Source organism: Somniosus microcephalus, chromosome 28, assembly GCF_052327205.1.
Source record: "Somniosus microcephalus isolate GS21.2 chromosome 28, FLI_Smic_1.0, whole genome shotgun sequence".
Classification (NCBI taxonomy): domain Eukaryota; kingdom Metazoa; phylum Chordata; class Chondrichthyes; order Squaliformes; family Somniosidae; genus Somniosus; species Somniosus microcephalus.
Window position 1 is genome coordinate 43,124,305 of NC_141014.1, and position 65,846 is coordinate 43,190,150.

A 65,846-nucleotide genomic window follows, 5' to 3' on the forward strand; every position below is an offset into this window, starting at 1 on the left:
ATGGCCCTCTGCCAGATTGCTGGAGCCGAAGCCACTCCAAAAACCAGTCTATTATATCGATACAAGCCTCTGTGCGTGTTGATTGTGAGATACTGGCGCGACTCTTCCTCAACTTCCATCTGTAAGTACGCTTGCGCCAGGTCTATCTTGGTGAAGTGTTTCCCGCTAGACAATGAAGCAAAGATATCCTCAATCCGCGGAAGCGGATATTGCACCGTGTGAAGCACCGGATTAACTGTGATCTTGAAGTCTCCACAGATGCGGACCTTCCCCGGTTCCCCTGGCTTGTTACTCGATGAACGCTTCATGACGGGAACAATGGGTGTGGCGCACTCACTCCAGTCCACCTTAGACAGTACTCCTGAACGTTCTAGCCCTTCCAGCTCAGCTTCCACAGCAGGTCGTATCGCATAAGGTACCGGTCTGGCTTTGAAAAATTTTGGGTTTGCATGTTCTGCAATCTTGATTTTTGCCTTAATTCCTCTCAGTGTTCCCAGTCCCTGTTGGAACACCTCTTTAGCCTCATCCAATATTCTGGACAATCGTTCAGGTTTGACATCTTTTTTTCCGGAATCTACCGTTATTGCTTTTAGGGAGTGCCAGTCCATATTTATTTTCCTGATCCACTCCCGTCCCAGAAGTGGTGGACCTCCCTCAGGTAGTACATATAAGTCCATTCCTTGGTGTTCTTTGCCCTTGTGTATCACCTTGACTTTTATCTTTCCGATGGGGTATACTCTTTGCCCCGTGTATGTCTGCAATACTATCTCCGTATCCCGTAGGGGAATATGTGTGAATAACCTTTTGTAATCTTGCTTATTCATGACCGTCAACGCCGATCCGGTGTCCAATTCCATCTTCACTTGGACTCCTGCTATCTGCAGTGTGACCCAGATAGTTTGTAGGTCAGCTTCCTTACTCACATTGTGAATTCTCAGACTACCCAGTTCCTTGCTGTTGGAGTCTGAATCCGAATTCTGTTCATCCGAACTCTTCTCAGCCACCTTATGTACCTTTCTGCACTTTTCCTGCGGTGACTTTTTGTTGCTGGTCTTCTTTCCTGACCGGCATACTTTAGCTATGTGACCAAGCTTGCCACATTTTCTACATTCCTGATTTTTAAACCAGCATTGGTTCTGATCGTGTGTTGTCTTTCCACAACGATAACATTTCGCTGTACCCAAAGCCATTTGATCTACGCTGAGTACCGCTGCCTTCAGCTGCATTTCCGCAGTGCCTCTCGCTGCGGCTTCGTGCGATGCTGCAATAGTGACAGCCTTATCAAGTGTAAGATCATTCTCTTCAAACAGCCGCTTTTGTGTTCCTTCTTTCGACAATCCACACACGAATTTGTCTCTCAGTGCCTCTGCCAGTCTTTCCCCAAACTGACAGTATTTCGCTAGCTTATGCAGTTCAATTAAATACTCCGCGTTGCTTTCCTCTTTCAGTTGCGTTCTCGCATAAAATTTAAATCGTTCCGCTAACATCAGCGGTGTGGGGTTCAAATGATTTCTCAGGACAGCAACAATATTAGCGAAAGCCTGATCCGCCGGTTTAGCTGGTGATAGAAGATGCTTCAATAGCCCGTATGTCTTCGCACCCATTGAGTTTAGTAAGGTTAGTGCTTTATCTTCATCGGATATTTTATTTGCCTTACAATAAATCTCTATGCGTTCTACATACGTGGCCCAATCTTCAACATCGGGATCGAAATCGTTGATGTTACCACGCTTAGGCATCCTCGCAATCTTCTTGAGAAACAAAAAGAAATTTTTCTTTAAATTTTTTTTTTTTTTAAATGGCGGTTTCCCGCGCTTGTCTTCTTCCCCTGCCTACGAAAATGGCGGCTTCCCGCGTTTGCCTTTCTCCCCCGCTGGCTGTAATGGCGATTGCCGTATTGCTGCGTTCGTCCTCCCCAGCGGTTCTCAAATCGTGCCTCCCAGCCCCTCTTGCAGTCCGGTCCTTTCCCCCGGCTGCGGCTGAGTTCTCCGCGGTTTAAAAAAAAAAAATTTCTCCCGCGCCTTACGCTGTCCCGGTCGCTGCGCCTCGCGGCCTCGGTAGCTGCCCGGCCTTTTTCACCGGTCGCGGTCGAGCTCTCTCTCGACGCTGTTGCGTCTCCCAGCCCGCTTGCAGCCCGGTCTTTTACACCGGCTGCGTTTGCATTCACCGCGGCTCCCGTGCCTTACGCTGCCCCAGTCTCAGCGCCTCTGGCCCTGACTTCTGTCCGGCTCTTTTCCCCGGCCGTGGTCGAGTTCTCTGCCCTTATATCCTCCGTTTTTCCCTCCCCTACTTCACAGCCAACATGGCCGACTTGCTGCTCGTCGCTGATCGGCTTACCCACCACCGTGATAGAAGGGATGATCACTGCCTGTTGCTGATGGAAGGCTTCGTGTCAGGATTCTTCCTTGCTCTTCAGATCCGAGTCTTTTCTCAGCAGGATGATGAGGGCGGATGCCTCTTCTCGACGCCCGTTAAACTGCCTTGGATATATCTCTGCCGCAGGGTAAGATCGTCTTCGTCGCCACTGTTAAGTCTGTGTGTTCTAGTTATGGTTAATAAGAATCACTGCACACAGACCACAAGAGTAAATTCAACAGGTATTTACTAGTCGGAGGTCAGGCTGAACTAAAAGACACAAGACGCTATACAGGCTTATATACCCGAGTGGTCACTACCGGTATTACAGTACACAGGGGCTCTTAAAGGTACATACACTACACGGATGACTTGCTTCCACATTAAAAATGAGTTCTCAGGTGACTGATGAGTCCAATGCGGGACCTACAGTCTCTGTCACAGGTGGGGCAGACGGTGGTTGAAGGGACAGGTGGGTGGGGTGCTTGAGTTGACATGCGCTCCTTGCGCTTGGCTTTCGCTTGTTCCCGGCGAAGAGACTCGAGGTGTTCGGCGCCTTCCCGGATGCTTCTCCTCCACTTTGTGCGGTCTTGGGCCAGGGATTCCCAGGTGTCGGTGGGGATATTACACTTTTTCGAGGAGGCTTTGAGGGGGTCCTTGAAGCATTTCCTCTGTCCACCTGGGGCTCTCTTGCCGTGTCGGAGCTCCGAGTAGAGCGCTTGTTTTGGGAGTCTCGTATCGGGCATGCGGACAATGTGACCCGTCCATCGGAGCTGATCGAGCGTGGTCAAAGCTTCGATGCTGGGGATGTTGGCCTGAGCGAGAACACTGACGTTGGTACGCCTATCCTGCCAATGGATTTGCAGGATCTTGCGGAGGCAGCGTTGGTGGTACTTCTCCAGTGCTTTGATGTGCCTGCTGTACATGGTCCATGTCTCTGAGACATACGGCAGGGCGGGTATCACTGCTGCTCTGTAGACCATGAGCTTAGTGCCGGGTTTGTGGTCCTGTTCTTCAAACACTCTCTTCCTCATGCTTCAATGAGATCCCCTCTCATTCTTCTGAATTCAAGAGAGTACAGGCCTAGTTTACTCAATCTCTTCTCATACGACAGTCCCGCCATCCCAGGAATCAATCTCATGAGCCTTCGTTGCACTCCCTCTATGGCAAGTATATCCTTCCTTAGGTAAGGAGGCCAAAATTGTACACAGTACTCCAGGTGTGGTGTCACCAAGGCCCTATATAATTAGAGTAAGACTTCTTTACTCTTGTACTCAAATCCTCTTGTAATGAAGGCCAGCATACCATTTGCCTTCCTAATGGTTTGCTGCACCTGCACATTCACTTTCAGTGACTCATGTACAAGGACACCCAGGTCCCTTTGAGCATCTGCATTCCCCAATCTTTCACCATTTAGGAAATACTCTGCCTTTCTGTTTTTTCTACCAAAGTGGATAACTTCACATTTATCCACATTCTATTCCATCTGCCATGTTCTCGCCTACTCACTGAGCCTGTCGAGATCCCCTTGAAGCCTCTTCACATCCTCTTCGCAACTGACACTGCCACCTAGCTTTGTATCATCAGCAAATTTGGAAATGTTACATTAAGTCCCCTCATCCAAATCATTGATATAGATTGTGAATAGCTGGGGCCCAAGCACCGATCCTTGCCGTACCCCACTAGTCACAGCCTGCCATCCTGAAAAAGATCCGTTTATCCCTACTCTTTGTTTTCTGTCTGTTAACCAATTCTCAATCCATGCTAGTATATTATCCCCAATTCCATGTGCCCTAATTTTGTTCACCAACCTCTTGTGTGGCACCTTATCGAATGCCTTTTGAAAATCCAAATACACTACATCTACTGGTTCCCCTTAATCCACCCTGCTTGTTACACACTCAAAGAACTCTAATAAATTTGTCAAACACGATTTTCTTTTCATAAAACCATGTTGACTCTGCTTGATTGTATTATGATTTTCTAAATGTCCTGCTACTACTCCCTTTGTTGTTGCAGAGTTTTCAAATCACAGACTGCAACATTACTCAATGTAGTACTTTCTACAAAACCACAGGCTGAAATCTCACAGGGTCTCATTTTCACAAACAGGGACAACACACACAGGCTGTGAAAAGACAGACATTAAGTCAGGGATAACAACAGAAAATGCTGGAAAAACTCAGCAGGCCAGGCAACATCCGTGGAGAGAGAAATAGAGTCAATGTTTCGGGTCGAAACCCTTCTACAGAACTGGGAAGTCAGTGAACTAGATTAACCGCTTCGAGAGAATTGGTTGCTTCAGCGAGTTAGGGTTAGGTTTACTGTCCCTGTCCCTCTGGGCTCGAATCCCGACCGAGTGATGGGATTAAAGTCTTGTGTGGGACCTTATCGAAGGCCTTCTGAAAATCCAGATACATCACATCTACCAGTTCCCCTTTGTCTACTCCACTAGTTACATCCTCAAAGAACTCCAATAGGTTTGTCAAACAGGATTTCCCTTTCATAAATCCATGTTGACTCTGCCCAATCTTACTATTAGTTTCTAAGTGCCCAGTTATTGCATCCTTTATAATAGATGCCAGCATTTTCCCAACTACTGATGCGAGGCTAACAGGTATGTAGATCCCCGTTTTCTCCCTCCCTCCTTTCTTAAATAGCAGGGTTACATTTGCTGTCCTCCAATCTGCAGGAACCGTTCCAGAATCTATAGACTTTTGGAAGATGACAACAAATGCGTCCACTATTCCAATGGCCACCTCTTTCAAAACCCTAGGATGTAGGTCATCTGGTCCTTGGGATTTGTCGACTTTTAGTCCCATTAATTTTGCTAGTACTGTTTTTTTACTACTAATAATAATAATAATTTCTTTAAGTTCCTCATTCTCATCACACCCTTGGTTTTCTCGTATTTCTGGGAGTTTTCTTGTGTCTTCCTCTGTGAAGACAGAAACAAAGTATTTATTTAATTTCTCTGCCATTTCCTCATTCCCCATTATAAACTCAGGAAGGTAAGGGGACCCCAAGTGCAGTGCTGGAGGAGCCTCAGTGTTTGCCCTTGTCCAACAGGTATGCGGTTCTTGCTGCCTGTGTGGATGAGGGAAAAGCCTATAGGATGGATGAGCAGGCTGACCACGGCACCATGGTGCAGGAGGCCAATTAAGTGGCGGGAGTGAAAGGGAATATAGTGGTAGGGGACAGTATAGTCAGGGGGATAAATACTGTTCTCTGCAGCCACGACCGAGAGTTCCGAAGGTTGTGTTGCTTGCCCGGTGCCAGGGTTAAAGACATCTCCTTGCAGCTGGAGGAGGATCCAGTTGTCATGGTCCACGTGGGAACCAATGACATAGGTAGAGCTAGGAATGAGATTCTGCTGAGGGAGTTTGAGGAGCTAGGATCCAAATTAAAAAGCAGAACCTCAAAGGTAATAATCTCTGGATTGTTACCTGAGCCATACGCAAATTGATTCAAACAGATTAGAGGTTTACATGTGTGGCTCAAAGAGTGGTGTGGGAGGAAGGGGCACTGGCACCAGTACTGGGGAAAGAGGGAGCTGTTCCGTCGGGATGGGCTCCACTCAAACCGAGCTGGGACCAGTGTCCTGGCGAACCGAATAACTAGGGCAGTAGACAGGGCTTTAAACTAATCAAGAGGGGGCGGGAGGATTCAGGAAAGAGTAAATTTAAAAGCAGCAAGAGAAATGTCAAGGCTCTAGAGCAGAGTAGGGTTTTGGGTAACAATAAGCAGAGTGGGTCAGACAGGGACAGAGAGAGTAACAAAGGTAATAAGGCATCAGTGACTAAGGTTACATCAGGGAATAATAGAAATAATTCAAAGCTAAAGGCACTATATCTGAATGCACAAGGCATTCGCAACAAAATAGATGAATTAATAGCGCAGATAGAAACTAATAGGTTTGATCTAATAGCCATAACAGAGACGTGGTTGCAAAGTGGCCAAGGTTGGGAACTAAATATTCCAGGATACATAACTTTTAGAAGAGATAGGCAAAATGGAAAAAGGAGGAGCGGTAGCCCTGATAATGGGCCAGAAATTCGTGACCAAATGCGTGAGTACGGTCTGGGTACTCACGCATCTGGCCGTTGGAAATGCCGGCGTTCAGCATGCACAGCGCATGCGGGGAACGCCGGCATTTCCAGTCCTCGGAACGAAGGGGTTCATAGGCACAGCGCGTGCGACTGCACAGGCAGCGCTTGCGCAGTGAACTTCGTCGATTTCATTCATGGATTCAGTGAGGGTAAGTCCTTACAAGTTACACTTGAAAAAAGCATGTGTAAAGTTGTTCCAAGGCTGCGGAGGAAGATATATTTTATCGTGGAGCTTCTGAAAGGCAATATTTTTGTTTGGGAAAGGGAGGGAAGTTATTTTAAGAAATTTTAAGTACGTTTTAAAGTTTAAATTTTTTTTTTTTTTAAACGGGTTTTCAGAACGGTATGTAGAAGGAGCAATTGTGGCTGTGTGAATGGAATGTGAAAATGAGTGTTCTAAAATGAGTAATGTAACATTTCCAGCACTTTTAAGAAAGAAACTTTTCATCAGTAATAAGTAATTATGTATGTATGTCCGCATATATTCCTTTACGTATATGTATGTATGTTTTATATTCCTTTACTTATGTGTATGAATGTATGTTTTTAATTATGATTTTCCAATAAGTTACTTTCTCTGAAAGTCATAATTAAATAATACATTCATACACATAAGTAAAGGAATATATACATAACACGCAAAGGAATATATACAGACATACATACTTTCAGAAGCTCCACGATAAGAAATATCTTCCTCCGCAGCCTCTGGAGCAACTGTACCCATGCTTTTTTCATGTGTAAGTTGTAAGGACTTGACCTCACTGAAAGCATGAATGAAAGCGGCGAATTTTACTGCGCACGTGTTCTGCCTCTGAACCCCTTCGTTCAGAGGACAGGAAATGCCGGTTTTCCCCGCATGCGCTGTGCATGCTGAAAACCGGCATTTCCTCCGGCCAGACGCGTAAGTACCCCGACCGTACTCGCGCATTTGGAAGGGAATTACTGGGCCAACATTTTACATGTCAATAAAATGAAAAATTTAACAATTGCACGATTTGCCCCCTCGCATCTGCGACTGAGGGTCCAAGGAGGTGCATTGCGCAAGAGGTCATCGTCGTACGTATCCTCACACTGTTCCCTTTCGGGAACTGTATGAAGTGGTGGAAGGATTTATGGCCGTGATTAACGCTCATTCCGTGACCGTAACCATCTTTGAACCAGCCATTAGGGTGGTTAGTCCTATGGCGTGAGGGTTTTACGGGCTCCCACAACCCATCTGAGGGGGGGGGCCACCCACACCCACGGACGCAAGTATCCCGCTGGATGTTCACCCAGAATTTATAGTTGGAGCTCCAACTCCACTTGCCGGGACTGTCTGGAGTGGGGTTCGAAACCCTACTCCTTCTGGCCCAGCGGCGGGGATGCTTACTGCTACGCAAAAGGCCCACTCCGCACAAAAGGTGACACCCATACGTTTCCTGCGCCTTTTCCCTCCCCGTGACTGGAGCCCTATGCTGCCACTTGAAAGACTAAGCTATCATCTGCCCTTTTTGCGGCGCCTTTGACTTCTCATTACCAATGATGAGCAGGCGCTGCGCCTCCACCTCCTTGAGGAGATTGCTGAGGTCATCATCAGTTCAATTGTGAGTTCTTTTAATGCCGTGAATTGTGCTCATTCCAGCCATTTCACGTTGCTAATCGGATTGGGCCTTTGGCATAGCGGTAGGATCCCCGCCGCTGGGCCAGATCAAGGTAGGGTTTTGAAACCCCGCTCCAGACAGTCCCGGCAAGTGGAGTCGGAGCTCCGGCTCCAAATTCTGGGTTGACATCCAGTGGGATATTTGCGTCCATGGGTGTGGGTGGCCCCCCCTCCTTGTATAGCTTGTGGGAGCCCGTAAAACCCTCCCGCCATAGGACTAACCGCCCTAATGGCTGGTTCAAAGATGGTTACGGTCACGGAATGAGCGTTAATCATGGCCATAAATCCTTCCACCACTTCATACAGTTCCCCAAAGGGAACAGTGTGAAGACACGTATGACGACGACATTGCTAAATAAATAAATGGAATTTAAAAAATTCTTTTAGGGCTTTTAAAAGTCTTTAAATTGCTTTAATTCTGTTTAAAACTACTTCAGATTCTTCAAAATAATGTAAACGTTTTTAAAAGTTTATAAAAGTTACCAAAAGCTTCAAAAAAACTTCCAAAAACCTATTTAAACTGCTGCTTTGCATGTAAAAATGCTTAGCAGCTTGGCAGAAACATTGGGGGCGTGTCCTGTTAAACTGAGACCTCAAGGGGCGTGTCTCAGTTGCACAACGCGCTACAGGCTTCGCGCTGGCTGCACTCCTGGGCGGCGTGACGTCAGACGCTGCCTGGGAGTCAACATTTTAAAACAGCAATTCCAGGCGCCCCTGAAGCTCAACGGCTGGCGCGTCGGGTAAGTGCAGATCGGGGGCTTACACGCACGGCAAGCCTCCGACTCGAATTTCACAGAATCACAGAAACCCCACAGTGCAGATAGAGGCCATTTCGGCCCATCGAGCCTGCACCGACACATATCCCACCCGATCCCCGTAACCCCTACACACATAACCCCACGTATTTAATCCCCTAACACTAAGGGTCAATTTATCATAGCCAAATTTCTGGGCCAATAAAGGATGGGATAAAGACAGTAGAGAGAAAGGATCTTAGCTCCGAAAATCAAGAAGTAGAATCAGTTTGGGTGGAGCTAAGAAACAGCAAGGGGCAGAAAACATTGGTAGGAGTTGTTTATAGGCCCCAAACAGTAGTTGTAATGTAGGGCAGAGAATAAATCAGGAAATTAGAGGCACATGTAACAAGGGTAATACAGTAATCATGGGGGACTTTAATCTACATATAGACTGGGCAAACCAAATTTGCAATAAGTGTGGAGGACAAATTCATGCAATGTATGCAAGATAGTTTTCTAGATCAGTATGTTGAGGAACCAACTAGGGAACAGGCTATTTTAGATTTAGTATTGTGCAACGAGAAAGGGTTAATTAATAACCTTGTAGTAAAGGGGTCTTTAGGGAAGAGTGACCATAATATAATAGAATTTGATATTGAGTTTGAAAGTGACTTAGTTAAATCCGAAACTAGGGTCTTAAATCAAACAAAGCAAACTATGTAGGTACGAGGGGCGAGTTAGCTAAGGTAGATTGGGAAACTACATTAAAAGGTATGACAGTGGACGAGCAATGGCTAGCACTTAAAGAATTAATAAATAATTTACAACAAATATACATTCCTTTAAGGCACAAAAACCCCACAGGAAAAGTGATCCAACCGTGACTAACACGAGAAGTTAAAGATAGTATTAGATTAAAGGAAGAGGCTTATAATGTTGTCAAAAAGAGCAGTAAGCCTGAGGATTGGGGGGATTTTAGAATTCAGCAAAGGAGGACCAAGAAATTGAGGAAGGGAAATAGAATATGAGAGTAACTATCGAGAGACATAAAAACAGACTGTAAAAGCTTCTATGGGTATGTAAAAAGGAAAAGATTAGCGAAAGTAAATGTGAGTCCCTTACAGGCTGAGACAGGAGAAATTATAATGGGGAATAAGGAAATGGCAGAGAAACAAAACAAATACTTTGACCGTGAATTTGCTGGCGCTCAGAGGGCGGGCTTGGAGGTGGGTCAGAGGTTAAAGTCGTTATGATTGACGGCGGGTTCCAGAACCCACCGTCATCCCACCTCCACACTTCCCGAGTGACAGGTCCCCGATTTGCAAATGGACCAGACACCAAGCGGCAGGAAAGGGATTAAAGGCAATTAACTGCCTATAAACAGGTACTTGTGAGCAATTTTCATTTTTGGGGGGAATTTTCAGCTGCTGGCTCAGGTTTCACGACGTTCGGACAACACGCCAATTAAGTGTGGCATGAACACCAGCTAGCTGCAGACTTCAGAGCTGAAAGTGTAGTGTAAAAGCTGCAGTCTTCAATCTAGTCATTTAGAAATCTCTAAGCTTGGTGATTGAATCATTTGGGGGGCGTATTCCGTTTTTAGGCTGCGAGTCTGTGTTGGGCACTATAGATGCACTCTAACCAGCATTGCTGGACTTTAAAGGCGCACTTACCCTAAACTGTACCACCTCAAGTTGTCACCACAATGATGCCAATCCTTGGTTCAACATAAATTTATTACAAAAATCGCTATTAACAGAAACGATAATTATATCATACCACCCAAGTGAGAACCCTTGTGGTAACTAACGTGACATCTTTCTCTTGTACGTGCTTCTACGTTGTGAGACCCCTGTGGCTTCAGCAGATATGGCGGCAGGCTGCTCACTTCTTTGCTGCACCTGCTTAGATGCTTTTGGCGGCCGTCCTCTGGTTTTGGGAGCCTTCGAGGGCTCCACCAAAGTCTGCTCCTCCTGTGGCTGTGCAGGGGCAGACTCGGCCATTCCTGTTGCCTCAGGCAGATGGGGCTCCGACCGCGGGCTCGGCAGTGGCAGGGGAGTGGGAGCGCTTGGAGAGGAGCCCCCACTTCCATATGCTCGTACATCACCACCCCTCTCATGGGTCACTCGCACTTCACTGCTAGCAAGTTGCTGGAGAGCACCTTGCTGCACATCGGTGTGGCCATGTGGACCTGTCACGGTACTGACATTCCTCATGACAAGGACGTCCATGAATCTCTGGCTTCTCTCCTCAATAGATGCCCATCTATCCTCCATGGATGACCATCTATTTAGAAGTGTTACCTTTTTCTCCTGAGTCTGGTGATTTATGTGCTCCATGGAGGTTGCCATCCTTTCCATTGCAGCACCTATATTGCCCATAGCATTCACCACGGCATTGCTCATGTTTAGCATGGGCTCCTCCATTCTCTGCACACTAGCACTTACTGTGTTAAAAAACCCACTCAGAACCTCCTGCACTTGTTCCTGAAGCTCCAGCACGGCTCTCCTTCTGGATGGCCCCAGAGGCTCAGCATCTACATGCAGCTGAGCAGAGCTAGGAGAGCCCAGCGTCCTCCGACGAAGACTCTCCACTGCTGTCCCTGCCTCCAACATCTTCTCCTGCTCACCTGTGAGCTGTGATACATCAGGTGACAACACTACTCTATCTCGCACAAAACCCACCAAGGTGTGCGTCTCTGCACTGAGGCTGGGTGCACTGAGTGCTGGTGACACTGCTCCCTCAGAGGCTGGAGGCTCCTGCTCTTCCTCCTGTACAGTGGGGAGCGGGGCTCTCGATGGTCCTGTTGGGGAGTAAATGCATGAGTTTGACAAGTGACATGTAGGTTGCAGATACATGTCATTGTGCAGATGCTCAGTACTCATTCTCTATGAACATCATATCCCATATTAGTCACTCATGATTGCTAAATCAATTCTCTCACCAGCTTGCTGTTCCATGCCCGTCTTTCCATCCCCCACTGCAAACTCCTCTGCACCTCCAGCGATCTCCAGGGCTGCCTCCTCAGCACTCGTAAGGTGAGCCAGCGATGGTGGTCCTCCTCCTGTCCTCCCCCTCTCCCTTTTATTGTGGGCTCTCTTCTCCTGTAGTAAGGGATACAAGTGGAGTTTGAGGGAGACTGATGGAGTGAGTGTTAAGAATGCATGACATAGATGTTTAGAGGCAGACTGTGAAGGAGTGAGGTGCACTAACCATCTTCCTTCCCTGTGCATTTTAAGTTGTAGGCATTGCATAAGGGTGTGAGTGTTGCACATCAAGATGGGGACGTGATTCTGTAAAGAGAGGGATGAGTGAGGGTGCAAGGGATGTTAGAGTGAGTTGGGATGTGCAGGGGAAGGTTCCCAATGCAGATTGATGGGGGTGATAAGAGATGGAAGGCAGATTGAAGGTAAGTGTGATGTTATACTCACTTTAGCTGAACTCAACAGATCATTACACCTTTTTCAACACTGAACCCATGTGCGTCTGCACACAGACCTCGCGCTCACCTCCTCAGTAATTTGCAGCCAAGCTGCCTTGGTTTACCGAGGAGGCCTCCTCCTTCCGTTTCCAGGGAAGAGGACCACCTGCTGTCCTCTAACTCCCTCCACAAGAGCATAGAGGGAGCCCTCATCGAACTTGAGTGCAGCCTTATTTTGTTGCGCTGCCATTCCTGCAGCAGCCAGCATTTCTGAGAGAAAAAAGCTAATGCTTCTGCAAAGGGGACATGGCCCCTTTAAATCTTCACTGAAACAACACATCATCAGACGCGAGCATCTGACACGCTTCAAGCAATTGCCTGGAGGGACCCGCACGTCGGCCGTAACGAGGCCAATCAAGGTAAAATTTTACCGATGGGGCGACGGCAACCGGGAGCGGGACCGGAAGCCGCTGACCACTCAACCCGACTCCAACTTGCCTCCGCTGGGAAATTCGCAGCCACAGTGTCTGTCTTCACGAAAGAAGACGCAAAATACTTCCCGGAAATAGTGGAGAACCAAGGGTCTAGCGAGAATGAGGAACTGAAAGATATTAGTATTAGTAAAAAAGTAGTACTGGAGAAATTAATGGAACTGAAAGCCGATAAATCCCCTGGACCTGATGGCCTACATCCTAGGGTTTTGAAAGAGTTGGCTACAGAGATAGTGGATGCATTGATTGTCATTTTCCAAAATTCCATAGATTCTAGAACGGTTCCCGCGGATTGGAAGGTAGCAAATGTAACCCCACTATTTAAGAAAGGAGGGAGAGAGAAAACGGGGAACTACAGACCAGTTAGCCTGACATCAGTAGTAGGGAAAATGCTAGAATCTATTATTAAGGATGTGGTAACAGGGCACTTCGAAAATAATAGGATTGGGCAGAGTCAACACGGATTTATGAAAGGGAAATCGTGTTTGACAAACCTGTTGGGAGTTTTTTGAGGTTGTAACTAGCAGAGAGATTAGGAATAAATGGGACATTTTCGGGTTGGCAGGCTGTAACTAGTCGGGTACCGCAAGGATCAGTGCTTGGGCCTCAGCTATTCACAAGCTCTATCAATGATTTGGATGAGGGGACCAAATGTAATATATCCAAGTTTGCTGATGATACAAAGCTAGGTGGGAATGTAAGTTGTGAGGAGGATGCAAGGAGGCTTCAAGGGGATATAGACAGGCTAAGTGAGTGGGCAAGAACATGGCAAATGGAATATAATGTGGGGAAATGTGAAGTTATCCACTTTGGTAGGAAAAATAGAAAAGCAGAGTATTTTTTTTAAATGGTGAGAGATTGGGAAATGCTGGTGTTCAGAGGGACCTGGGTGTCCTTGTACCCGAATCGCTGAAAGTTAACATGTAGGTACAGCAAGCAATTAGGAAAGCAAATGGTATGTTGGCCTTTATTACAGGAGGATTTGAGTATAAGAGTAAAGACGTCTTACTGCAATTATATAGGGCCCTAGTGAGACCACACCTGGAGTATTGTGGACAGTTTTAGTCTCCTTACCTAAGGAAGGATATACTTGCCACAGAGGGAGTGCAACGAAGGTTCACCAGACTGGTTCCTGGGATGGGAGGATTGTCCTATAAGGAGAGATTGAGTAGACTAGGCCTATATTTTCTGGAGTTTAGGAAAATGAGAGGTGATCTCATTGAAACATACAAAATTCTTACAAGGCTTCACAGGGTAGATGCTGGGAGGATGTTTCCCCTGGCTGGGGAGTCTAGAACCAGGGGTCACAGTCTCAGAATAAGGGGTCGGCCATTTAGGACTGAGATGGGGAGAAATTTCTTCATTCAGAGGGTGGTGAATCTTTGGAATTCTCTACCCCAGAGGGCTGTGAGGCTTAGTCGTTGAGGATATTCAAGACAGAGATTGATAGATTGTTGAATATTAAGGGAATCAAGGGATATGGGGGTAGTTCAGGAAAGTGAAGATGAGGTAGAAGGTCAGCCATGATCTTATTGAATGGCAGAGCAGGCTCGATGGGCCAAATGACCTACTCCTGCTCCTATTTCCTATGGTCTTATGTTTTTATGTCCCATCAGCCTACTCTCAATCATCAGCAAAATGATGGACGGTGTCGTCGTCAATGCTATTACGCAGCACTTGCTCACCAATAACCTGCTCTCCAATGCTCAGTTTGGGTTCTGCCAGGACCACTCGGCTCCAGACCTCATTACAGCCTTGGTCCAAACATGGACAAAAGAGTTTAATTCTAGAGGTGAGGTGAGAGTTACTGCCCTTGACATCAAGGCAGCATTTGACTGAGTGTGGCATCAAGGAGCCCTCGTAAAACTGAAGACAATGGGAATCTGGGGGAAAGCTCTCCACTGGCCGGAGTCATACCTAGCACAAAGGAAGATGGTTGTGGTGGTTGGAGGTCAATCATCACAGCCCCAGGAGATCGCTGCAGGAGTTCCTCAGGGCAGTGTCCCAGGCCCAACCATCTTTAGCTGCTTCATCAATAACCTTCCCTCCATCATAAGGTCAGAAGTGGGGAAGTTCGCTGATGATTGCACAATGTTCAGTTCCATTCGCAACTCCTCAGATAATGAAGCAGTCCGTGCCCGCATGCAGCAAGACCTGGACAACATGCAGGCATGGACTGATAAGTGGCAAGTAACAATTGCACCATACAATTACCAGGCAATGACCATCTCCAACAAGAGAGAATCTAGCCACCTCCCCTTGACATTCAACGGGATTACCATCGCCAAATCCCTCACCATCAACATCCCGGGAGGCCACCATTGACCAGAAACCTAACTGGACCAGCCACATAAATACTGTGGCTACAAGGGCAGGTCAGAGGCTAGGTATTCTGCGGCAAGTGACTCACCTCCCGACTCCCCAAAGCCTTTCCACCATCTACAAGGCACAAGTAAGGAGTGTGATGGAATACTCTCCACTCGCCTGGATGAGTGCAGCTCCAACAACTCAAGAAGCTCGACACCATCCAGGACAAAGCAGCCCGCTTGATTGGCACCCCATCCACCACCTTAAACATTCACTCCCTCCACCACCAGCGTACCGTGGCTGCAGTGTGTACCATCTACAAGATGCACTGCAGCAACTCGCCAAGGCTTCTTCGACAGCACCTCCCAAATCCGCGACCTCTACCACCTAGGACAAGGGCAGCAGGTGCATGGGAAAACCATCACCTGCAAGTTCCCCTTCAAGTCACACAGCATTCTGACTTGTAAATATATAGTCATTCCTTCATCGTCGCTGGGTCAAAATCCTGGAACTCCCTCCCTAACAGCACTGTGGGAGTACATTCACCTCACGGATTGCAGCGGTTCAAGAAGGCGGCTCACCACCACCTTCTCAAGGGCAATTAGGAATGGGCAATAAATGCTGGCCTTGCCAGCGAAGCCCACATCCCATGAATGAATTTTTAAAAATTCATCGATGGCATTTGATCATACTCAGACATTTTATCAGAAGTACAGAACTCTTCTTACTTTAGAAAAACTATTTTTTAAATTAAGTTTTTTTAGTAAACAAGGCCCACTACACTGGGTTATTATGGAACAGCATTAATAGTGTCTTGAACAAGGCTACTGAACAGACTGTCCCACCATTCAGGGTGAACCAACATCACTAAAATTATCTGGTCATTATCACATTACTGTTTGTGGGAGCTTGCTGTGCGTAAAATTGGCTGCCGCATTTCCTACATTGCAACAATGACTACACTTCAAAAGTACTTCATTGGCTGTAAAGCGCTTTGGGACATCCTGAGGTCATGAAAGGCGCTATAGAAATGCAAGTCTTTCTTTTTAAATGAGCAGGTGTATAATGGAAGGGGAGAAAAAAATGAATAGGAAAGAATGAAACTAAAGAATATTCTTACAGTATGTTTGGTTTAATCTACTGTTATATTGCTCCATAATCCTGCCCACAGTGAACCTGAAACTCCTTGCATTTTACAGGCTGATGTGGTCATACTAATTTCAATAACAAAGTTTTGTTCATTCAGCGAAACTCTGGTGGATTTGTGTCATCTTCAAAGCTTCAATAAATATTGGGAAGACCAAAGCCATTGTTTTCGGTCCCCGCCACAAACTCCGTTCCCGAGCCACCGACTCCATCCCCTTCCTAACATCTGTCTGAGGCTGAACCACACTGTTCGCAACACTGGTGTCATATTTGACCCCGAAATGAGCTTCCGACCACATATCCATGGCAAAACTAAGACCGCCTATTTCCACCTCCGTAACATCGCCCGTCTCCACCCCTGCCTCAGCTCATCCGCTGCTGAAACCCTCATCCATGCCTTTGTTACCTCTAGACTGGACTATTCCAACACACTCCTGGCCGGCCTCCCACGTTCTACCCTACGTAAACTTGAGGCCATCCAAAACTCTGCTGTCCGTGTCCTAACTCGCACCAAGTCCCGTTCGCCCATCACCCCTGTGCTCGCTGATCTACATTGACTCCCGGTTAAGCAACGCCTCGATTTCAAAATTCTCATCCAGGTTTTCAAATCCCTGTACGGCCTCACCCCTCCCTATCTCTCTAACCTCCTTCAGCCCCACAACCCCCATGATAACTGCGCTCCTCTAATTAAGCACTCCTGAGCATCGCCGATTTTAATTGCTCAACCATTGGCTGTGCCTTCTGTTGCCTAGGCCCCAAGCTCTGGAATTCCCTCCATAAAACTCTCCTCTCTTTCCTCCTTTAAGACGCTTTAATACTGATTTTGAAAAACATCTTTTCTTCCCCCAGCCAATATGTTTTCCCTTTTCTCCTAAAAGCCATGTTTCGCTGGATAACTGCAGCCTTTTCGTACCTCACCTAAGGGGCCATTCTCACTTGCAAACCTTCACAGAGAATATGCTCAACCCTGCCTTCAGTTGACATTCACATATGTCCATTTTCCCCTGAAAGCCACTGAACAACAAACAGGAGAAGGGACTCTGGCTGCTTTCCCTCCTCTCTAACCCATTTAAGCTGCCCAAACACTACTCCAGCTGAGACTAGTGAACAAGATCAGGAAAGAAATATGGGAACTTCCTAATCTGTATGGCACAGTAGCCCAGGAAGATGAACCACATCTTCATTACAAACACTGCAGATTATTTTACCATATTAAAACTTGGCACCAGGGTATTGAGCTAAACACTTTTTTAAAATACTATTGAAATAATATGGCCAAAACTGAGTGAAGCTATTTTATATTCTTGTTTTTAAAGGCTTACCGTGGAAATTTTGCTGAGTCAGTAAATACAGGCTCATCAGATGCATGGATTTGGAACTTTACAAAGGATCCATTGGTGACTGGCAGTAGTTGAAGGTTGTTGAGGGAATTGTATTGCTCATCACATAGAACATACTCTAGAAGCATTAACTTTTGCTCACATGGGATAGTGTCCAAATCACAATGCTGAAGAATGATTCGTAAAGATGCTGGAGTGATCACATTTAAGTTACTTTGATTTTCTAAAGTGAATACTATGGCCTTAAATACATGACTTGGGACTCGAACCAAAGGTTGAGCCTCTTTTATCAAAACATCCTCAATTGCCTGTCTTATGTCAAGCCGATCATAACAGTGCAAAAAGATGGCTTTGTCAGCTCTTATCCACTTATCTTCACTGGCAGCCAAGCATAGAACATTAAGTTCCAGCAAGCGCTTGATGGTTTCCTTAGTTATCTTAACCCAACGCTCTTTATGGTTCATTTTCTCATAGTCTGGCCATAAACGATACACTGATGAGGGTTTTAGCACTGAGGTTTGAGCCAGAGTAATGGCATCCAGGATAAGTTGGCAGTATGCATAAGGAAGGATTTTCTCTATCAGTAGCTCATTCCACTTGGCTGCTTCATCATATCTTTGGTCTGATTCAACCCACTTGATATGTCTTCGGTTGTCTGAAAGTCCAAAGAAGGCATTTACGTGGACAGGCAATCCAGTCTTGTTGGCCTCGTTATCTGGGAGAGGTAGAAAGAAACTAAGACGTCCTTCAAAGTCTGTTCTTGCGTCAGCTTCTGTAGTTTCAGCTTTACTCAATGGAAAAGCTAGTCCAACATGTGGAGCGTAACTCAACCTCTCAGCCAGATCATCTAAGTTAGGCCATTCACCTGTGCTGCCTGTGCAATTTGTTATTAACCAGTCATTGTGGTGTTCTTCTGTTGCAACGTGATGTGAAATAGCTCTGATGCAGGTAGAAGTTTTAACATTGGAGGCCAATTCCTGGCTTTCAACATTGAGGTTGTGATTAAAAGAGGGAATATACTCAGGCTGCAAAGCAGCTATTTGTAAAAGAACGTTTACATTTCCACTGGTGTCAATGTGCTTAATAGAGACTGATGCAACATTTCTGAGAAACAGGAGACTCATATCTTCATCTGCTCTGAAGGAATCAAAAAGATCAAAAATCTTATCTTTATCATACAAGCTGTCTGATATTTCTGAAGGTTCAGTTCTCAATGGAAACCTAAACAATGTTCCCTTGAAATAATGCTCTTTCAGTGCGTTAGTCCATGTTACGGTCCCAGTCGCTTCCATGGCATATCTGAATGGCCTGAACTGATCTCTGGAGTGTTCAAGAGCTTCCCTGTCCTCTGAATCATCAAGAGCCCATATATACCCTGCTTCCCGGTCTCCAAACAGCTTTTCTTGTGGGTCAAGTATACCAATATATTTCCCACTGAATATGCTGGGTAAATCTATAGAAAAAAAGTTTGAAAAAAGTTTTAAGAGATCACAATGCCACCTGTCTAAGCTCACAGATGTCAATTTAACCTTCACGTTCCAAAAATAAAAATAAAAAGTAAACAGTAAACAGATTTTAGATTCAACAGACTTATCTATGAAATAATTGGTTACCTTGAACATACACGATCAATACACTGGAAGATAACGCACTGGTAATGTTTTATTGCTACCTTTGTTTTATTTTGCACTATTGCTTGTCGGTTTAACAAAAATAAATATAATTTTCACAGCACTCGTTTCGTGCTGTTATGTACTCACAGGTATTGCACAAATAACACCTACAAATAGTTAACTCTTTAAAAATAAAATATTTTAAATGGAATTTTATATAGTTATACAGGCTGTATTATAATGTCATACTATTTTGTATACTAAAAATAAATCTTTCACCTGTGATGTGATAAACAGTATTGAATCCAAGGCCAAATTGGCCAACTTTGCTGGGATCATTTCGCTTTTGACTGATTCCGGTAGTTTGAATGCTATGCCAATCCTCTTCCGAGAACACAGAATCATTATACACTATGAGAGCTGGGCCTAAAGAAGGAAAAACAAAGCAGGGGTTGTAAAGAATACACTGTGAGCAGATGTTTGGAGAACAGCCACTTAACATACTGATTCCCTTCTCAAAGAAAAGGAACTTTAATCCCTTCTTTCTGAGATGTGCATCAATACTATACTGACCATTTATGTCGATGTCAAAATAAACTCTGGCACATTTAATTCAACAATTTTTTTGAGTACCTAACAGTATTAAATGCCTTATTTTATTACCACTTAATAAGGCAGGACCTTATCTTCACATTGCAGTGAGAGTAAATCTGCCAAAGCAGGGCGGGTGAGAAACATGAAGAGCGTTATTGTCACTTTGTCTTTTGGGATTGTAAACTTTCCATCTCTAGCTACATTTGAGGAGATACCAGTATAGAGAATGATAGGATGTAAGTGAGATGTCAACATGAGTCCCCGAGTAGTTACATAAGAACATAAGAAGTAGGAGCAGGAGTAGGCCAGACGGCCCCTCGGGCCTGCTCCGCCATTCAATAAGATCATGGCTGATCCGAACCTAGACTCACGTCCACTTCCCTGCCCTCTCCCCGTAACCCCTAATACCCTTATCTGCTAGGAAACTGTCTATCTCCATTTAAAATTTATTTAATGTTGCAGCTTCCACAGCTCTCTGGGGTAGCAAATTCCATAGATTTACTACCCTCTGAGTGAAGAAGTTTCTCCTCATCTCAGTTTTGAAAGGGCAGCCCCTTATTCTAAGATTATGCCCCCTAGTTCTAGTCTCACCCATCAGTGGAAACATCCTCCCCGCATCCACCCGATCAAGCCCCCTCACAATCTCATATGTTTCGATAAGATCGTCTCTCATTCTTCTGAACTCCAATGAGTAGAGTCCCAACCTACTCAACCTTTCCTCATACGTCAACCCCCTCATCTCCAGGATCAACCAAGTGAACCTTCTCTGAACCGCCTCGAGAGCAAGTATATCTTTTCTTAAATATGGAAACCAAAACTGTACGCAGTATTCCAGGTGTGGCCTCACCAATACCCTGTACAACTGCAGCAAGACTTCCCTGTTTTTATACTCCATCCCCCTCGCAATAAAAGCCAAGATTCCATTGGCCTTCCTGATCACCTGCTGTGCCTGCATCCTAACCTTCTGTGTTTCATGCACCAGGACCCCCAGATCCCTTTGTACTGTAGCACTTTGCAGTTTCTCTCCATTTAGATAATAACTTGCTCTTTGATTTTTTCTGCCAAAGTGCATAACCTCACACTTTCCAACATTATATTCCATCTGCCAAATCTCTGCCGACTCACTTTGCCTGTCTATGTCCTTTTGCAGGTTTTTTATGTCCTCCTCACTCATTGCTTTCCCTCCCATCTTTGTATACCAGTAGTACATTCCTCTTATTAAGAGCTGCATTTGTGGCGAGAAAGCAAAGCCCCAAGTGACTGATTGACTGGGCCGAGAAATTCATGAAGAAAACTGGAGTAACACTGAAAAGGAGAGACGGAAGCAGAAATCTACCGTCTCAAGAGTTATAACAGCACAGAAGGTTGCCATTCGGCCCATCGAGTACATGCCAGCTCTCTGTAGAGCAATCCAGTCAGTCCTATTCCCCCGCTCTATCCCTGTAGCCCTGCAAGTTTATTTCCCTCAAGTGCCTATCCAGTCTCCCCTTGAAAACATTGAGTGTCTCCGCTTCCACCACTTCCGTCGGCAGCGAGTTCCAGGTCCTCACCACTCGCTGCGTAAAAAAGGTTTTCCTCACATCCCCCTTGTATCTCTTGCCCAAAACCTTAAATCTATGTCCCCTAGTCCTTGTACCATCAACTAGTGGGAACAGGCGTTCCTCGTCTAGCCTATCCAAACCCGTCATAACCTTGTCTTCTTCGTCTTAGGCAGTCCCGCGGAACAGAGGATGACTTGCTTCCACACTAAAAATGAGTTCTCAGGTGACTGATGAGTCCAATGCGAGACCTACAGTCTCTGTCACAGGTGGGGCAGACGGTGGTTGAAGGGGCAGGTGGGTGGGGTGCTTGGGTTGACTTGCGCTCCTTCCGCTGTTTGCACTTGGCTTCCGCTTGCTCCTGGCGAAGAGACTCGGTGTTCGGCGCCTTCCTGGATGCTTCTCCTCCACTTTGTGCGGTCTTGGGCCAGGGATTCCCAGGTGTCGGTGGGGATGTTGCACTTTTTCAAGGAGGCTTTGAGGGTGTCCTTGAAGTGTTTCCTCTGTCCACCTGGGGCTCTCTTGACGTGTCAGAGCTCCGAGTAGAGTGCTTGTTTTGGGAGTCTCGTATCGGGCATGTGGACGATGTGGCCCGTCCATCGGAGCTGATCGAGCTTGGTCAAAGCTTCGATGCTGGGGATGTTGGCCTGAGCGAGAACACGGACATTGGTGCGCCTATCCTGCCAATGGATTTGCAGGATCTTGCGGAGGCAGCGTTGGTGGTACCTCTCCAGTGCTTTGAGGTGCCTGCTGTACATGGTCCATGACTCTGAAGCATACAGGAGGGCGGGTATCACAACTGCTCTGTAGACCATGAGCTTGGTGCTGGGTTTGAGATCCTGATTTTCAAACACTCTCTTCCTCAGGCGACCGAAGGCTGCACTGGCACAGTGAAGGCAGTGTTGGACTTCGTCATCGATGTCTGCTCTTGTTGACAGTAGGCTCCCGAGGTATGGAAAGTGGTCCACGTTGTCCAAGGCCTCATCGTGGATTTTGATAATCGGGGAGCAGTACTATGTGTCGGGGGCAGGTTGGTAGAGAACCTTTGTGGATGTTTAGTGTAAGGCCCATTCTCTCGTACGCTTCAGTGAAAGTGTTGACGATGGTTTGGAGTTCGGCCTCAGAGTGTGCGCAAACGCAAGCGTCGTCTGCATTCTGTAATTCAATGACAGAGGATGGGACGACCTTGGATCTGGATTGGAGGCGACGGAGGTTGAACAGTTTCCCGTTTGTTCTGTAGTTTAGCTCCACTCCAGCGGGGAGCTTACTGAGGGTGAGATGGAGCATTGCAGCCAGGAAGATCGAGAAGAGCGTTGGTGCGTTGACACAGCTTTGCTTGACCCCGGTCCGTACGTGAATTGGGTCTGTGGTGGATCCGTTGGTCAGGATCACGGCTTGCATGTCGTCGTGAAGCAGGCGGAGGATGGTGACAAACTTTTGAGGGCAGCCGAATTTGAGGAGGACACTCCATAATCCCTCACGGTTGACGGTGTTGAAGGCCTTTGTGAGGTCAAAGAAGGCCATGTACAGCGGTTGGTGCTGTTCCCTGCATTTCTCTTGTAGTTGATGCGCGGTGAAGATCATGTCCATTGTGCCCCTTAGTGAGCAGAATCCGCATTGCGACTCTGGGAGGAGCTCTTCAGCCACTGGGAGAAGGCGATTGAGGAGGATTCTTGCGATGACTTTCCCTGTGGCAGACAGCAGGGAGACTCCTCTGTAATTACCGCAATCGGACTTGTCACCTTTCTTGAAGATGGTCACAATTATGGGGTCTCTGAGATCCCCTGGCATGCTCTGCTCCTTCCAAATAAGAGAAATTAGTTCATGTATTCGCGCCAATATTGCATCTCCGCCATGTTTTAGCACCTCGGCGCGGGGATTCCATCTGCTCCTGTGGCCTTGTTGTTCTTCAGTTGTCGGATGGCCTTTTCAACCTCATGCCGGGCTGGGGATGTGCCGAGGTGGTGGCGGGTAGCATGCTGGGGGGTGGAGTTGAGGACACTCGCATTGAAGACAGATTCTCAGTTAAGGAGATCTTCGAAGTGCTCTTCCCAGCGGGCACTGACTGCCTCTCTGTTCTTGATGAGTACCTCTCCATTCTTGGCTCGCAGTGGGGTAGGACCTTGGGTGCTTCGGCCGTAGTTGGTCTTGACTGCACTAAAGAATCCACACACGTCGTGGTTGTTGGCTAGCTGCTGGATCTCCTGCGCTTTCTCCACCCACCATCTGTTCTTTAGGTCACGAGTTTTTTGTCGGACCTCGGCCTTCAGGCGTCTGTAGAGCTGCTTTCCAGCTCTCGAGTTCTCTTGCTGTTTCCAGATCAGGAATGCCTTGCGCTTGCGGCTTATTAGCTCCTGGTCATTCTCGTTGAACCAGTCTTGGTGTTTCCTGGTCGAGTGACCGAGCGTCTCTTCACAGGTGCTGATTATGGAGGCTTTGAGTGCAGACCAGGTGCTGTGGGCAGTCTGTATCTCTGAATCACTGGGAGAGAGGTAAAAAGTAATCCAAGTGTGACGTCACCAGAAAGCGGGTAAGTGATTGGTTGGTAAGTATTTCTCCCTTTTTAAGCTTAAATCTCTTTGGTTTATAGTTTCTAAGGTGTGATATTCACCATCTAGAATCGGGGCAGAGGGTATTTAAGAATAATATTAATAAATTTAATTAATTACATAGAATGGGAGATCAGGCGATGTGTTGCTGCTGCAATATGTGGGAGCTGGTGGACACCATTGATGCTCACGGTGATCACATTTGCAGTAAGTGTTGGCTGCTCGAGGAATTCCGGCTCCGTGTTGAAGAGCTGGAGTCCGAGCTTCAAACACTGAGACACATCAGGGAGGGGGAGAGTTACCTGGACTCTGTGTATCACGAGGTATTCACACCAATTAGATTAATTAATTCAAATGTAGTCCGTGGCCAGGGTCAGGATGGTGTGACTAGAAGTGAGGCAGGTACGGGGATCCAGGAGGTAGTGTTGGAGGAGCCGCAGCCCTTGCACTTGTCCAACAGGTTCAAGGCTCTTACTCCCTGTGAGGATGGGAACAGGGACTGCGGGGAGGATGAGCAACCTGGCCACAGTACCGTGGAGCGGGGGGCCATTCAAGTGGGGGGAGTTAAAAGAAATGTTGTAGTGGTAGGGGATATTATCGTTAGGGGGATAGATAGAGTTCTTTGCAGCCGAGAGCGAGAGTCCCGAAGGCTGTGTTGCCTGCCCGGTGCCAGGGTTAAGGACATCTCCTCTGGGCTGGAGAGAAACTTGGAGTGGGAGGAGGAGGATCCAGTTGTCGTGGTCCATGTTGGTACCAACGACATAGATAGGACAAGGAAGGAGGTTCTGCTGAGGGAGTTTAAGCAGCTAGGGGCCAAATTAAAAAGCAGAACCACAAGGGTAATAATCTCTGGATTATTACCTGAGCCACGAGCAAATTTGGCTAGGACAAATAAAATTAGAGAGTTAAATGCGTGGCTCAAAGACTGGTGTGGGAGAAATGGGTTTTGCTTCCTGGGACACTGGCACTAGTACTGGGGCAGGAGGGAGCTGTTCCGTTGGAACGGGCTTCACTTGGCCAGTGCTGGGACTAGAGTCCTGGCGGATCATATAACTAGGGCTGTAGAGAGGGCTTTAAACTAACTAGTGGGGGGGAGGTTCCTAGAGAGCAAATAATAAAAATGACAACAGAGAAGGTCATAGACTTAGGTAGCAGTGGGGAAATTAAAAACCAGAGCGTGTCAGGAAGGGGCAGAAGGTATGGAGTAAAAGGTAAAGTAATAAAAAGGGCAAAAGCAGGAACTAAGTGTCACAAAACATCTTTGAAAGTTCTCTATCCGAATGCACGTAGCATTCGTAACAAAATAGACGAGTTAATGGCACAAATAACTACATATGGGTATGATCTTGTGGCCATTACAGAAACATGGCTGCAGGGTGACAATGCCTGGGAATTAAACATACCAGGTTATTTAACGATCAGGAAGGACAGGCAGGAAGGAAGGGGAGGTGGGGTGGCTATGTTAATAAAGGATGGGATCACTGTAATACAGAGAAATGATATTGGGTCAAAAGATCAGGATAATGAAACAGTTTGGGTGGAGGTAAGGAATAATAAGGGGAAATAAACACTAGTGGGCGTAGCCTATAGGCCTCCGAACAGTGGCAACTCTGTTGGACGGAGTGTCAATCAGGAAATAGTTGAGGGTTGTAATAAGGAAACATCTATAATTATGGGGGATTTTAACTATCATATTAATTGGACAAATCAAATTGGGCAGGGCTGCCTTGAGGATGAGTTCATTGAGTGTATTAGGGATGGGTTTCTTGAGCAGTATGTAACCGAACCGACCAGGGGGCAAGCAACCTTAGATCTGGTCCTGTGTAACGAGACAGGATTAATTAAAAATGTCCTAGTAAAGGATCCCCTTGGAATGAGTGACCATAACATGGTTGAATTCCATATTCAATTAGAGGGTGAAAAGGTTGGATCTCAAACAAGCGTGCTAAGCTTGAATAAAGGAGACTATGAAGGTATGAGAGCGGAATTGAGTAGAGTGGATTGGGAAAATAGATTAAAGGGTAAGACGATACATGATCAGTGGTGTACATTTAAGGAGTTATTTTACAACTTCCAAAAAATATATATTCCACTGAGAAGAAAAGGGTGTAAAAGAAAAGACAGCCATCCGTGGCTAAGTAAAGAAATTAAGGATAGTATTCGACTAAAAACAAGGGCATATAAGGTAGCCAAATCTAGTGGGAGGATAGAGGATTGGGAAAACTTTAAAAGACAGCAAAAAATAACAAAAAGATTGATTAAGAAAGGGAAGATAGATTATGAAAGTAAATTAGCAAAAAATATAAAAACAGATAGTAAGAGTTTTTATAGTAATATAAAAAGAAAAAGGGTGGCTAAAGTAAATGTTGGTCCCTTAGAGGATGAGACCGGGAAATTAATGGTGGGAAATATGGAGATGGCAAAAACAGTGAATGAATATTTTACATCAGTCTTTACAGTAGAAGACACTAAGAATATCCCAACACTGGACAAACAGGAGGCTAAAGGGGGGGGGGGAGGAGCTAAACACGATCAAAATCACTAAGGAAGTGGTACTCGGTAAAATAATGGGACTCAAGGCGGATAAATCACCTGGACCCGATGACTTACATCCTAGGGTCTTGAGGGAAGTGGCGGTAGGGATTGTGGATGCATTGGTAATAATTTTCCAAAACTCCCTGGACTCGGCAAAGGTCCCGGCAGACTGGAAAACTGCTAATGTAACACCCTTATTTAAAAAGGGCAGTAGACAGAAGGCTGGAAACTATAGATCGGTTAGCCTAACATCTGTGGTAGGTAAAATTTTGGAGTCCATTATTAAGGAGACAGTAACAGGACATTTGGATAATCATAATTTAATAGGACAAAGTCAGCATGGTTTTATGAAGGGGAAGTCATGTTTGACAAATTTGCTGGAGTTCTTTGAGGAAGTAACATATAGGGTGGATAAAGGGGAACCAGTGAACGTAGTGTATTTAGACTTCCAAAAGGCATTTGACAAGGTGCCACACAAAAGATTATTGCTTAAGATAAAAAATCACGGGATTGGGGGTAATATTCTGGCATGGATAGAGGATTGGCTATCTAACAGAAGGCAGAGAGTTGGGATAAATGGTTCATTCTCAGACTGGCAATTAGTAACTAGTGGTGTTCCACAGGGGTCAGTGCTGGGTCCCCAACTCTTTACAATCTATATTAACGATTTGGAGGAGGGGACCGAGTGTAGCATATCAAAGTTTGCAGATGATACTAAGATGGGAGGGAAAGTAGTGAGTGAGGAGGACATAAAAAACCTGCAAGGGGACATAGACAGGCTAAGTAAGTGGGCAGAGATTTGGCAGATGGAATACAATACTGGAAAGTGTGAGGTTATGCACTTTGGCAGGAAAAATCGTAGAGCAAGTTATTATCTTAATGGCAAGAAACTGGAAAGTACTGAACTACAAAGGGATCTGGGGGTCCTGGTGCACGAAACTCAAAAGGTTAGTATGCAGGTGCAGCAAGTGATTAAGGCGGCCAATGGAATGTTGGCTTTCATTGCTAGGGGGATAGAATATAAAAATAGGGAGGTATTGCTTCAGTTGTACAAGGTATTGGTGAGACCGCACCTGGAATACTGCATACAGTTTTGGTGTCCATACTTAAGAAAAGACATACTTGCTCTCGAGTCAGTACAAAGAAGGTTCACTCGGTTAATCCCGGGGATGAGGGGATGGACATATGAGGAGAGGTTGAGTAGATTGGGACTCTACTCATTGGAGTTCAGAAGAATGAGAGGCGATCTTATTGAAACATATAAGATTGTGAAGGGGTTGGATCGGGTGGATGCGGGGAGGATGTTCCCGATGATGGGTGAAACTAGAACTAGGGGGCATAGTCTTAGAATAAGGGGCTGCTCTTTCAAAACTGAGATGAGGAGGAACTACTTCACTCAGAGGGTGGTAGGTCCATGGAATTTGCTGCCCCAAAAAGCTGTAGAAGCTACATCATTACATAAATTTAAAACAGAAATAGACAGTTTCCTAGAAGTAAAGGGAATTAAGGGTTACGGGGAGCGGGCAGGAATTTGGACGAGTCTAGGTTCGGATCGGTCATGGCCCTGTGGGCAGCGGAGCGGGCCCAGGGGCTGTGTAGCCTGATCCTGCTCCTATTTCGTGTGTCTAATTCTGTTAGATTCAGGAGATGGTTCTGTGATAGTGGATTGGCGGTTAGGATCAGATCAGCCATGATCTTATTGAATGGCGGAGCAGGCTCGAGGGGCCGATTGGCCTACTCCTGCTCCTATTTCTTATGAGTCGTCAGGTTGGTTGTGAGGCGCAGGCTGAATAGGGCTTTCTTAGCAGGGTCTTTGAGTGCTCCAGCGTTGATTTTCCTGCGGCATTGCTTCTGTTGCCGCCGCTGTTTTGGGGCTACGTTGATGGAGATGACAGAGTGGATTAGACGGTAGTCTGTCCAACAGTCGTCAGCTCCTGTCATGGTGTGGGTGATGTGGATGTCCTTGCGGTCCCTCGCTCGGACAATGACGCAGTCCAGCAGATGCCAGTGCTTGGAGCGAGGGTATTGCCATGAAGCCTTGTACTTGTCTCTCTGACAGAACAAGGTGTTGGTTATGACAAGGCTATGTTCAAAGCATTTTGTCAGGAGGAGGGTACCGTTGGAGTTGGCTTTCCCTGCCCCTTCTCCGCCGATCACACCTCCCCAGAGGTCTGTGTCCTTTCCAATTCTGGCGTTGAAGTCGCCCGTTGGGATTCGGGACAGGGATTGTTCGAGGCTGGTGTAGAATTCCTCTTTGGTCTTGTCTGTGGCTTCCAGTGTTGGGGCGTATGTACTGATGACCGTAGCGCACTGGTTCCGGGCTAGGGTGAGCCGTAGAGTCATGAGGCGTTCGTTTATTCCACAAGGGGAGTCTCCGAGATGTTCAACTAGCTCATGTTTTATGGTGAAGCCAACCCCGTGGAGGCGGCGTTCTTCTTCAGGTTTGCCTTTCCAGAAGAAGGTGTAACCACCGCCTTGCTCCTTGAGCTGGCCTTCCCCTGCCCGCCGGGTCTCGCTTAGGGCAGCGATGTCTATGCCAAAATGTCTGAGCTCCTGGGCAACGATAGCAGTACAGCGTTCTGGTCTGTCGCTGTTGGGGTTGTCCATGAGGGTCCTGACGTTCCAGGTCCCAAACTTAATTTTAAAGGGTGGAAGAAGCCTGTGCGTGAATTCTTTTAATGTGGGGTGGCCGTTGCACACCAGCTACCACACGGGCTTGACAGAGCAAGGTCTTGGTCCAATGGCAAGGGGATCCAAGACGATTGGAGACCAGGCTCTGCTACATCGGCCTAGCACACACACACACAAACATACTCCTACTGACCTCCTCCCTTCTTCCCGCAGGTCTTCTCTGCCTTGTACACCTCTATCAAATCACCCCTCAACCTCCTTTGCTCTAATGAAAACAAATCCAGCTTCTCTAACCTGTCCTTGTACCTAAGAGCCCCCATCCCCGGAACCATTCTGGCAAATCTTCTCTCCGCCCTCTCAAGGGCCTTCACATCATTCCTAAAGTGTGGTAACCAGAACAGGACGCAATACTCCAGTTCAAAATCAAATCAAATCAAATCAAATCAACTTTTATTGTCATTGTTAGTGCACAAGTGCAGTACAACGAAATGTAGGCTTGCGGCTCCCGAGAGTGTACATTTAGATTAAGACATTTAAACATTCAACATACATTTGGCTTGTAGTATATTAACACAAATATGACCATAATAAAGTGCATTGGCAGATGTGCAGGCTTTAGAGTTTATTTGTGGAGTTCAGTAGGATGACAGCCCTGGGAAAGAAGCTGTTCCTAAATCTGGTCGTACGGGTGCGAATGCATCTGTAGCGTCTCCCAGATGGCAGGAGGGCGAACAGACTGTGGCTGGGGTGGGTAGGGTCTTTGATGATGGACCGTGACCTCCGTAGACAGCGTTTCTGGTATATGTGCTCTATGGTCGGTAGCCGGGTGCCAGTAATGCGTTGGGCAGTTTTGACTACCCGCTGCAGGGCTTTCCGGTCATAGTAGCTACAGCTGCCATACCATACTGTGATACAGTTTGTCAGGATGCTCTCTATTGTGCAGCGGTAAAAGTTAGAGAGGATCAGGGGTGACAGGTTACATCCCTTCAGCCTCCTTAGGAAATATAGGCGCTGCTGGGCCTTCTTCACCAGAGAGGCATAGATAGGGTAGATAAAGAGGAACTTTTCCCCTTAGTAGGGGGGTCAATAACAAGGGGGCATAGATTCAGGGTAAGGGGCAGGAGATTTAGAGGGGATTTGAGGAGGAACTTTTTCACCCAGAGGGTGGTTGGAATCTGGAACTCACTGCCTGAAAGGGTGGTAGAGGCAGGAACCCTCACAACATTCAAGAAGCATTTGGATGAGCACTTGAAATGCCATTGCATACAAGGCTATGGACCAAATGCTGGAAAATGGGATTAGACAGGACAGGGATGGATGGGCGGCGCGGACACGATGGGCCGAATGGCCTCTTTCTGTGCTGTAAAACTCTATGACTCTAGGAGGTATTGAGGGACCAGGAGAGGTCTTCCGTGATGTGGACTCCGAGGAACTTAAAGCTGTCCACCCTTTCCACCACAGCCCCATTGATGTGGATGGGGGTGTGACTTCCGCCTTTAGACTTCCTGAAGTCCACAATGATTTCTTTGGTTTTCTTGATGTTAAGGGCCAGGTTGTTATCGGCGCACCATTTCACGAGATGCTGGGCCTCCTCCCTGTAGGCTGACTCATCGTTGTTGGTGATCTGGCCTACTACCGTGGTGTCATCCGCAAACTTGATGATGGTGTTGGAACCATGAACAGCCACACAGTCGTGGGTGAAGAGGGAGTAGAGGAGGGGGCTCAGCACACATCCTTGTGGGGCCCCCGTGTTCAGGGTCAGTGGGGGGGAGGTGTGGTTACCTAATTTGACAGACTGGGGTCTGTTTATTAGGAAGTCCAGGGTCCAGTTGCAGAGGGAAGTGTTCAGGCCAAGAGTTTGGAGTTTGGTGGCCAGCTTGTTGGGGACGATAGTGTTGAATGCTGAGCTGTAGTCTATGAACAGCATTCTGATGTAGGTCTCCTTACCATCTAAGTGATTCAGTGCCGAGTGTAGAGCAGTTGTGATTGCATCCTCCGTTGATCTGTTTGCACGATAGGCAAACTGGTGTTGGTCAAGAGAGGCGGGAACACTGGCTTTGATGTAGGCTAAGACCAGTCTCTCGAAACACTTCATTATGATGGGTGTGAGTGCGACAGGTCGATAGTCGTTCAGGCACGTCACAGCCGTTTGTTTTGGCACAGGAATAATGGTAGTTGTGGCCTAACCAGCGCTTTATAAAGTTTCAACATAACTTCTCTACTTTTGTACTCAATACTGTGGTGTATGTAACCTGTTCCACCTTAAGAGAACTTAAGCCTGTTCCACCTTAAGAGATGTACTACTTTCTCTGGCTGCTGTATATGTAATACCGGTGGTGACCACCGGTATATAAGCACTGTGTAGTAATATTGTATTTTAGTATAGTCCTGACCTCCAACCAGTAAAGACCTGTTGAACTTTAATCTTGTAGTCTGTGTTAGTAATTATAACTAGAACACACAGACTTAACAGTGGCGGCGAGTCCGATTCTTACCCTGTGGCAGTTTATATCCACGGCGGCTTCGTCCACAGAACGGACGTCGAAGAGAGGCTTCCACCCTCATCACCCTGCTGGAAGACACGGCGCGCGGCAGACATCGAGAAACCAGAGTGCAGAAGACATCCTGAACTCGAAGCCTCCATCAGCGGCTGTCAGCTATCTTCTTTCTTCCTCGGTGGTGGGTAAGCCGGGCAGCGACGCGACCAGAAAGTCGGCCGCGTTGGCTGTACAGACGGGGAGGGAAGACGGAGGAATAAGGGCGGTGAGATCGATCGCGACCGGAGATAAGGGCCGGGCCGCATTCGGGCCGAAAGGTGCAGCGCGGGGACATCGATCGCGGCTGGTGATAAGGGCCGGGCCGCATTTGGGCTAAAAAGGCGCAGCGTCTGGGGCAACTGAAGGCGCGAGAGCCGCGGTGAAGCGGAGACGGCGTCGGGGGACGGGTGAAGACCGCCAAGCGCGGGAAAACCGCCATTTTGTAGGCGGAGGACGAAGACAAGAGCGGGAAGCCGCCATCTTGGATAAAAATTAAAATAAATTAAATTGCAACGATGCCTAAACATGGGAACATTAACACCTTTGATAGCGACATCGAAGATTGGGCCATGTATGTAGAACGCATACAAAATTATTGTAAAGCAAATAAAATTCCAGATGAAGAGAAAGCACTAACATTATTAAACTTAATGGGTGCGAAGACATACGGGCAATTGAAACACCTTTTATCACCAGATGAACCGGCGGATAAGACGTTCGAGGAGATTGTTACTGTCCTGAAAAATCATCTAAACCCCACGCCGCTGATGCTAGCGGAACGATTTAAATTTTACAGCAGAAGGCAGCTGAAGGATGAAAGCAATGCTGAATATTTAATGGAATTGCGTAAGCTAGCAAAGTACTGTCAGTTTGGAACGAGACTGACGGAGGCGCTACGAGATAAATTTGTGTGTGGTTTATTAAAAGAAGATACACAAAAGCGACTGCTCGAGGAGAATGAGCTGACGCTTGAGAAAGCGGTCACTATGGCAGCAGCACACGAAGCCGCAGCGAGAGGCACGGCAGTAATGCAGCTACGGTCACCGGAACTCAGTACAAATAAATTGGGTTTGAGTACTGTAAAATGTTATCGTTGTGGAAAGACAACGCACGATCAGAACCAGTGTTGGTTTAAAAACCAAGAATGCAGAACGTGTGGCAGGCTTGGCCATATAGCTAAAGTATGCCGGTCAGGAAAGAAGACCAGCAACAAAAAGTCACCGCAAGGAAAATACATTAAAGGTACACAAGGTGACAAAGAACAGTTCGACCGAACAGAAGTCAGATTCAGACGCTAGCAGTAATGAACTGGGTAGCTTAAGAGTACACAACGTTGGTAAGGATGCAGATCTCCAAACAATTTGGGTCACCCTTCAGATAGCAGGAGTCCAAGTAAAGATGGAATTGGACACTGGATCGGCATTGACGGTCATGAATAAGAAAGATTACAAAAGGTTATTCCAACATATTCCCTTACGGGATACGGAGATTATATTGAAAACATACACGGGGCAAAGAGTGTACCCCATCGGAAAGATAGAGGTAAAAGTGGTCCACAAGGGCGAAGAAAGCCAAGTAATGGACTTATATGTGCTACCTGAAGGAGGTCCACCACTACTGGGACGGGAGTGGATTAGGAAAATGAATATGGACTGGCACTCCTTGAAGGCACTAACGGTAGATTCCGGGGAAACAGATGTCAAACCTAAACGATTGTCCAAAATATTGGATGATGCTAAAGAGGTGTTCCAGCAGGGACTGGGAACACTGAGAGGAATTACGGCAAACATCAAGATTGATGAAGATGCACACCCAAAAATTTTTAAAGCCAGACCGGTACCCTATGCAATACGACCTACTGTAGAAGCGGAACTGGAAGCGCTGGAACGTTCAGGTGTACTGTCTAAGGTAGATTGGAGTGAGTGGGCTACGCCCATTGTTCCCGTTATGAAACGTCCTTCGAGCAACAAGCCAGGAGAACCAGGGAAGGTTCGCATCTGTGGAGATTTCAAAATCACCGTTAATCCGGTGCTTCACACGGTGCAGTATCCGCTTCCGCGGATTGAGGATATTTTTGCTTCGTTGTCTGGCGGGAAACACTTCACCAAGATAGACCTGGCGCAGGCGTACTTGCAGATGGAGGTTGAAGAAGAGTCACGCCAATACCTCACGATCAACACGCATCGAGGTTTGTACCGGTACAATAGGCTGGTTTTTGGAGTGGCATCGGCTCCAGCAATTTGGCAGAGGGCCATGGAGCAGGTATTACAGGGAATTCCAGGCACACAATGTTACCTGGACGATATTCTGATTACAGGTGATGGTGATGAAGAACACCTCGCAAACTTGGAACTGGTGCTCAACAGACTGAAAGAGTATGGACTTAGAGTTAATCGGCAGAAATGTGAGTTCTTCCAGAAGCGGATCTCGTACTGTGGTCATGTCATTGACTGGGAGGGGCTTCATAAGTCTCCTGACAAGATAGAGGCAGTTGTAAAGGCTCCCGCTCCAGATAATGTCTCTCAGTTGAGGTCGTTTCTAGGATTAATTAACTATTACCATAAATTTCTACCAAATCTATCCACGGTACTGCACCCGCTAAACGCTCTTTTACAGAAGGGGGTACCATGGGAATGGAGCGAAAACTGTAAGAAGGCATTTCGCAAAAGCAAAGAATTGATCACCTCAGAGGAAGTGTTGGCTCACTTCAACCCGACACTGCCTATTCGGTTGGCTTGTGATGCTTCTCCATATGGTATTGGGGCAGTACTCTCACACAAGTTGCCAAATGGCACGGAAAGGCCAGTCGCATTTGCATCCAGATCATTGACCTCCGCTGAGCGCAACTATGCGCAGATCGATAGGGAGGCTCTCAGCCTTGTATGGGGAGTGAAGAAGTTTAATCATTACCTGCAGGGCCAAAAATTCACACTTCTGACAGACCATCAGCCGTTGGTATCCATTTTTAACCCTAAGAAGGGTGTTTCAGTGATGACAGCACAGCGTCTCCAGAGATGGTCCCTTTTCCTAGGGGCACATCAATATCAAATAGAATTCAAAGGTACGAAGCAGCATGGCAATGCTGATGGGCTGTCGCGCCTGCCACTACCTGAAGAAGAAGAAACGACGAAAGTTGACCCTGTTGAGTTATTTCATTCGACCATCATCGAGTGTTTACCAGTCACCAATGCAAGTATTGAAAGAGAAACCAGGAACGACCCGACACTGTCCAGAGTCTACGAGGTGACAGTGAAAGGATGGCCAACACGTGGTGATCCTCTGTTACCGGCATTCTCGGCAAGGCGAGACCAGCTGTCCGTCTGCCATGGTACTTTGATGTACGGGACAAGAGTGATTATTCCTCCCAAGTTAAGGGAAAGAGTTCTAAAAGAACTGCATGAAGGTCATCTGGGGGGAGTTAAGATGAAAAGTCTTGCTAGGGCTTATGTATGGTGGCCGGGTATTGACCAACAGATAGAGGAGTTGACGAAAAGCTGCGCTGGGTGCCAAAAAGTGCAAAATGCACCTCCGATCGCACCACTACACCCATGGGAATGGCCTTCAGCCCCATGGCAACGCGTACATATTGACTTTGCTGGTCCATTCATGGACTCCATGTTCCTAATTGCGGTGGACGCACATTCCAAATGGCCAGAAGTGATCAAGATGAATACCACTACTTCAGAAAAGACAATTGCGGTGTTAAGAACAATATTCGCAAGGAACGGATTGCCAGAACAGATCTGTTCGGACAACGGACCACAGTTCGTGTCGGAAGAATTCCAAAAATTCTTAAAGAAGAATGGGGTGAAACATTATACCTCTGCCCCATATCATCCGGCGACAAACGGGTTGGCCGAGAGATTTGTCCAAACATTCAAAAAGGCAATAAAGGCCATGAACGATGATCAGATTCCGCTACAGCACAAGGTGGACAATTTCCTAATGGCATATCGAAACGCCGCTCATGCAGTGACTAACCAAAGTCCTGCCATGATGTTTTATAACAGGAGGTTGCGGTCCAGGTTGGACTTGTTAAAACCAAATGTGCGGAGGGAAGTGGAAAACAAACAGTTCCGGCATATTAATAACAAGCCCACTCGAAGTTTCGACGTAGGACAACCAGTGTTGGCAAGGGGCTGTGGAAACGAAAAATGGCAGTCCGGAACAATTCGGGCCAGACAAGGACCTCTAATGTACACAGTAGATATTGGTAACAATGTGATAAGGCGTCATGCGGATCAACTGGTAGAATCGAGAGCAAGGGTCGAACCCATGGTTGCGACAGAGACAACTGTGGAAGACGTTAATGAACCTGAAGCATCTACCTCGGCAGGGAATGTACCTGAGGATGATAACACCCAATGCATGGGAGACCAACTAGAGGAGTCACCTCAGCAACAGGAATCAGAGACCACTGAAAGGCGCTATCCAAACCGAATCAGAAGGCCTCCTGAGAGACTGAACCTTTGAACTGTTTATACCTGAAGTTATATATGTTATGTTAAATGGGGCTATGATTGTTAAGCTAAAAAGGGAGGATTGTGGTGTATGTAACCTGTTCCACCTTAAGAGAACTTAAGCCTGTTCCACCTTAAGAGATGTACTACTTTCTCTGGCTGCTGTATACGTAATACCGGTGGTGACCACCGGTATATAAGCACTGTGTAGTAATATTGTATTTTAGTATAGTCCCGACCTCCAACCAGGAAAGACCTGTGTGCTTTTCTGGCTGTCTCAAGCAGCAAGAGGAGAAGGAGCTGCCAAAACAAGAGAGTGGAGAGTGGTGGTCTCCTGACCAGGAAGAGGAGTAGCAGAAAGATAGATCACCACCTCCACCTCCTCCAACATCTTCAAACAACTGAGGTGCCTGGAGAGATTGGACAGAGGAGGAGAAGGAGAAAGGAGGCCTACATCAACATCAACCGGGGAGAGGCCTTTTCTATCACTGCCTCCCCAAATTGGCCTCCACTTCAGGAGAGAGGGGAGAGAAACATCAGAAAAAAAACCACCAACTGTTTGGAAGGAGGGAAGATTCATCTCGTTTGAAACATCTACAGGTGGGTGTTATTTGGGGCACTCTCCCAAGACTTTGTATTTTAGGTGGGGGGAGAAAAGAAGAAGCAAGGCCGGACCATCAAGGGGTGTAGTGTGTGTGTGTGTGGCTCTTGTTAAAAGCTAGGCCACACACACCACTAATTAGCACCCCTACTATTGCCTGCCCTGGGAGAGCTGGAGCTGACCAGGTGAAGTCTCTAATTTCATTAATTACATCGTTAAGACCTGTTGCAGGACTGAGCCTGGGCTTCTCCAGCTTTTCCAGGTGAAGACATCTTCTCCCCCTGCCAGAAGACCATCACCAAAGACTTTTAAACTACATCAGAGAGTGCCCCCCTGCCAACACCCACCCACCATCCTGAGTGGCAACACTGTCCTTGTGGTCTCCCTCCTTCCTACCCCCCCTCTCTCTCTCTCTATCTCTCTCTGCCTGTCTTTCTAAGGCACCTCAGTCCCATCACCTTTTATTAATTGCCTATTGAGCAGAGGGGAGAGGGCCCCTCCCCCAATTTCATTCAGTAAGGGGAGAGGTGTGTCCTCATTTTAATCAGCTCCCTCTGCTCAATAGAGGACAGAAAAATATATATATTACCTGAGGCCATTAACATCTTCAGGCCTGTGACTTGGGGTGAGTGTAGCCCTTAAAGCACCCCAGAATGGTAACTACATCATCGCCGGTGGCGGGGCAAGCCAAGACTTATGCGGGAGCGGCAGCCACAGCCACAGCTGCTCCCGTTGCTTCTGCTGCCCCGTCACCATTTAAACTGATAACGAAAAAGCTTGGGGTGAAGAGCTACACGCACCCGACTATGACCATCGAGGCCTGCATCAAAGCCATGGCTGGGGTTGTCGGCCCCTCAGCCATCGTCGCGGCCTCGAAAATGTACGGGAAGGCTGTGTTCTTCCTGGGGTCGGAGCGGGCGGTGTCCCTGGCCGTCACCAAGGGGCTCACCGTGGGCGGGACCTTCCTGCCGGTGGATCCTCTCGAGGCCACCGCGCAGAAGATTGTCATCTCTAACGTCCCGCCCTATGTTCCCGGTGAGCTCCTCCTTCCCCATTTGCGTCAGCTTGGGGAGGTGAGGTCGGGGATCACGCCTATCCCGCTCGGCTTCCGGGAGGCCAGCCTTCGCCACGTCTTCTCCTTCCGGCGCCAGCTGTTTATCCAGCTGGCGCGGGAGGAGGACACTGACGGAGCGTTCGTCGTCCTCCACGAGGGGACCGCCTATCGCGTCTTTTGGACGTCGGACGGTGTGCGGTGCCACGCCTGCAAGGAGGTGGGGCATATCAGGAGGAACTGCCCTGCCTCCAAGGCCGCCGGATCATCTCGTGCGGCCAAGGCGGGCGCCGCCGCTGCTCCTCCCCCCGGGTCTGCCCGCGCGTCAAGTACGTCTGATGCGCGGTTGATGTCGGGGGCCGATGCCACCAAGGCCTCCGGCGGGGGGGAGGGAGCGTGTCCGGTCGGAAAAAAGGCGCGGGGAAAGAAAAAACACCTTAGGGCGGGTCCCCCCGTGGATGGCGAGCCCTTGCCCCTTGAGCCCCTTACACCCGCGCTCCTCGCGGAGTTGACCGGGGCAGATGCGAGCAGGAGGGGCCTCGTGCCCGAGCCTGTGGCCGCAACCGCCGCAGCGGTATTGCCATTACCTGCGGCTGGGCTCGGGCCCGAGGAACCCGACAAACCTGCTCCGCCGGAGGGAGTTGAGGAGGAGGCCTTTGCAGGCATGGAGGTCTCCCTTGCTCCCTCCGCGCTAAAAAGGCGCGACACCCTGGATGAGGAGGAGGACCGGGAAGAGGAGGGTCCCTCCGAACAGGGGGAGTCGTCGCCCGCCGCGGGTGCTGCGCCCCACCCCACCGCTGTCACCATCACCGGCGATCGGCAGGGGTCGCCTGTCCCTCGGGAGGCTGAGGCAGATGTGTCTGTGCAGCACGTGCCTCCCGGGGATGGGGACGAGACCCTGCCCGTGGGGGGGGTCGCGGATCAACCCGCGGCTGAAATAGACTATTTATCGGTGCCGTTACCCCTCGACGGGTCGGGTGGCCTAGGGTCTGGGTCGGGCGAGTTCCAAGAAAGTGAGCTCGCCCAAAGCGGCCCGGTCATTTCCCAGGGGCTGCTCGACCTGGTCGAGGATTTAGCCAAAGACGCCCCATCTGCCGGGTCAGAGGCCGGTGGCGCGGAAGAGGAAGGCCCTCTGGCTGTGTCTCGGGCGCCGGACGTCCTGGGGGAGTTCGGATTTGTGTTCTCCCCGATTTCTCCGTTCGATTTGGCGTCTGGGTCGGAGGGGGGCTCCGAACCGCCGCCGCCGTCTTCTGGCCCGGCGCCCCCGGAGGAGCCCAGGGAGAATTCCTCCGCCACCGATCCTGGGGGTGGGATCCGGGCGGAGGCGGGGCCGGCTGTTGCGGCCGAGCCGTCCGCTGCGCACTGCGCGGTGGGCGGGTCGGCCGCTGGAGACGACCCCCTGGAGGAGGATGGGGACTCGGTGATGGGCACGGAGGACGAGTCGGACTCCGGTGCCGACGAGGCGGTGGACGACCTCGTGCCCCTTGCCGAGTCTCCCCTCATTCCCGCAAGGGAACTCCGGGATTTTATGGCCACGTGCCTGGGTCGGCGCGGGAAGGTCCGGCTGGCCCTCGACAGGTGGTCGGAGCTGGCGCTGCTCATTGATTCCGTCCGCGCCGCCGTTAAGACCATGGACGCGGACGAGGGTGTGAACCCACTTGAGCTGCGTCGGCTCAGAACATTTCTCACTGGGCTGCTGAGGAGGTGGCGGCTGACTAGCGGCTGCGCTTCCTCCCCCCGTTAGTTGTAGGTAGAGGTTGCACTATGCTTCTGACATGAAGATAACCATAGCCAGCCTCAACATCAACGGCAGCGGGGAGGCGCGCCGCAGATTCAATAACTTCTCGGTCCTTCGGGACGGGAAGTATGCGGTGTGCTTCCTGCAAGAAACCCACACCGTTCCGGGAGACGAAGCCACGTGGCTCCTGGAGTGGCAAGGAGGGGTCAGCATGAGTCACCTCTCCAATAATTCCAGCGGGGTGGCTATCTTGCTGGCCCCGCATTTTCAGCTGGAGATCTTGGGGGTCAAGGAGCACGTGCCGGGCCGCTTGCTCCAGGTCACTGTTCACCTGGGGGGCGTGCCGCTCCATCTAGTGAACGTGTATGCCCCTCAGGCCGGTGCGCAGCAAGTGCGCTTCTTTGAAGAAGTGTCCGCTCTTCTGGGCTCCATCGACGTGAGCGAGTGCGTCATCCTCGGGGGGGATTTTAACTGTACCCTCGAGGCGAGGGACCGTACGGGTCCCCCGCGATGCCCGCCGGCGATGGAGAAGTTGAGGGACCTGGTCGGGTCCTTCGACTTGGTGGACGTCTGGCGAAATCTTCATCCCGACTCCAGCGCCTTCACTTACGTGAGGTCTGGAGGAGGAGGGTCCAGAATCAACCGCCTCTACATTTCCCGGGCGTACGTATCCTGCGTTCCGGCGGCTTCCATGCGGCCGGTGCCGTGCACGGACCACCACCTGGTGTGGGCGGAGCTCGTCCCGCTGCGCGCTCGGGGCGGGTCCGCGTACTGGCACTTTAACAACCAGCTGCTGGAGGACGCGCGGTTCCGGGATTCGTTTCGTCGGTTCTGGGCCGACTGGAGAAGGAAGCAGGGGGGCTTCCCCTCCTTGAGGCTGTGGTGGGACGTGGGCAAGGCTCACGTGCGTCTCTTCTGTCAGGAGTATGCGAAGGGGTCGACCAAGAGGCGGGAGGCCCGGGTCGGGCGGTTGGAGAAGGAGGTGCTCGACCTGGAGTCCCGTCTCGGTCAAGTCGTCGGGGACTCAGCCCTGCGGAAGGTGTACGAAGAGAAGAAGGGCGCGCTGAAGGACCTGCAGCTCGTCGGGTCCCGAGGCGCGTACGTGAGGTCGCGGATCCAGCTCCTGCGGGACCTGGACCGCGGCTCCCCCTTCTTCTACTCGCTGGAAAAAAGACGAGGGGTCAGTAAGCAGCTCTTGGGGCTGCTGGCCGACGACGGATCTCTGGTCTCGGATCCGGAGGGAATCAGCGCGGAGACCCGCGCCTACTACGGGGCTCTGTTCTCTCCGGATCCGTCCAGCGAGGATGCGCGCAGAGTTTTGTGGGAGGACCTGCCGAAGGTCAGTCCGGAGGGCGCCGAAAAATTGGACGCTCCGCTAAGCCTGGCGGAGCTGACCGGCGCCCTCCGCCAGCTCTCTAGGGGAAAGTCCCCGGGGCTGGACGGGCTGACCGTGGAGTTCCACAGGGCGTTCTGGGACGTCTTGGGGGGCGACTACGTGTGGGTCCTGGGGGAAAGTTTGGCGACCGGGGAGATGCCCCTCTCTTGGCGCAGGGCGGTCATTGTCCTGCTGCCTAAGAGGGGCGATCTCCGCCTCCTCAAGAACTGGCGTCCGGTCTCCCTCCTTAGCACAGACTATAAAATCTTTGCCAGGACTATGTCTGCTCGCCTTGGCACCGTGCTGGCCCACATGATCCACCCCGACCAGTCCTACACGGTCCCGGGCCGGACCATCCACGACAACATCCATCTGGTCCGGGACCTGGTCCACCACTCCCAGAGGGCTGGTCTGTCGGTCGCCTTCCTCTCCCTGGATCAGGAGAAGGCGTTCGACAGGGTGGATCACGAGTATCTTTTCGGGACTCTGCGCGCATTCGGGTTCGGGACGCATTTCGTCGCCCGGATCCGACTTCTGTACGCCGCCGCAGAGTGTCTGATTAAAGTTAACGGGTCCTTGACGGCGCCCCTTCGCTTCGGGAGGGGGGTGCGTCAGGGATGCCCCATGTCCGGTCAGTTATACGCCATTTGCGTGGAGCCATTCCTGCGCCTCTTGCGGAAGAGGTTGACGGGACTGGCTCTGCAAGGGCCGGGCGTGGAGGTGGTCCTCTCGGCTTACGCCGATGACGTGCTCCTCATGGTCACGGATCCCGCTGACTTGCGGAGGATGCGGGAATGCCAGCAGATTTACTCGGACGCATCCTCCGCCAAGATCAACTGGGAGAAATGTTCCGGACTCCTGGTGGGTCAGTGGCGGGTGGACTCCCTGCCGGAGGAGTTCAGGCCTTTCGCCTGGAGCACCACGCACCTCCTCTATTTGGGAGTCTACCTTAGCCCTGCCGAGGACGCTTGGCCGGCGAACTGGCAAGAGCTGGAGGCCAAAGTCACCGCTCGCCTAGGACGCTGGACAGGACTGCTCCGAGTGTTGTCCTACAGGGGTCGAGCGCTGGTCATAAACCAGCTGGTGGCTGCCATGTTGTGGTACCGGTTGGTCACTTTGATCCCTCCCCCTGCGTTTGTCGCCAAGATACAGAAGAAGCTCATCGACTTCTTCTGGGACAAAAGGAAGCACTGGGTCTCTGCTGCGGTTCTGTGTCTCCCGCTTAGGGAGGGCGGTCAGGCACTGGTGTGCCTTCGCACCCAGGCTGCGACTTTCCGTCTTCAGACGCTGCAGAGATACCTGTACGTAGAGAATCCTCCGAGATGGTGTGCGCTGGCGACGTTTTTCTTCCGTCAGCTGCACGGCCTCAATTACGACACGCAGCTCCTGTTTGTGAAAGTGGGCTGCAGGCGTGCCGGCCTGCAGGAGCTGCCTGTCTTCTACCAGGAACTACTATGGGTTTGGAACTATGTCGCTTCCAGGCGGAGCTCTCCCCCGTCAGGAGCGGCGGCTCTCCTTCGGGAGCCGCTGCTCAGGAATCCGCACCTCCGTGAATGTGGGTTCGGGCGGCTGGCGGAGGGTGGGGCTGTGGCTGGCGGTGTGACCAGAGTCGGGGACCTGCTCGATGTCGGAGGAGCGGGCTGGATGGCGCCGGAGGAGCTGGCGTGGCGCCTGTCCTGGGCCAATGTCCGGCTCGCGGCCGAAGCCATCGAGTCGGTGAAAGTGGCACTGGGCCCCGATTCCACTAGGTGTATCGAGGCGGCTCAAGCACGTGGGGCGATCCCGTCCGAGCTTACCCCCGTCCGGACGGAATTCCTTATTGGCGCCCGGCCCCGAAACTCCCCTCGGGAGCCGGCGCCTCACAACTTGAGCCGTCTCGAGGAAATACCCTCCGTGCCTTTTCATTCCGCGCGGAGGGGTTTCCTGTACGGGCTGCTCCTGCACACTCTCCACTTTGCCATCTTCGTCTGCCGTCCAGACACGCCTTGGCGTGGCGTCTTGCCGACTGGCGGTGGCGGAGGTCCCCAATGGAGGGCTCTCTACGCAGGAGTCCTCCCTTGTTCCATCGGGGACTTGGCCTGGAGGGTGTTGCACGGAGCGGTCCCGTGCAATAAGGTTTTAAGTAGGTTCACGGACTCCCAGGCCGCCTGTGTTTTTTGCGGCCTGGAGGAGTCCGTTTTCCACGTTTATATGGAGTGTGAGAGGTTGCAGCCCCTCTTTCACACTTAAAGGGGCTGCTCCTCGATTTTTGGTTGCACTTCAGTCCCACGCTCTTGATCTACGGTCACCCGGTGCGGAGGGGAGCGGATAGGCTGGAGGACCTCCTTGTGGGCCTGCTCCTGGGCCTGGCTAAAAGAGCAATCAATTGGTCCAGGCAGCGGGCGATCGAGGGGGTCGTCCAGCCGGATTGCCTGCCTCTCTTCCGCGGCCATGTTCGCGCCCGGGTGGCCCTGGAGATGGAGCACGCGGTGTCCGCTGGTACGCTTGAGTATTTCCGCGACCGTTGGGCGCCGCGGGGGCTGGAGTGCATCGTCAATTTGGAACACCAAATTTTAATTTGATTTATTAAGGTTTAGTTGAACTTTTGTTTATTTACAGTAGATTCGGTTTAAATTTTAAATTTTGGTTCAAATAAAAAGAGGACCTCCAACCAGTAAAGACCTGTTGAACTTTAATCTTGTAGTCTGTGTTAGTAATTACAACTAGAACACACAGACTTAACAAATACCTCTATTTATGAAGCCCAGGATCCCATATGCTTTGTTAACCACTCTCTCGATATGTCCTGCCACCTTCAGGGACCTATGCACATTAACTCCCAGGTCCCGCTGTCCCTGCACACTCTTTAAAACTGTGCCATTAAGTGTATATTGCCTCTCTCATTTCCTTCTACCAAAATGCATCATCTCACACTTGTCTATATTAAATTCCATCTGCCACATGTCTGCCCATTCTGTTAGCCATTCTATGTCCTGTTGCAGTCGATTGGTATCATCCTCACTGTTTGCCACACCCCCAGGTTTGGTGTCATCGGCAAATTTAGAAATTCTACTCTGTATTCCAATATCCAGGTCATTTATATATCAAAAAAAGCAGTAGCCCCAGCACTGACCCTTGAGGAACACTACTGTCTACCATCCTCCAGTCTGAAAAACAGTCATTAACCATAACTTGCTGTTTTCTGTCCTTAAGCTAATTCCTTATCCAAGATGCCACTGACCCACCTATTCCATGAGCCTTAATTTTGTTAACCAGCCTTCTATGTGGTACTTTGTCAAACACCTTCCTAAAATCCATGTAGACAACATCCATTGCATTCCCTTCATCAATCCTCCCTGTTACTTCATCAAAAAATTCAATTAGATTAGTCAAACATGATCTGCCTTTTACAAATCCGTGTTGGCTCTCCTTAATTAGCTTAAACCTCTCCAAGTGCCTGTTAATTTTTTCCTTGATTATTGTTTCTAAAACTTTACCCACCACTGATGTTAAACTGACCGGCCTGTAGTTACTAGGATTGTCCTTACACCCTTTCTTGAACAATGGTGTCACATTTGCCACTTTCCAATCCTCAGGCACCTCCCCCACATCTAGGGAAGATTGTCTCACTTATGTTGACAAAATTAGAATGGTCCTCAACATGTCACCATAGTGACATAATCCAGGGAATTACAGACCAGTCAGCTTAACATCGGTGGTAGGAAAAATAATGGAATCCCTACTAAAGGAGAGAATAGAAGAACATCGAGAAACGTAAAGTATAATAATGAATAGTCAGCATGAATTTCAAAAGGGGAAGTCTTGCTTGACCAACCTTATTGAATTTTTTGAAGAGGTAATGGAGAGAGTGGACAATGGTAATGCAGTAGATGTAATTTATCTAGATTTTCAAAAGGCCTTCAATAAGGTACCCCATCATAGACTAATGAACAAGGTCAGAGAATGTGGAGTCAGAGGACAAGTAGCAGAATGAATTGCTGGCTGGCTTCAAGACAGAAAGCAGAGAGTGGGGGTAAAGGGTAGCTATTCACTGTGGCAGAAGGTGGGTAGTAGTGTTCCACAAGGATCAGTGCTGGGACCACTGCTGTTCACAATTTACATTAACGATTTAGACTTTGGAATCAAAAACACAATTTCTAAATTTGCGGATGATACCAAATTGGGGGGATAGTCAATACTGAGAAGGATTGCAACAAATTACAGGAGGACATTAATAAACTTGCAGAATGGGCAAATAATTGGCAAATGAAATTCAACACAGATAAATGTGAGGTATTACATTTTGGTGGGAAGAATAGGGAGGTCACTTATTACTTGGAGGGTGCGAGTCTAGGTGGGGTAGAGGAATAAAGGGATCCCGGAGTACAAATACACAAATCACTAAAAGTTGCGCCACAGGTCGGCAAGGCCATAAAAAAAGCAAACCAAGTACTAGGGTTTATTTCTAGAGGGCTAGAATCGAAAAGTAGGGAAGTTATGCTAAACCTGTATCGAACCTTGGTTAGACCACACTTGGAGTACTGCGTACATTTCTGGTCGCCATATTATAAAAAGGATATAGAGACACTGGAGAGGGTGCAGAGAAGATTTACAAGGATGATACCAGAAATGCGAGGGTCTACATATCAGTAAAGGATGAACAGGCTGGGTCTCTTTTCTCTTTTAAAAAGGCGGCTGAGGGGTGACCTAATAGAGGTGTTTAACATTATGAAAGGTTTTGATCGAGTGGATACAGAGAGAGTGTTTCCACTTGTGGGGAAGAGCATAACTAGAGGCCGTCAATATAAGATAGTCACCAAGAAATCCAATAGGGAATTCAGAAGAAACTTCTTTACCCAGAGAGTGGTGAGAATGTGGAACTCGCTACCACGGGGAGTGGTTGAAGCGAATAGTATAGATGTATTTAAGGGGAGGCTGGACAAGCAAGGGAGAAGGGAATAGAGGGTTATGCTGATAGATTTAGATGAGGAAAGACGGGAGGAGGCTCGAGTGGAGCATAAATGCCGGCATGGACTGGTTGGGCCGAATGGCCTGTTTCTGTGCCGTATATCCGGTGTAATCCTATGTAATAGTGGGTAGCACTGTATCTTTTAATCATAATTTGTTTTGGAGCTTGTGAATGTGGAACTGAGGCACAGAGTATGCAACATCTCCTGCAATGCCCATCGTTAGAGGAACCCTGCACTGTTGCAGATCTTGCCGAATCCAACAACAAGGCCCAAAAATGTGTCCAGTTCTGGCTGGGCTATGTATAGACTGTCCGTGGACATGATAAGAAGAAGTTACCTTGAGAAAAACAAACCTGAAGTTCTAAATCCCCTTTATAATCTTTGTTGTCTTTCATCAGCTCACATACCTTGAAACTTTTTAAGATCCTTCATAAACACAGTTGTAGTCCCGTAAGTTCGTTCATCAAATATAAACACCACCTCATTGGCCTCAGCGTCATCTGCATTTTGAATCAGCTCCTGTGGAGAAAGAAATTAGAGAACACCGTTAACACTCACTGCATGGTGTAGCAGTCCCATCCCTTCAATGTCGCTCAAGTCAATTGTCTCCAATTAATTTACAATGTCTGATAATCGTAATGGCAATGACACTACAGGGACATTTAACAAAAATGATAGCAAGGGAATGATCACAGCTGAATAAGTAACATTTTGTTCTGTTCAGTAATATACCATGTAGAACATTTACCTTAAGAATCTGGCCACCATCAGGGTATCGGCGCAGTATCTCTTTCAGGTAGTCAATAAATGGTGGAGCAGTTGCACCAAATTTCTTCCTACATAAATCAAAAATAATCTGTGATTTGAACTTTAATTTCTATGTTAACATTGTATCATTGTTATTGCTGTACCCAATTGTTTTCTTTGGGGGAATTTTTCAGGGGGTCAGCAGGCACGTTCAGTGGCGGGTCGGTGGGAATTTTTTTTTTTTTAAACAGCGGATCAGGACCCCGCTGTCAACCCGCCGCCACTTACCTTTCCCAGATGTCAGGTCTATCAGTGCTGAACAGACCCGACGCTGCGCGTCGGGGGAGGCAAATCAGGTCATTATGACCTTGTTTACAGCCCATTAAGAAGTATTTTGAGCTCACCTTTACATTTTACGAGGTCGCCCACGGGGTCCACGCTGCACGGGGATCGCGTCAGGTAAGCAGGTCGGGAGTTGTATGACCATGGAATCATCTCATTACTTAACATCTGCAAATGTGCTTTAAAAGCTCCCATCTCACAGCTGTTCACTATCCAAGCACAGAAGCTGTTACTTACTGCATTTGGAAGACAGATTGAGCTTTATGCAGGTTGCAAGTGTTTGGCGTAAACTCTCTATCCAGTGTCACTTCATTGGAACAACCTCTCTCACCACTGACAGATCATTTTTGTCATCTCAAGTTCACCTGCCATCTAGTACATCAGCATCAGTGCCCTTGAAACTATCTCACCTTGGTCCTCAGAATCCTACCATGATCAGCACCAACAACACCACCAACCTTCTCCACAATCAACTGTTGCTGCACAAGACAGAGGGCATCAGCACCCAACCACATTACTGCCCGGGAGGCCAGGGATGGCCTCATCATGGCCAGATTTACTTTACTTGACGCTGTACACCCTGGCTGCCATATGATGCACCAGGTTGGCATCACCCCACACCATAAAGCATCCCTACAATGCCCAAGCCATTCCTTTCACATTCATGACCATTGCAGGGGTTACCGTTATGTCTCACCATTCACTGCAACTCACTAAGCCACTTCCAAAGGTGCACACAGATCTGTCCAAGAACACAAAGTGCTGAAAATAAAGGTTTCAATGTTTGACACCACATTAACAGAAACTTTACATGAGCATTGCATAAAACACCCAAGTGCCTACCCTTGTGTGTTGTTAGTTGGTATGATTGGACTAGGATGAGGGTGAGTGTGAGGGGTAGCTAGTGAGATGGGGAAGTGATAATGTAGATAGAGAGGGATGGATGGAGATGCAAGGTAAGTTGGTGTGAGTAAGGATGTGCAGGGGGTTGGGAACCTGTGCAGGGAGACAGAGGAAAGGGAAGCAAGGATAGAAGCAAAAGACAGGAAGGAGAAAAGCAAAAGTGGCAGTCAGAGAAATCAAGGGTTTAAATCATACATGGCCACAGTAAATAATAATTCTAAAAGGTCTAAGAGTGTTAAAAAAAACAAGCCTGAAGGCTTTGTGTCTTAATGCGAGGAGCATTTGTAATAAGGTGGATGAATTAGCTGCGCAAATAGATGTAAACGGATATGATATAATTGGGATTACGGAGACATGGTTCCCGGGTGACCAAGGCTGGGAATTCAACATCCAGGGGTATTCAATATTCAGGAAAGAGAGGCAAAAAGGAAAATGAGGTGGGGTAGCATTGCTGGTTAAAGAGGGGATTAACACAATAGTAAGGAAGGATATTAGCTCTGATGATGTGGAATTTGTATGGGTAGAGCGGAGAAATACCAAGGGGCAGAAAACGTTAGTGGGAGTTGTATACAGACCCCCAAACAGTAATGCTGAGGTTGGGGATGGCATTAAACGGGAAATTAGACACGCGTGCAATAAGGGCACAGCAGTTATCATGGGTGATTTTAATCTACATATAGATTGGCTAACCAAATTAGTAACAATACTGTGGAGGAGGAATTCCTGGAATGTATACAGGATGATTTACTGGACCAATATGTCGAGGAACCAACTAGAGATCAGGCCATCTTAGACTGGGTATCATGTAATGAGAAAGGATTAATTAGCAATCTTGTTGTGCGTGGCCCCTTGGGGCGGAGCGATCATAATATGATCGAATTCTTCATTAAAATGGAGAGTGAAGTATTTGACTCAGAGACTAGGGTCCTGAATTTAAATAAAGGAAACTACGATGGTATGACGCGCGAGTTGGCTAGGGTGGATTGGGGAACGTTACTTAAAGGGTTGACGGTGGATAGGCAATGGCAAACATTTAAAGATCGCATGGATGAACTACAGAATTTGTTCATCCCTGTTTGGCATAAAAATAAAACAAAAAAGGTGACTCAACCGTGGCTAACAAGTGAAATTAGGGATAGCATAAGATCCAAGGAGAGGACATATAAATTGGCTAGAAAAAGCAGCAAACCTGAGGAATGGGAGCAGTTTAGGATTCAGCAAAGGAGGACGAAGGGATTAATTAAGAGGGGGGAAATAGAGTATAAGAGTAAGCTTGCACGGAACATAAAAACTGACTGTAAAAGCTTCTATAGATATGTGAAGAGAAAAAGATTGGTGAAGTCAAGCGTAGGTCCCTTGCAGTCAGAATCAGGGGACTTTATAATGGGGAACAAAGAAATGACAGAACAATTAAATACATACTTTGGTTCTGTCTTCACAAAGGAGGACACAAATAACCTCCCAGAGATCTCAGGGAACATAGGGTCTAATGAGAGGGAGGAACTGAATTAAATCAGTATTTGTAGGGAAATGGTGTTAGGGAAATTGACGGCATTGAAGGCCGATAAATCCCCAGGGCCTGAAAATCTACATCCTAGTGTACTTAAGGAAGTGGCCCTAGAAATAGTAGATGCATTGCTGGTCATCTTCCAAAATTCTATAGACTCTGGAACAGTTCCCATGGAGTGGAGGGTAGCTAATGTAACGCCACTATTCAAAAAAGGTGGTAGAGAGAAAACGGGGAATTATAGACCGGTAAGCCTGACACCGGTAGTGGGGAAAATGCTCGAGTCCATTATAAAAGATGTAATAGCGGAGCACTTGGAAAACAGTGACAGGATCGGACAAAGTCAACATGGATTTACAAAAGGTAAATCATGCTTGACTAATGTACTGGAATTTTTTTGAGGATGTAACTGGTAGAATAGATGAGGGAGAACCAGTGGATGTAGTATATTTGGACTTTCAGAAGGCTTTTGATAAGGTCCCGCATAAGAGATTAGCGTGTAAAGTTAAAGCACGTGGGATTGGGGGTAAGGTACTGACTTGGATAGAGAACTGGTTGGCAGACAGGAAGCAAAGAATTGGAATAAACAGGTCTTTTTCTGAGTGGCAGACAGTGACTAGTGGGGTACCGCAGGGATCGGTGCTAGGACCCGTTATTCACAATATATATTAATGATCTAGACGAGGGAACTAGATGTAATATCTCCAAGTTTGCAGACGACACAAAGCTGCGTGGGCGTGTGTGCTGTGAAGAGGATGCCGAGAAACTCCAGTATGATTTGGACAGGTTGGGAGATTGGGCAGATGCATGGCAGATGCAGTATAATGTGGGTAAATGCGAGGTTATCCACTTTGGTGGCAAAAACAGGAAGGCAGATTATTATCTGAACGGCAATAGATTGGGAGAAGGGGAAGTGCAACGAGACCTGGGTGTCCTTGTGTACCAGTCACTGAAGGTAAACATGCAGGTGCAGCAGGCAGTTAAGAAGGCAAATGGTATGTTGGCCTTCATAGCGAAAGGATTCGAGTACAGGAGCAAGGATGTCTTGCTGCAGTTGTACAGGGCCTTGGTGAGACCACACCTTGAGTAATGTGTGCAGTTTTGGTCGCCTTATCTGAGAAAGGATGTTCTTGCCATGGAGGGAGTGCAGCAAAGATTCACCAGACTGATACCTGGGATGGCAGGAATGACGTATGAGGAGAGATTGGGCTTATATTCGCTGGAGATTAGAAGAATGAGAGGGGATCTCATTGAAACTTATGAAATTCTAACAGGACTAGACAGACTAGATGCAGCAAGGATGTTCCCGATGGCGGGGGAGTCCAGAACCAGGGGTCACAGTCTAAAAATAAGGGGTAAGCCATTTAGGACAGAGATGAGGAGGAATTTCTTCACCCAGAGAGTGGTGAACTTGTGGAATTCTCTACCACAAAAGGCAGTTGAAGCCAGTTCATTAAATATATTCAAGAAGGAGTTAGATATATTTCTTAAGGCTAAAGGGATCAAGGGATACGGGGAGAAAGCAGGGACACAGTACTGAATTTGGATGATCAGCCATGATCTCATTAAATGGCGGAGGAGGCTCGACGGGCCGAATACATAAACATAAGAAGTAGGAGCAGGAGTAGGCCATACGGCCCCTCGGGCCTGCTCCGCCATTTAATAGGATCATGGCTGATCCGAACCTAGACTCACGTCCACTTCCGTGCCCATTCCCCGTAACCCCTAATTCCCTTATCAGCTAGGAAACTGTCTATCTCCGTTTTAAATTTATTTAATGTCGCAGCTTCCACAGCTCTCCGAGGTAGCAAATTCCATAGATTCACCACCCTCTGAGTGAAGAAGTTTCTCCTCATCTCAGTTTTGAAAGGGCAGCCCCTTATTCTAAGATTATGCCCCCTAGTTCTAGTCTCATCCATCAGTGGAAACATCCTCCACGCATCCACCCGATCAAGCCCCCTCACAATCTTATATGTTTCGATAAGATCGCCTCTCATTCTTCTGAATTCCAATGAGTAGAGGCCCAACCTACTCAACCTTTCCTCATAAGTCAACCCCCTCATCTCCGGAATCAACCGAGTGAACCTTCTCTGAACTGCCTCGAGAGCAAATATATCTTTTCTTAAATATGGAAACCAAAACTGTACGCAGTATTCCAGGTGTGGCCTCACCAATACCCTGTATAACTGAAGCAAGACTTCCCTGCTTTTATACTCCATCCCCCTTGCAATAAAAGCCAAGATTCCATTGGCCTTCCTGATCACCTGCTGTGCCTGCATACTAACTGTTGACTGTTGAATCCGTGAATGTTGATGTATGGTGTCCTTCAATAAAGACTGCAGAGGAACAATCAACAGGTGTTTACTGGATGCAGGTTACTCTAAAAACTAAAGTACAGATCCCTACTCAGGGTTTATATACAGGTGTGGTCACTGCCGGTACTACAGTATACAGGAGCTGTAAAAAGTAGTTCTCCCCTTAAAGGTACGTGCACTACAATTCCTCCCCTTTTAGATTAACAGTACCATAACATTCATTTAACAATTAACACTTTTAACATGCAATATTAACTGCAAATAGTCCATTTATAAATTCAGTCTTTGGGGCGGCTTCCTGATCCTTTCTGGATAGCGTCTTTCCTGAGTGTCTTGCTTTTGGTGCGGAGGCGATTCTGGCCCCCTGTCGTCGGTTGGTTCATCAGCTCCCGATGCTACTGTTTCTGGGGTAGATGCTACCTGTATGTCGGTTCATCACCAGGTACGCGAGACCTGGGGTTGACTCGTTCCTGTGACGCTAGGATCTGGTCGACATGGCGTCTCACAATGTTCTCCCCAACATCCACTGTGTACATTAGTGGCCCCTGCCGTGTGCATATCGTTCCTGGTTGCCATTTCTCTGTTCGGTGGTCGCGGGCCAAGATTGGTTGCCCTACATTGAAGCTCCTTGTCGGCTTCTCATTGATGTGCTGGAATTGCTTATTCTCAACATCTCTTCTTACATTTGGTCTGAGCAAATCCAGACGAGATCTCAACCTTCGGTTAAAGAACATCATGGCCGGGGTCTGGTTGGTGACTGCATGTGTCGCATTTCTGTAGGCCAACAGGAAATTGTCCACCTTATGCTGCAGTGGAATGTCGTCATCGCACATGGCCCTTACTGCTTTTTTAAAGGTTTGTACGAACCTCTCAGCCAATCCATTGGTGGCTGGATGATACGGGGCGGAGGTGTAATGCCTTACCCCATTCCTTTTCATAAATCTTCGAAACTCTTCGGACACAAACTGTGGTCCGTTATCAGAGCAAATCTGCTCTGGCAAGCCGTTCCTGACAAAGATGGTCCGTAGGACTGCAATAGTTTTCTCCGTGGAGGTGGAGGACATTTTGATCACCTCAGGCCATTTTGAGTGCGCATCCACAGCTATTAAAAACATTGAGCCCATGAATGGACCAGCAAAATCAATATGCACCCGTTGCCATGGAGATGAGGGCCACTCCCATGGGTGTAGAGGGGCATGTGGTGGTGCATTTTGGACCTTCTGGCATCCTGAGCAGCTCTTTGTCAGGTCCTCGATTTGCTGATCGAGCCCCGGCCACCACACATAAGCCCTAGCAAGGCTTTTCATTTTCACCCCTCCCAGATGGCCTTCGTGAAGCTCATTGAGCACTCTCTCCCTTAACTTGGGCGGAATTACCACTCGGGATCTACACATCAAGGTCCCCTGGCATACTGACAGCTGTTCTCTTCTGGATGAGAATGCTGGCAACAGTGAGTCGGCATGTGCTGGCCATCCCTTCACCGTCAAATCATATACCCGAGACAGTGTCGGGTCATTTCGGGTCTCCTTCTCTATACCAGCATTAGTTACTGGCAAGCGTTCAATTATAGTCGAATGAAATATTTCGACAGGATCCACTGCTGGTGCTTCCTCCGCAGTAGGCAGTGGCAGGCGTGAGTGATAGCCCATCAGCGTTTCCATGCTGTTTCGTGCCCTTATACAGGTAGGCTATCCTTTATCCGAAAACCTCGGGACCAGCCGAGTTTCGGATAAAGGAGAATTTCGGATTTCGGAAGGTGGGTCGGCGGGGGGGGGTCGGCGGGGGTCGTGCGCACGACTTACGCTGACGCTCAGCGTAAGTCAGTCGGGGTCGGCGGGGGTCGGGGCCGGCGGTTGGTTTCCTTTTAATCTAGCATTCTGACACACTGAGTATATGACTTGCCCGTGGTCCTGGAGATCTGGTTTAAATGTAAAATCTTTGTGGAAGGTGGATCCTATTAGTCTTGAGCTTTGGAGTGCACGTCATGCCTGATGTGAGAAATTCACTGTCCGAGAGGCCGTGGTGCATTCAAAACTGTACACTGATCTTGCAAATTCTTGTCCTCATCACAAACAGTGTTAGGGATGAAAAGTGATTGGAGTAACCCAGGTGACTCAGTGAGTAAATACATTTCTGCAAAGGATCTGAGATTAGTGGGGTTGCATAATCCGCAAAATTCAAAATCAGAACACCAAGTCCTGCTGGCGGTTGTCGGGGTCGGCGGTTGTCGGGGCCGGCGGTTGTCGGGGCTGGCGGGGTCGGCGGTTGTCGGGGCTGGCGGGGGGGTCAGCGGTTGTCGGGGCTGGCGGGGTCGGCGGTTGTCGGGGCCGGCGGGGGGGTCGTGCGCACGACTTACCCTTTATCCGAACTTCCGAAACCGGAACCCTCTAAAAACCGAAGGTTTTTTCGTTCAGCGTAAGTCGTACACACGACTTACGCTGAACGAAAAAACCTTCGGTTTTTAGAGGGTTTCGGTTTTCGGAAGTCCGGATAAAGGGTAGTCTACCTGTACTCAATATCATGTTGGTGCGCCCCTAGAAAAAGGGACCATCTTTGTAGCCGTTGCGCAGTCATCACCGGAACGCCCTTCTTTGGATTAAAGATGGAGACAAGTGGTTGGTGGTCAGTCAGCAAGGTGAACTTCTGCCCGTGCAGATAGTGGTTGAACTTTTTCACTCCCCACACTAGGCGGAGGGCCTCCCTGTCAATCTGGGCGTAGTTACGCTCGTCTTGAGGTTAGTGACCGAGACACAAAGGCTACTGGCATCTCTGAGCCGTCTGGGAATTTGTGCGACAGCACCGCTCCAATGCCATAGGGTGATGCATCACACGCCAGCCGAATTGGTAGTGCTGGGTTGAAATGAGCCAACACCTCTTTTGATGTGATCAATTCTTTGCACTTCTGGAAAGCTCGTTTACATTCGTCATTCCACTTCCATGGTACCCCTGTTTGCAGTAGGGCGTTCAGTGGGTGTAGAACTGTAGACAAATTCGGCAAGAACTTAAGGTAGTAGTTCACCAACCCGAGGAACGACCTCAGTTGTGACACATTTTCTGGTGCTGGAGCCTTGACTACTGCCTCAATCTTTTCAGGGGACTTATGTAACCCCTCTTCATCAATAACGTGGCCACAATACGAGATCTGCTTCTGGAAAAACTCACATTTGTGGCGATTAGCTCGGAGCCCATAATCCTTCAATCTAGTGAGCACCTGCTCCAGGTTGGCGAGGTGATCACTGTCATTTTCGGCCGTGACCAGGATGTCGTCCAAATAACACTGGGTCCCTGGAATCCCTTGCAGGACTTGATCCCTTGCCCTTTGCCAAATAGCCGGAGCTGATGCTACCCCGAACACCAGCCGGTTGTATTGGTAGAGACCTTTATGAGTGTTGATCGTGAAGTACTGTTTCGAGGCTTCTTCCACCTCCGTTTGCAGGTACGCCTGGGCCAGATCAATCTTAGTGAAGCGTTTCCCTCCAGATAGCGAGGCGAAAATATCTTCAATCCGCAGAAGCGGATATTGTACAGTGTGAAGGACTGGGTTCACTGTCACCTTAAAGTCCCCACAGATGCAAACCTTCTTTGGTTCCCCAGGCGTATTACTCAACGACCTCTTCATTACAGGAACGATGGGTGTAGCCCACTCGCTCCAGTCCACTTTGGATAGTACTCCTGAACGTTCCAAACCTTCCAGCGCTGCTTCGACGGCTGGGCGGATCGCATAAGGCACCGGTCTGGCCTTAAAAAACTTTGGGCTTGCATTTTCCTCTATTTTGATCGTTGCTGTTATGCCTTTTAGTGTTCCGAGTCCCTCCTGGAACACTTCTTGTGCGTCAGTTAGCATTTTTGACAGTCGTCCCGGTGTGACGTTGTCATCCTTTTTGGCATCTACAGTCAGTGCTTGTAAGGAATGCCAATCCAGCTGTATCTTCCGGATCCATTCACGCCCTAGTAGTGGTGGTCCTCCATCTGGCAATACATATATGTCCATTTTTGGTGTTTCCTTGCCGTTGTATATCACGTTCACCCTTATTTTTCCTTTGGGGTAGACTTTTTGCCCCGTGTACGTCTTCAAGACAATCTCTGTATCTCTCAAGGGTATATGTGAGAATAGCCGCTAGTAGTCCCTTCGGTTTATGACTGTTGGGGCTGATCCTGTGTCCAATTCCATTTTCACTTGGACTCCGTCTATCTTGAGCGTGACCCAGATAGTTTGGTGATCCTCCATTTTGATTGCATGATGTAGTTTCAGACAACCCAGCTCCTTGCTTCCGGAGTCTGTATCACTTTTCTGTTCGTCTGAACTACTCTCCGTCACCTTATGTACCTTTTTGTACTTCTCCTGTGGAGATTTCTTGCTGCTGGTTTTCTTTCCCGACCTGCAGACACTTGCTATGTGTCCTACTTTTCCACACTGTCTGCACACTTGGTCCTTGAACCAACAATCCTTATGGTCGTGTGTTGTTCTGCCGCAGCGATAACACTTCACTGCTGCATATGACATTTCATTTGTGCCATATTCTTGCGATCTCCGTTGTATCTCTGCAGCGCCCCGTGCGGCTGCTTCGTGTGATGCTGCCATGCTGAAAGCCTTGTCCAGCGTAAGATCCTTTTCTGATAGAAACCGTTTCTGGGTTCCTTCACTTTGAAGCCCACACACAAACTTGTCCCTTAAAGTATCTGCTAGTCCCGTTCCAAACTGGCAGTGTTTCGATAGTTTGCGCAGTTCCGTTAAATACTCAGCATTACTTTCGTCTTTATGCTGGTTCCTTTTGTGAAACTTAAATCTTTCTGCTATCAGCAGGGTGTGGGGTTTAAGTGGTCCTGTAGGATTGCCACTATGCTTTCAAAATCCTTTTCCACTGGCTTCTCTGGGGTTATTAGGTTTCGCAGTAAGCCGTACGTTTTTGCACCCATTGAATTCAACAATACCAGTGCTTTCCTGGCATCTGGCACTTCATTCGCCTTGCAGTACACTTCTACATGTTCTATATATGTTGCCCAATCTTCGACTTCATTGTCGAACGCTGTGACACTGCCACTCTTCTGCATCCCTGGGTGTGGTTAGACTGGCTAAAAATGGCGTCTCCCGCGCTCTCCCTTCTTCTCCGCTGGCTCAAAATGGCGTCTCCCGCGCTTCTTTCTTCCCCCGTGGACGCTGCTCAGCCCTTGAAACCCCAGCCGCGCTCTGCGCGTTTTCCCTTCTCTCGTTGACGCCGCTCGGTCTTCAACCCCGGCTGCGCCCTGTGCGCTTTACCCTCTCTCTTACCCAGTCGACGCTGCTCGGCCTTTTTCTGTGCCATCGGTCGGCTCCAGCCGCCGCCGTCCGGGAAGGGTCTGCGCCGTACCTGCTGCCAGCCCACTGCGCTGGATCGTCTCGACTGGGGAACCAAGCCCAGCTCTCCACAGCCTCCTCTATGATGTTCAAGTCCTCTCCGGATGGTCGACGCCCGCACTGGTGGAATCGGCCTTCTTCTACAGAGTTGCAGGTAGGTTCGAATCGACTCGTCGCCACTGTTGAATCCGTGAATGTTGATGTATGGTGTCCTTCAATGAATCGACAGAGACTGCAGAGGAACAATCAACAGGTGTTTACTGGATGCAGGTTACTCTAAAAACTAAAGTACAGATCCCTACTCAGGGTTTATATACAGGTGTGGTCACTGCCGGTACTACAGTATACAGGAGCTGTAAAAAAGTTCTCCCCTTAAAGGTACATACACTACACTAACCTTCTGTGTTTCATGCACCAGGACCCCCAGATCCCTTTGTACGGTAGCACTTTGCAGTTTCTCTCCATTTAGATAATAACTTGCCCTTTGATTTTTTCTGCCAAAGTGCATAACCTCACACTTTCCAACATTATATTCCATCTGCCAAATTTCTGCCCATTCACTTAGCTTGTCTATGTCCTTTTGCAGGTTTTTTATGTCCTCCTCACTCACTGCTTTCCCTCCTATCTTTGTATCGTTGGCAAACTTGGATATATTGCACTTGGTCCCCTCCTCCAAATCGTTAATATAGATTGTAAAGAGTTGGGGTCCCAGCACTGACCCCTGCGGAACACCACTAGTTACTGATTGCCAACCCGAGAATGAACCATTTATCCCAACTCTCTGTTTTCTGTTAGATAGCCAATCTTCCACCCATGCTAGTATATTACCCCCAATCCTGTGATTTTTTCCCGTGAATGGCCTACTCCTGCTCCTATCTTCTATGTTTCTATGAGTAGGGTAGGGAAGGCAGAGTGATGGGGATGTGATGAGTGGCACAGCAGGATGAGGTTGAGTGTGGCTTTGCAGTAACGTTTCGTGATCTACTGTGATCATTGAAAGGTTTGCGCCACTGCAGCTTGGTCCTCCTGACGACATCTCTGCTTGTGTCCTCCTGTGCAATGTGCAACCAGGCTGCGTTGGTCTCCTGAGATGGTCTCTTCCGCCCATTGGAAGGGAAGAAAACCTCCCTGTGTGCTTAACTCCCTCCATAAGCATCTAGAGGGAGTCATGGGAGAGCCTGGGTGCAGCCGTGCACCTCTGTGCAGTGCTTGTCAGCGTTTGTAGCACCTCAATGCTGTAGAACACTGACAGCACAATTGTCAAACTAAATTTGCAGATGGTCCCTTTAAGGAAACTGGCTAATGACACGTCATCAAATGATGATATCAGACCTGCTTCCTTAGTTGGCCAGGAAACGTGCTGGGCCCAATCAGAGGAAAATCACTTTGGACAGCAGGCTGAAGCCAGTATCGAGGCCTGGACCCACCACCGACATCGCCCGCCACGGTAGGGGAAATCACGGCCTTTGTCTCTGGATGCCACTGTGGTCCACAGTCTGCTTGGTCCAAAGCTTTATAATATATGGTCACCAGACCAAGCCTGGCATGCAAGATTCACCTGAACCAACCTCCCATGAGCAGACAATGATTTATTCATCCAAAAAAAAATATTTTTTGAACCATGGAATAGGGAAATCACTGAGACTATACAGAAGAACTCCTTCACAAACATTACTTGGCATGGCCCAGGTCCAACCTTGATTATTCTCATTTTCTAAAGCACCTTTCTTGACCTTGCTCAGTCCAGGTTTGTGCATAATAAGAAATGGAAAAGGGAAAAAAACAAGTAGAGCCAAGAAAAATAGGCAGAAACAGAACTCAAGAAAGAACAGTATCAGAAAGACCACCCAGTAGGGAAGTGGGACCAGGGGACATAAATTTAAATTGGTGTAAACTAAATTTAAAACAGATATTAGGAAGAACTTCGCTGAACAAATAAGTGTGTGGAATTATCTGCCAGGCTGACTAAAAACAGTAGCGACGTTGAGAATGCAACTGGATGTTAAAATCGGAAGGGTAGAGCGACATCAGAATAAACTTTAATGGGCCAAACAACTTCCTTTCATCCTTGAATTTTCTTATGTTCTAATGTACAATATTTAAAGAAAAGTATGCATTGGGTATCTAACTAGTCCTGCTGAAGATCTGATTAGAACTTGTTGCTATTTATAGAGGTTATTTGTGACAGGGGGCTGTGTAAAGAAATCTAGGCCAAAGTTTCTAAAATATCAGAAGCTTGACTAGGTGCAGAGACTTGTTGAGGTCTTTTAGACAACAACCGCTTACTGTTCCATACTTGGCACTGAACATTGGTCAGATTAGTTAGTCTGGTTTCTGTTGAACAAATGATGTGCGTCACAGAGAAATACATAAGCCACCCTCTCAACATAGTTGCTGCTTTGACACATCCCTGGGCCCTTCCTGCACCGTACCTCGTTTTCTTGCTACCTGTTCGACTTTCACGGTGCAGCAACGAAGCCATCATAAGAGATGCTGCTGCATACCTAAATAAATGTCAAATAAATCAGTCACTAGTACCCATCGAACATTAAGAGACTCGAGCCAAAAATACACATTTTCAATTTCTTAGATGCACATTCCCAATAACCAGTTTTCAGAGGTAAAAGAGCATGCACTTACTTATTGTTCCATCCGGATCCCCCAATAACCCTTGTTCTCTGAAGGAGGATCATCTACACTCATCCACACATATGTTTAGCCCATTTACTTCATTGGAACCTTTTTAAAAGACCCTCAAAAACATGATCACATAGCAGGCACTTACCCATAAATGCTATGCTTAACAAACAGGATTTTTTCAACCCAGTTTCCTAAGGATCAAATCAGAAGAGTGTGTTGAGAACACCTCAACTACTAGTAATTACGGTGTTAAAAAAAATTGCATTTATTTTTTGGATTGGGTCGTCCACATATCCACAATTGGTTAGCAATAAGGCAGTGCTTGATGGGAGAAGGGACAACAAGGAAACTTGGCAAAGGATTCACATGAAGAGTTTTTTCATAAGTAACAGAAGATAAAATAACTTGTCAGATTTAGAGCAGTGTCTAGGACATATATACACACGAGCAATAGTAACTCAGTATATAAAGGTCTACCCTAAATTACTTAATATGTTCAGCATAAGGATTCGTGTAAAAATCACTGTGTAGCTGCAATAAAACTCTTGCGAATCATCTTCTGCTGGCTGTGAGGAATGTAGCCAGACTTTGGGTGCCAATCCCTGGGGTATTTACTGAGCACCTATATCCAGAGTACACATCGCACCCTGCCGCTGACATCCTGCAACAGCTTCACAGACTGATGGTTGAATCCAGCCTGAAGCAGGCTGCCCATTGAGGTGAAAAACCACCAACTTTTGATGAAAGGCTATCCTCAACTGCAGTGCCCTAGGCCCAACTATCTTTAGCTCCTCCATCATAAGGCGAGAGGTGGGGACGTTCACTGACAATTGCGGTGTTCAGCTCCATTCGCAATTCCTCAGATACTGAAACAGTCCATGACCATGGACAGGGCGCTAACACTCAACACCAACCTGAAGACATGTTCAAGCCGCCACAACCTCCCACTCCGTCCCATCACCTCCCCTCCTCATCCCTTTCCTCACCTCACAAACCTCATCCCCCTTTCCCCCCCTTTCCTCACCCCATCTCCTTTCCTCCTCACCCCTCGGTGTATTAGTGGTTTTTCGCTCCTTCGCCTTTCCGCGGGATCCCGGCCGCTCTCGGGCCGCCCACCCACCGACCGTTAGTATTTGAACTGGCGCGCGGGACAGGACAGGCCCCGCCCCCGGCCACAGCTCCGCTCAGGGCGAGGAGGTGAATTTAATGAATATAAGCTCCCCAAAGATATTTTTTATCTACAGAAAAAAATAGTCTATTTGTTGTTGTGCTAAACCCGGGTGCAGGGTGAGCCGCCCCAGGGGTTGTGCCTGAGCTCTCCGTTGGTTAATGGGGCAGGAGGCTGGTTTGAGGGATTGGACTTTGCCTCAGTGCCATCAGTAGATGGGCTGCCAACCCAAGGTGGGCATTGTCCTATTTATCACCTGTGTGAGGCCAGGCTCTCCCCAGGATGAAGAAACCAGATCAAAAAAGTCTTATTCCAGATAGTTGGAAAAATTAGATCTTGACCCACCAAAACGAAACCCCAGTTTTGGCTCCATGTTGGCGTGAATTCCTTCCTGGCACAGATTGCTGCCATGCAGTATTGGGGAAAATAGAGATACCTCTTTCCTTTCAGGTAATCAAAAAAAAATGGGGGGTAAAAGAGAGGCAGACGGTGTGCAAGTGATACTGTGAACAACGTATTTGTGGTTTTCTGATTCCCACTTTCTGATCTGCTTGTTAATGGTCTACCATAATATCCTCAGATAGTAAATATAAAGGTTAAAGAGAGCCCTAGTTCGCGCTAAAGAGAGTGTCCTGGCCAATATTTATCCCTCAATCAACATCACTAAAACAGATTATCTGGTCATTGTTTGTGGGAGCTTGCTGTGCGCAGATTGGCTGCCCCGTTTCCTACATTACAACAGCGACTACATTTCAAAACTACTTCATTGGCAGAAAAGCACTTTGGGATGTCCGGTGGTCGTGAAAGGCGCTATAGAAATGCAAGTCTTACATTTTCTTTCTTTCTACTCTGCCGAACTGTCACATAATCTTTTCTATTCAATACTCTGTTTTTCTCTCCACGGATGCTGCCTGACCTGCTGAGTGTTTACAGCATTTTCTGTTGTTGTGTCACATAATCCTAATCAACATACACGGAGAAAGCTGTAAACTTACATAGGATTTCACAGCCACTCCTTGCTCCTGTGCTCTGAGCTTCAAATGCCGGATAGATGCAGCATGGAACAGAAGATTTGTTTAGAATTCCCCTCCTGTTACATCACAAAGTGCTATCTTTGTTAAGTTTAATGGGGCCAACAGTGGGCAATGGGAATTTGTGTAATGTTAGCAGGTAAAGGTAACTGAGTACAGGAAATTCTTCTCAGAAACATGCCTTTACTTTCAAAGTTCAATGTAGTAAAACAGGAACTCCGAAATGGCTCCAGATAGGAGGGGGGGAGGAGATTCACTCATATTTCACTGTTCATTTTTTCAGTTCTGACAAAGGGTTACACCCAGAATGTGAACTTGTCTGCCCTGTCCATGGATGCTGATTGACTTGCTGAGTGTTTCCAGCATTTTCTGTTTTTGCTACTGAGATATCCCCTCTTTCATTATTTGAAAGGGTTACCTTTAATTTTTTGGCTACTCATTTTACAGGTTGAGCACTTTGGAGAATTTTCTGGTGGATCTGCTCCTGGGCCAAACCTGACCAAGTGTGTTACGGACAGGTTGGTGATGCGTAGGAATGTTGGGCCGGATTTGTCAAACTGCTTGCTCATGCATTGAGCCCAGGTGACCCTTGAGTGCCAATATGTGGTGCCTACTGCCTCACTGATTGCTTGTGTGACTGTATGACATGATATGGAATTCTTGTTTGATTTTCCCCTATTTTATTATTTTGTATTTGGATTTATTTTGGCTATTTTTGATTAAAACTACCTTGGGTGGCATTTTAATCGATTTATCCCTTGGGGAGACACCTGCTGCATTCCAGTAAGGTTGGTCTAGCTCAATCTAGCAATTCCCTGGCCTGCTTAAAATACGTCCCTTTCATTTTATACTGATGTTTGCTGTTACCTCTTCCTATATGCATTGCTTTATGATGTTGTGCCATTATAACTGCATCATAAGTGCGGTGGAAACCCCATTTAGGCACATATACGGGATTTTTGCCACATTAAAGTTACAGCAGTGTAGCAGCAGAAAGTCAGAGGAAATTCCGGGTCAATCTCTTCTATTCAGTACGTGCCCATTGAGTAGACTCAGCCTATATTCTCTGGAGTTTAGAAGAATGAGCGGTGATCTCATTGAAACATACAAAATTCTTACAGGGCTTGACAGGGTAGATGTTGGGAGGATGTGTCCCCTGGCTGGGGAGTCTTGAACCAGGGGTCACAGTCTCAGAATAAGGGGTTGGCCATTTAGGACTGAGATGAGGAGAAATTTCTTCACTCAGAGGGTGGTGAATCTTTGGATTTCTCTACCCCAGAGGGCTGTGGAGGCTCAGTCGTTGAGTATATTCAAGACAGAGATTGATAGATTTTTGAATATTAAGGGAATCGAGGGATTTGGGGATAGTTCAGGAAAGTGGAGATGAGGTAGAAGATCAGCCATGATCTTATTGAATGGTGGAGCAGGCTCGAGGGGCCGAATGGCCGACTCCCGCTCCTATTTCTTATGTTCTTATTATGTTCATGTCATCAGCAAATTTATAGACACTCTGTTCTGTATCATTCACAAATACTGTGACTAGTAGGAGTCCCAGAAGAGGTCCCTGTAAAACACCACTGACTACTTTTCCATTCATCCTCTGATGGTAAACCAATTCTCAATCTTCATATAAGGAACTTTACCTTTTGAAAATCCAAGTAAACTATGTTTCCTGGATTACCCTCACCCGCGAGCTCAGTTATCCCCTCATCAATTCCAATAGCTGTGTGAGCAATTACTTATTACTTCTAAGACCATGCTGGCTGTTCCCTGTGATTGCTGTGCTCATTGTATGTTCATTTATAATGCCCTGTAGAACACACTCAAAGCATTTTTCCCCTTAAGTACGTTATACTAATCAGCATGTCGTCACCAGGTTTGTGCCTTACTCCTTTTTTAAATATTGGTACTACATTAACTATCCTTTAGTCCTCTGTACAACTCTAGTATTTAAGAAGTGCTGACAATATCAACCAAATTCTCATTAATGTCCTCCTAGTATCCCATCTGGCTGAGGAGTCTTGTGGATATATAGTCCTACCAGTTTCTGCATAACACACTCTTTATTCACTTCTGTATGGAGTTTTGCCCTTTTGCTGTGACTGGAATGTGTCTTCAGTTATCCTTTGTGAAACTGCTGAAAAGAATCCATTCAATCTAGCTGCCATAGCCTGATCATTTGCAGTAGTTTTTATCAATTTCTCCTTTACTGGACCCAGTTCTTTTTTGACCTACCTTCTATTGTTAACATAGTTGTAAATCTTTTGGGGTTCCCCTTCACATTGGAGCAATATTAAAGGAGTATCAGACTCGTGCTATTCCTGAGCCAGTCTTGATGTTTGACTTAATGCAAAGAGGGTAAGAAAGACTTGCATTTATATAGCGCCTTTCATGACCACCGGACGTCCCAAAGCGCTTTACAGCCAATGAAGTACTTTTGAAGTGTAGCCACTGTTGTAATGTAGGAAACGCGGCAACAATTTGTGCACAGCAAGCTCCCACAAACAGCAAAGTGATAATGACCAGACAAACTGTTTTAGATGTTGATTGAGGGATAAATATTGATTAGGACACTGGAGAGAACTCCCCTGCTCTTCTTCAAAATAGTGCCATAGGATCTTTCACGTCCACCTGAGACAGCAGACGGGGCCTCGGTTTAACGTCTCATTCGAAAGACAGCACCTCCAACAGTGCAGTACTCCCTCAGTACTGCACTCAAGTGTCAGCCTAGATTTTTGTGCTCAAGTCTCTGGATTGGGACTTGAACCCACAACCTTCTGACTCAGAGGTGAGAGCGCTACCAACTGGTAAGAAATCAGTTCCCCTACAATGTGACAGCCATACAATTCATTGTTTATCTTTAAGTTAAAACAGTACCTTTTGCTTGGCAACATTTTCCCGGGCACCCATCGCCTGTCAAGAGGAAAAAAGTTTCAGCAAATATGTTCAAACAAAACCATCCCATAATTCCTTGGAATGGTTAGGGAGCATCACCGACAGCAGAATGTGCTCGTCACTGGGAGATCTGAATTCTAAAAGCTCTTGTGCTTCCCGCAGGCCTTTTCTCTGTTGTTGCCAATTCTCTCCCCTCCCCTCCTAAGGGTACATGTTCACAGGCACTGGGCATCATCTAGTACCTCGCCCAAGTGACCATTCTTCACATGAGCTTAGCACCTACTGTTGGCAAGTTATTTGACCTGAGGTGTCGGAGTCGAGCCCAAAACTGTTCTCAACAGCCATCCATTGAAGGGCCCTTTGTAGCAGGCATCACTGGATAGTGAGCAGGAGTATGAACCAGGGACTGAGGCTATTATAATGCCCCACCTGCAGCTCCAGCTGACTCTTGGAAATGCAACAGGCACCATGGGCTTTGCTGATCTGTATCACTAAACAGAGTCGATTTTGCCTGAACCAGTGGCATTGGGTGCTACAATGGCACAAAAATAATCAATTCTCAACAAGTGCCCTCAGGAGAGCACTACGAACATAACTGGTTCTAACAAACTAAAAATGTGTCAAGTTAGAATATGATATTATTCCCCATCATCAATAAAACATGTATCTTGCTGTCTAGAAATTACTAAACAGGGTCATGACAGTATTCAGTTGACCATTGGGAGAGCTAGTCATGTTTTTTTAAACTAAAGCCAATCTATGGCAAATAATCTTTTACTGAAGGATACTTCCCTGCGGATTTACAGCTTGTGAGATTAGATCCCATGGAGTTTGATTGAAAATATAGATCAGCATTTTTGTTGAATATCATTTGAAAGTTGCGATTTATTTTCCAAATCAGTGTTGGATGACTCTTGCTGTTTGTTATCTAGTTTCTTTGTGGTTTATTCTCAAACTGATGTTCCCGAGTAAGAGGGCTGAGAAGGAAAGCAAAGGTGGAAGCCATGGTACAATCAAGCCCAGAGTGTTTAATGTATTGGACAGAGCGTGTTCTATAAAGATTAGAGGCAGTTAGTACCAAGGCTGTAATTAATGAAAGGGTTTATCAAAGATACAATAAATAGTGAAATAAAACCTGGAGTTGTTAATGTGACACTACTCCCCTTATTATATTATTAGACCTCAACTTTGCTATCACTCCAGAGTGGTATTTTTTATTTTGCTGACTGGAGCTGTTAGGGTAG

General features: G+C 47.7%; 1 protein-coding gene across 1 annotated transcript; it reads right to left on the reverse strand.

The window, feature by feature from the left end:
• Nucleotides 1-11,769: 11,769 nt before the first annotated feature.
• Nucleotides 11,770-60,223, reverse strand: LOC147099691 (sacsin-like). Its single transcript, XM_085969220.1, has 6 exons — nucleotides 60,155-60,223; nucleotides 46,468-46,596; nucleotides 46,127-46,238; nucleotides 19,441-19,587; nucleotides 17,531-19,001; nucleotides 11,770-11,947 (listed from the first exon to the last, which is right to left on the reverse strand). The coding sequence occupies exons 1-6, from the start codon at nucleotides 60,221-60,223 to the stop codon at nucleotides 11,770-11,772; spliced, it is 2,106 nt and encodes a 701-aa protein (XP_085825346.1).
• Between the last annotated feature and the right edge of the window lie 5,623 nt (nucleotides 60,224-65,846).

Excerpts from the sequence above, each read along its gene's own strand:
- LOC147099691 (XM_085969220.1), bottom strand. The coding sequence starts at position 60,223 with ATGGGCAGCCTGCTTCAGGCTGGATTCAACCATCAGTCTGTGAAGCTG. Across the intron at positions 19,588-46,126 it reads GGATCTTAAAAAGTTTCAAG|GCCCAGCTCTCATAGTGTAT; the intron begins GTATGTGAGCTG and ends TTCCTTCTTTAG. Across the intron at positions 11,948-17,530 it reads GACTCAGCAAAATTTCCACG|GAGAAGAGAGCCCACAATAA; the intron begins GTAAGCCTTTAA and ends CCCTTACTACAG.